This window comes from Melitaea cinxia, chromosome 1 (assembly GCF_905220565.1).
Source record: "Melitaea cinxia chromosome 1, ilMelCinx1.1, whole genome shotgun sequence".
In the NCBI taxonomy this organism is placed as follows: domain Eukaryota; kingdom Metazoa; phylum Arthropoda; class Insecta; order Lepidoptera; family Nymphalidae; genus Melitaea; species Melitaea cinxia.
Genome location: NC_059394.1, coordinates 8,966,848 through 9,027,795, shown reverse-complemented (window position 1 = coordinate 9,027,795; position 60,948 = coordinate 8,966,848). Strand labels below are relative to the sequence as shown.

The window sequence follows — 60,948 nt, the reverse complement described above, 5'->3', positions numbered from 1 at the left end:
TCATTTCAGCCTATTACAGTCCACTGCTGGACATAGGCCTCCACAAGTTCACGCCAAAAATGTGTAAACTCATGTGTGTTGCCAATAGTCACCACGCTGAGCAGGCGGGTTGGTGATCAACCCGCCTGCCCAGTGTGCGTGTGAGTTCAAATATTTTTATTTTCAAAGCGTCGTCGCGTCGGTGGACTTCTAAGTGAGAAAAACAGGTGTAATCGCAGATTGCAACAAAAGAATTTATAAAGAAATGTGTACATAATAAGACCGTGCAAACTATTTTTTCCAAATGTCACTTTTACTTACTCTGAAGCTGAAACCGCGTTTGTAAAATATTTGTTATTTTTTTTTTTATGAAATCTTAAATTTTTACAATATTTTATATTAAAAGTCGATTTTACACTAATGTAATATATTAAAACATATTCATGGTTCAACAGTTTTGTATTTAAACAGTCATGATTTTCTTATGGTAGACAAATTAATTTTGTTTCAGGAAAAAGGTTATATGTATGCTATGTAATGTTTGTTAGGGGAACGCTGAATTTGTGACTTAGCGTGACAAAGAGGGAGCGAGGGGTCTCAAATTAATGATAAAAATTTGCCTGATATATTTTATGTTAAAATGAATAAAATAAAATAAATTAATATTAAGATATGGCATCCTAATATTTTATAAAACTAACAAGAAGATACCACCTACTCGTTGTTACTGATTTTGTCGAAATTTATATTTCTCTAGTGTCCTGTGCCGGCTTTGTACGGGTGACTACTTACCTAGTACAATTATAATTATTATCTCAGCAACAGCGGGGGGCGCGGAGCGAAGGTCACATCGAGCGGGTGACGTCCTCAGTATCTAACCCGTCATTGAATAATATTTTCGCGCGCATTTTTAAATGCATACCTACTACTAATAGATATTTATCGGTTTCTAAGTGCAATTATATATAATTATAATAGGCAATATTTCTAGTTTTTGAAGACTCCTACTCCCTATGATGATGAAAGCATGGTCATGAAAGTTAAAGGTTTTACGTTACAAGAATGTTTGATCTAGTGTCATTATCCGGGGAGAAAACAGTCGACTACGTTTGTATGGAGAAAGGACCGATAAATTAGATAAATTAGAAACTGTCCCCAAACCATAGGCTAGATATGAAAATGTTTTAAAACCAGACTCCAAAGTATACAAATGTGTAACCATACGTCCGCTCGAAAAACTGTCGGCAAAACATACGTTATGCCTATACTTATGCATATAAGTAACGTAGTGGCACCAATCGTCGACACTTTAAGGAGATAGTGGACTTCTTTATAAAATTAAAGATCATTTAGTCATCTTTAAACCAAAAGTAACGATTGAGTATGGTAAGGTATATTCTTGATATAAGAATAGGATGTAATATTTTTATTAACTATATTCGGATTAGAAAAAAATTCTAAAAATAGAAAAAGTGTATAAATCTCCAATCATCGACACCGAATCTCCAGTAATCGACACCCCAGTAATCGATAGTTACCAATTACCGACTCCCAGTTATCGACTATTACCTATAATGTGTATCTGCCAAATCGCGGCCTCCTTAGTGGGTCGTTAAAATAAAATTAACAGTTTAATAAGTATTCATTTATTGTCCATAGTATAATGTCCATATTTTTAACCGACTTCAAAAAAAGGAGGAGGTTACTCAATTCGACCGTATATTTATTTATTTTTTTATGTATGTTCGGGCGTAACTCCGTCGTTTATGAACCGATTTTGATAATTCTTTTTTTTTTGTTGGAAAGGAGATATCCCTAGTTTGGTGCCATGATAAGGAAAGCAGGATCTGATGATGGGATCCCAGAGAAATCGGGGGAAACTCTCGAAAATCCGCATATTTTTTACTGGGTGTACCGATTTTAATGATTTTTAATTTAATCGAAAGCCGATGTTTATCATGTGGTCACATTTAAATTTCATCGAGATCTGATTACAACTTTTTGAGTAATCTTTGATAATGCGTATTTACTTGACTAATTTTTCGTCTACCTACGTTGTATTACTTGTCGATATAATTGAAGTCGGCTTTTCTTCGTTTGCCTGCAAACACAATTATTCTTTCTGAAGTGTATTAATCATAAAAATACACAGATTACACACTTACAGACTTATGTAAATTATAATAAAAAGGGTCAATATAATTAACAAACAATTATTTATTTATTTTATACTTTATTGTACACCACAAATATATTACAAACAAAGCATAAAGATAGTTACAGACAGTAAAGTACAATGGGCGGACTTATGGCTAATTAGCCATTTCTTCCAGACAACCCATACATAGAAAGGAAACTTATTATCTAAATTGGGTAGGTGGTGTAGATGTATAATAAACTTACATACAAATGTCTACATTCAAATACTTATAATAAAATAAAGAATTTATTATTATCATCAGCACTATCATAAAAAATACATAAATAAATAAAAAGAAGAATAAAAATATAATATAAATATATATTCTATTATAAACTAATAAAGTGTGTAAGCAATGAACGTAAATTGAAGATAACAATTAAGTGAAATGATATAAACACAAATATACATATATTATAAACAAAATGAGAAGAGAAAAAAAGAAAGAAAAGAGATTGCACCATATATACACTAAATCGTCTCCGTCTTAAGATAATAATCCTTAACGTTTTTTTTAAAAGTCAACAGTGATTTGGCCTCCCTTATGGCTAAGGGCAGACTATTCCATAATTTAATAGCCTGAACAGTAAAAGACTGACTAAAGTACTTGGACTTATGTACGGGTAGCTTCAGCATAAGTCTTCGAGATGTTCTTAATTCTGAAGCTTCGCCGAGATATATAAATTTATCTTTTAAATAAGAAGGAGAATTTGGATTAAATAGCACACAGTACAACAGAGAAAGAATATGTAGGTTCCGGCGAAGGCGTATAGGAAGCCACTTGAGCTTGGAACGAAACTCCGAAACATGGTCAAATTTGCGTAGGCAAAATATGAACCGAATGGCAAGATTTTGAAGTCGCTCAAGCCTATTAAGTTGGTCCTCGGTCAAATTAGTGTAGCTCGCATCTGCATAATCTAGAATGGATAAGAGAAGAGAGTTTGCTAACATAATTTTTGTAGGGATTGGCAGAACGGATTTAAGGCGACGTAACGAACTCAGTGTCGCAAAAGTTTTCTTAGTAATTACCTTTAAATGATCCGACCATGACAGCGTCTTGTCTAAGTGAATGCCGAGATCTCTGACAGTGGAGCAGTAAGGCAAGCTAGTATCATTATAGGTAATAGGTGGTAAATTATTTATTTTCGCGATCATGCCAGGACTGCCTATAACAATGACTTCCGACTTGCCAGGGTTGATACTAAGCCCATATCGCTTGCTCCAATCAGAAATTTTTTTAAGGTCCATATTAATTAAGTTGATTGCACTCACAACATCCTCAGGCGTGGAATGGCGATAAATCTGAATGTCGTCTGCATACATGTGGTAGTGAGAAGAAATATAGTGAGTAATTGAATTAATAAAAATTGAAAAAAGCAAAGGAGATAAAACGCCGCCTTGAGGTACCCCAGATTGGACGTCGCACCATAAGGATAAAGCCTCATCAAGACATATGCGTTGACGACGCCCCCTGAGATAACTCAGAAACCAATCTATCACCGATGGAGATATGTTGAAGGATCGCAACACACTCAGTAGGATGTCATAATCAACACAATTGAATGCATTACTGAAATCAAGTAGAGTCAAAATTGTGAGTTGTTTATTGTCCATAGCTAATCGAATATCATCAGTAACTTTGACTAGAGCTGAAACCGTACTATGACCTTTGCGGAAGCCAGATTGGAGAGGACTGAGAAGCAAGTTTTTGTTGAGGAAAAGGTTTAACTGGTGAAAAACTAGCTTTTCGAGAATTTTTGAAAGGAAAGGGAGGATGGAGATTGGTCGGAAGTCACAAAGCTTGGAAGCATTAGCTTTTTTAGGAAGCGGGATAATTTGAGCCTCCTTCCACGCGTCAGGGAATTTACAACTGGTGATAGAATAATTTAGAATGTGAACTAGAACGGGAATAATAATATCTAGGATAGGAATGATCATATTACGGCTTATATAGTCGGTACCAACAGCATTCGAAGCCACGGACAATACGCTCCTTCTAACATCACATTCGGTAAAAGAAGAGAAGGTAAACGGTGAAAAATTAAAAGTTGGAAGCGAAGAAAGAAAATTTAGCGTACGTTGTTTTTCAATATTATCGAGTAAAGTAGAAGAGGAAAAATGTTTATTTAAAAGTTCAATGTCGATATTAATAGAAGTTTTACGAGATGCTTTACCAACTCCAAGTGTTTCGAGAAATTTCCAAGTCTTACCAGGGTCGCCGTTTTTGACTGATTTTTGGATCATCAAAAAGTTTCATCATCATCATTTCAGCCTATTGCAGTCTACTGCTGGGCATATGCCTCCACAAGTTCGCGCCAAAAATGGTATGCGACTGCAATCTTTTCGCCATTTTTTTACAGCTTCTAAGGTTTTTTCTAACTGGTTGGGAGTATAATTTTTTCTCGGAACCATCTGTAAGAACCAATCATCGACACATTATTTCCCAATAATCGACACTTGTCGATTACTGGTCTCTCGACTTTGTTTAGTTTACTTCAAATATCTACCAAATACGCAAAGTAAGAAGAACTATATTCGCTTGTCATATGAAAAATGTTTTCAAAAAATTATTATCGACCCGTGTCGATTATTGCTAAAAGTCAGTTTATGAAAACCAGTGATCGACACCAACATTATACTAATATCAAAATAACCATAAACTTTCGTTAGAACAAAAATCGATCGTATAGTTCTTATAATAACCCGTGAAAAACATAAAATCCAAATATGTTAGACTACATTAGTATAATTAATAAAAAAATGTACTCACTTCCTTAAGGATTTCACTAAAAAATGTTGTAATTTTCACCGGTACTCCAGGCGCAATCAGTTGTCACACCGTCATTTTAAAAAAAAAAGACGGATATCGCTCAAAAGTCACTGGGAGCCAATCAAAAGTGTGCTATCTATGGTACAGTTTTGCTATATTAAGAAATCGTTTTCCTACTCTTATTTTATTGAATCAAAATATAAAGTGTCGGTTATTGGGTCTTGTCGGTCATTGGTGCCACTACGGTATATGGAAATCGCGAATCTCAAACTGTAATAAATTTTCAATGTCCTTGAGCCGAAAACACGAATAGTTGCGAACATACGTCGTTTTAGCTTTGGAGATTTTTTTTACATTTTTAGAGTTAGCTTTCGCTCAGAAAACTATTGGCAACAAGAAAAAAATAATTTGGAAAATCTAAATATGGGCGACTCCTAACGCTAATTTTTTTATACGAAACTTTTTTGCGTTCCTTACTCACACAGTAGCAAGAAGAAGAACATAATACACCGTGAGTGTTTTTAATGCCAACGCGATTGTCGGACGTAATCATATTATTTCTATCTACTCTATCCCTATATGCTTTATCTATTAAATTCTTTTATTGAAAATACATATTGTTTATTTATAAAATATTAGTGGAGTTATGTCTAAGATAAAATCCGTGAACTCATTAAGGGTGGCAATAGAAACTCTATCTTGTTACGTATATTGTTGAGTGCGACTTATAGTATACTTTATATGTGAATAAAAATGTCTCCAAACTATACCTTCCAGGTAGAAGAGATAATTTGAGGACAGTCCGCAAATTATACTTCCCTATAAACTGTCCCCAAACCATACGCTTAATATAAAGATACTTTGAGGACAGTCCTCAAATTATACTTCCCTATAAACTGTCCCCAAACCATACGCTTAATATAAAGATACTTTGAAACCAGTCTCCAAAGTATACAAATGTCCCCACACCATACGTCCGCTCGAAAAACTGTCTGCAAACCATACGTTATGCATATATATATATATATATATATATATATATATATATATATATATATATATATATATATATATATATATATATATATATCTTATAACTACTTAAATATAATGACAAATACTCTGAATTAATTTGATATACTTTTTACGAAAATGCGAGGACGGAGGAGAGTAAAATTTTATACCCTTATAGTTTATATAAAGGAGTGCAGAATGCCATTTTTTTTTTTAATTATGGATAGAAATATAATAAATCAATAATAAAAAGCATTAAATATACACTACCATGTATTTGATATACACACATGCATATTATACTCTTTTTTTTATTATCAAAGTCTGTATTCAAATTGGAAATTAAAAAAAAGTTTTTTTTATTTTCATTATTTTTTGGTTTTCTTTAATTTAAATTTTTAATTATGGTCAAACTTCGACCTCTGGGTGACCACTAGTTTTATCAATTAGACATACAAAAGTTCAATATGTAATATTTAAAAAAATGTAAAACATGTAACTTGTCATAATTTATTAAATTTTATTTGTAGAAATAGAAATTATAATAGCTGAAATAGGTCTAACTCTAAAAATAATATTTAATAATAAATTTATTTTCTCACCCGAAACAGCTGATGTTAAGCACAATGCAACAAGAAAAATTAAGGAACGCATGTTTATTTCAATTGTTCGATTAACCGAAATTAATAAGACAATATGTATATTATCAATGTTGACTTATTTATAGTATTTTATTATCAGATAATCTTAAAGTAATCAGATATTTTTACCTAAATATTAATCAATCAAAAACGATATATTTTTTATCATTTTTTTCATGTTAATAATACGGAAAATTATTATAATATTATTTGAAAAAATCAATCATTTGAATTAATGCTATATATTCTTATTAACAACATGTCATATTATGGAAGTATTAAACAACTTTTGCTTTCAGCAGGGTTGTATTTCTATTGGTTAGTAAGGTGACCCAGAGCTCCTAGAATTTAGAATTTTTAAAATGATTTTTTTTTTTTGGATTGTGTGTAGGGGTCGGCAATGTGCTTACGATGCTTCTGGTGTTGCAGACGTCTATAAACTACGGTAATGTGCGCTTGTCTCACTTGCAAGAAAACATAATTATTGTCTGTAAATTTTTTTGTTTTTATTTTTTTTAATTATAATCTACTTTGTTTTAAATAAATTGTACAATTGTAGGTAAAATTTTCAGTGCAAAAGGGCCTTTTGTACTAAAACATCTGTTATAATACTGTTCTAGCGACATATATTATCAGAAAAAGAATATGAGTACTTAAAAAAAAACAATTTTTATATTTTGTTATGGTAGTCTTCTAAATTTTTTATTAATTTATTTATTGTGGTCCCTTTGTGCCAAGAGCAATTTATTCACACTTTAATAATTTAAAGTTTGAATAAATTGCTCTTGGCACGTTATATTGTAAAAAAATATGTATAAATCAAACTAAATATTTAAACCATCATTATTTTATTAATTCATTATGTATGCTCAAATATATGTTTATGGAAAAAACTTATTCAATATCGGTTTCTTACTTACCATACAGGCATGCATGGTCCGCAGTTAGAACCACATACGGGAACCCCTGGGTAACTGCACCTTTTAGATGAACAAATGCCAGGTTCTGTGCAGCAATAACAGGGACAAGGTTTACAACGATTTGGCCTACAGCAAGGAATTGCTATCGAATTGCACATTTTCTTTGGAGTTGGAACTGGATTTGAAGGCTGTAAGTGGAATATATAAAAAAATGGCTTTCTTCTGAATAATTTCAAATATCACTTATTGATAGATTATTAAAAGTTAAACAATAGTAAATACCTTGTCACATGGCGGGCAAGGAGGCAAGAAAGGTAGGACGGGTGGATGTACGCATGGCGAAGGACAGGGACGAACAGGCGCTGGGCAAAGAGAACATCCTCCGCCTGGACAAACCGAGCACGGACGCAAATCATTATGTGATCCTACACAAAGCTTAGTCGAGAATGGGTAGCAAGCTCCACAAGGCATGCCAGTACACACGCAAGGATCGTAACTGTAAAATGGAGCACTCATCTTATTAATTTTTTTTATTCACTTTTAAAATTTTAACTTATTAAAATACTGTGTAAATGATTTTGATTAAAAAATGACATGATAAAATTATTTTTGTAATTTGTTAAGAATAAAAACGTTTTAGGAAATAATAATTTAAAATAGGTTTTAATACTTTGATATAAATTCAGATCTCAGATTAATAAACAAAAGGTATAAATAACCTTTTGTTTATTAATCTGAGATAAATTTAATGTACCTTAATTTAATGTACATTAATTTGTTCTGAATTAAAACTGTTAAGTAATTAAGTGTATTTGCGACTTAATTTTTTTTATAGAGAGTAGTTTTTATCACAGTGGAATTATCTTTAGTAAAATCTTTTGTTTAAATAAGCATAGTTTTATTTATTTCAACTTATATTTTTAATTATTACGACCTGACACAATTTTTTATTTTCATTGACATCTATCAAAAAATATTCTTCTAAATTTTATATTTAAATTTGATCGCTAGACAGTGTTCTCTATGACACTCCCCCTCACGAAGATCTTGGGGGGTCTGAGTGACCCCTATCATCTTCAGTAGTTTCATTAACCTTGGCTGGGTTAAGGCCTTTGTTAAAAGATCTACTTCCATATTACCTGTGTCCTTATATTGGATCGTTATTAGTTACTTTTGGACACAGTCTCTTATAAAGTGTTCCCTTATTATTATTATTTTATTAAATTGTTGGCTAATTTCTGTGCAGCTAAATTATCATGATAAGTTGGTACAGCTTGTTTAGCCACTCCAATATCTTCCAACAGCTGTTTTAAGTGCAGCGCTTTCTTTTCAGCTTCCGTCATTGCCATATCTTCAGCCTCAGCAGTTGACGATGCCACAACTCGTTGTTTCTTTGTAGCATAACTTACTAGACCACCTCCATACTTAAAGATGTAACCCGTATATGAACGACGGTCAATGGTACATGCTACCCAATCAGCATCAGCCATTCCTATTAATGCACTTCCGGTTTTTTTATATCTGATGCCAATATTCTTCGTGCCTTTTAAATAACGCAAAACCCTTTTTGCAGCTTGCCAATGCGTTTTTCCAAAACAAGTATTATATTGGCTCAAATAACTTATTGTAAACATAATATCTGGTCGCATAGCTATAGCTAGATACATCAAAGAACCAATCAGAGCCTGGTATGGTATGTTCTCTATTTCTTCTTCTTTTTGTGCTCTTTCCAATTTTAAACCCTTTAAACCTATTTCCATCGGCGTTGAAACCGGCTTACATTCGCCCATGTTAATTGTTCTATTAAATTTTCAATATAATTTGTCTGTGATAATCTCATTTCTCCCCCTACATGGGTGAATTGTATGTCAAAGCAATGGTGTAGTGTACCCATATCTCTTAATTGAAAAGCTTTTTCTAATTTCATTTTTACCTCTTTTAACAGATTGTCTGAATTGTATGCCAGTATTAAATCATCCACATAAATCATTGCAAATAGCTTTTTACCTCCTTTATCTAAGATATATAAGCAAGGATCTGCTGCAGAGTTCTTAAATTCGATTTCCATCAATTTATTATGTAACTTCAAGAACCATTGTCGTCCTGCTTGTTTCAACCCATAAATAGCTTTATTTAGTTGACATATCCCATTATTTTTATATCTATTTATGTCTAATATCATTTCTTTTGCTTTTCTTATTAATTCTTTATCTTTTCCGTTTGTCATTATAATTTTTAAGTATTTATACAAATATTTCAATATCATTTTATTATCTATCAAATTTTTGCTTTCGTTTTTGTGTACAATTGTCCAATTATTGTTTTTAAGATGAGATTCAATTTCGTTTATTATTGCACCTTCCCATTCATCACTGTTCTCTGTGATTGCTCAGCATCCATCTCATAATCTTGATGCCATGCTGGTGGTTTTCTCTGTCTTTTTGTACTGTTAGTCATTGCTTCGACTTCATTATCTGTACACATATCGTTATCTATTTCGTCTATTTCTGTAGTTGCATTTAGGAATAATTCGCCATTGTTCAATTCATGTTTTGACTCATTTCCTTCATTTTTTATCAACTCATCATCGTTTTCTTTATTTGGTTTTTCTGGAAAAAATATAATTTCTATTTCCTTTTTATCTACTTCTTTTTGTTTTTAAACGGTTTTATTTAGCTCACCCCGTTTGTTTTATTTTTTATTATTCTTGGGTCAAATTTAGTAATTCAAATTTCACCCTCTTCCTGTCAACCGATTAATCTGAAATTTTGTATACACTTTGGATTTTGGTGACAATACAATTATGTTTATTCATTATCATTATAAATTCAAGATGGCGGCCGCTACAAAATGGCGGATAACGTAGGTTTTATCAATCCCATCAATATGGGTATCAAATGAAAGGGCTCAACAAGCAGAATACAATATACTATAAAAAATTGAAATACAAGATGGCGGCCGCTACAAAATGGCGGATAACGTAGGTTTTATCGATCCCATCAATATGGGTATCAAATGAAAGTGCTCAACCAGTATAATCAATGTACTATATAAAATTAAAATCCAAGATGGCGGCCTCTACAAAATGGCGGATAACTTAGGTTTTATCAATCCCATCAACATGGGTATCAAATGAAAGGTCTCAACAAGTAGAATACAATTTACTATGCAAAATTGAAATCTAAGCTGGCCGCCGCTACCAAATGTCTGATAACAATTTTTTATCAATCCCACCAATATGGGTATCAAATAAAAGGGCTTGACAAGAAGAATACAGTGCACTATACAACCTCAATATTTAAGATGGGCCTTGCAATAATGAAGCACTAAATGAATTAAACAGAATGCGAAATAAAAACTAAAAACTAGAAAATAAAACTAGGTAAAAAAACTTTTTAAGTTAAACGGTTTTATGTTAAACATACATTGCAATGTTTAAGATAAATGTACTAAAAACCAAAAAATAATAAAATAGATACAGTCGTGGGAATTATAAACATATGCATAGACTAGACTAAAATAAAACCGTGGGGCACGTCAATTGTCTACAAATTATCGACTTAATGTGCGATAGAAGAATCGTTTAATTCGTCGTTAAAATAGGCAGTTGGCCCGCAGACGGTGAGGAAATTACTTACTATTTTCTTGCTCATGGAAATTCCAATAGTTATACACTCCATGTAAATAAAAGAGATGTTTCAACTAGTTTATCGTTGGACATTCACACTGCTGGCTGGCGAGGAATCGTTTCACTGCTCGTAGTTTGTCTTTAATCGACAAAACATATGATAAAAGTACTACTCGCTCACCACTATGAAACCCTAAAACTCGCTTATAATCGAGCTTGCTAGCTTGTTTCCACATTCTAGCCCTACTTATCACACGTCCATCTTTGTCGGTTGAACAACTACCTAATTATAGTGTAACATTACAAAACAAACATTTTAATCAACGATTGTAGACAATTGACGTGCCCCACGGTTTTATTTTAGTCTAGTCTATGCATATGTTTATAATTCCCACGACTGTATCTATTTTATTATTTTTTGGTTTTTAGTACATTTATCTTAAACATTGCAATGTATGTTTAACATAAAACCGTTTAACTTAAAAAGTTTTTTTTACCTATTTTTATTGTTCTTCTTCCATCTCGTTCTCATAAAACATTTTATCTAGCACTTTAACGTCTCTACAGATTTATCACCTTGTCTGTTTTTGGGTTATATATCCGGTACGCCTTACAATTTTCGGAATATCCGATAAAAATTCCAGCTGTTGCACTGGCTGCAAATTTTCCATTTTTCTTTCCTTTATTTAGTACAAAAGCTTTAGCCCCAAATATGTGAAAATGTCTCACAGATAGAATTTTCTTCACCCATTTTTCAAATGGAGTCGCATTATCAATGCTGCTGCAAGGACTTCGGTTCGCTAAGTAGTTAGCTGTAATAATTGCTTCTGTCCAAAAATATTCTTTCATATTAGCGTCTATCAGCATACATCTAGCTTTATCAAGCAATGTTCTATTTTTTCTTTCTGCTAATCCATTTTGTTCCGGCGTATATGGTGCGGAAAGTCTCCTCTCGATACCTTTATATTTTAAGTAATCATCAAATTTTTTGTTTATATACTCTGTCCCATTGTCACTTTGCAAATAATTTAAAATAGGTTTTAATATTTTGATATAAATTTAATGTACCTTAATTTAATGTACATTAATTTGTTCTGAATTAAAACTGTTAAGTAATTAAGTGTATTTGCGACTTCATTTGCAATTCGTCTATGTGTTTGATTAAGTCTCTAAGAAAAAAATATTTATGCCTATATAAGATGAGCTGTGCGTTCAAAGGTTGCTGTACATTCCATTATATTATTTGTTATTAGCTTGGCATCTCAACTATATATATGTTTATTGAGTTTACCATTAAAAAAAATACAATATATGACTTAGTTTTCATATAGTTACCAATTGAGATACTAGCTCAAAAATAATAAAAAAAGTCCTTCATTATATATTGAGTAGAAATATTTATCATAAAAAACCGGGCAAGTGCCAGTCGGACTCGCGCATCGAGGGTTCCGTACAAAAATTATTAAAAATCACGCGCGACTGGAGTTTACTTCTTCAGATCGACAGTCTAAGTTGTAAATAAACGAATCAAATAACGCCACCTACCGTTATTTGTTATTGGTAATAAAAACGTAACGAGGTCATTCGTTCAGTAGATTTTACTAAAAATAAAATCTATACATATAATAAAATGGTAGGAAAGTCAAAACTGTACATTGAATATTTTTTTAAAATAATACTTGGGGTGTGATCTACAATCGATACCGAAACCAAAAATATAGTTTTTAGAATTTTTGTCTGTTTGTCTGTTTGTCTGTCTGTTTGTCTGTATGTATGTCCGGGATAAAATCAAAAAGTACTGCATGGATTAACTTCAAATTTGGCACGAATATTATTAAGAATGTGCAGTCCTAGTGGGTCTCCCCACCGTGCCTCGGAGAGCACGTTAAGCCGTCGGTCCCGGTTGTTATCATGTACACCTGATAGCGATCGTTACTCATAGTAGGTTTAAAGAATTTATTCTCAAAAAGAAAATTCACTTACATGAGAACAACATAATAAATGTATAATAAAAATATTCGCCTTATAAGTAGGTACTTAGTTAACGGATTATAGTATAAATAAGTCGTTTTATATTTGTTATTAATCACTATAAAAGTGGGTATTCTCTAAAATATACTTTGATAGTTGAGACTTAAATCCATTAACTGAGCCCTCATTTTTTATATAAGAAGGTAATTTGTTATAAAGTTGTGCTCCATCGAAAGTAATTTTTTTTTTTGCAAATTTGATTCTTACTTTTGGAAGAACTAGTAAGCTTGGTCTACGGGTGCTACGTTTACTGCTTTGTTTTATAAATATCAAATTAGAATGCATGGATTTACTAATAATTTTTCTTACAAAAATACAAGAATTATACACATAAAGTTGTCGTAGGTTCATAATATTCGTTTCTTTATAAAGTGTAGTTGTTGGTGTCAAAGGCGGATATCGAAAAAGTATTTTAATTATTTTATTTTGTTTTCTTTGAAGTTTTTGTAGTTTTGTTTTGCCAGTGTTACCCCATATTTCTATTAAATACAATAAATGCGATTTTACTAAAGAATTGTAGATGTTATATTTTATTTTCTCAGGTATACATTTAGTAGGGAATATATCCGCCAACCCGCATTGGAGCAGCGTGGTGGATTAAGCTCTGATCCTTCTCCTACGTGGGGAAAGAGGCCTATGCCCAGTAGTGGGATATTACAGGCTGAGGCGTATTATTAAGAAGTCGGGTCAACATATAGGCTACAAATTATCACGCTATCACCTACGGAGAACGAGCAGTGAAACTTTATTTCTTCAACGCATTCTGTAACAACGTGTAATCCAACGACGCATATTTGAATGTTATTGTTATTATGTTAATAACCATACTATAAGCTAGCTTCATATCATACTATAAATAAAGACATTACACATAACAAGACGATTACTATTTAGGTCACCAATCCTATACTAAGAGTCGTAAAAATGAAGGGTTTTTTTTTTATAAAAAAGTACTCCCAAGAATAAGTTAGTCTTCGTCAGTCACTTGTGTATTGGTGTGGTAGGTACTGATATGTACTATCGCATGATTTTTGATTTTTCGGTCGTGATATTCTTATCAAATGTTCGAAACAAGTAATTATTCATATTTAGACAGTAAGTTGTTTATGTAGTTATATATTTAATTTTGTCAGAAAGATAAAAATATTGGATTTATTTTTTGGTAATTTTAAATTCATATCCGTTCGAGAGTTACCTCGTCCAAAATCGAGTAAAAGCCGCCGTACTTCTGCTTACTTTCTGTACCCCTTTTGTAGTAGGTGTAGCTTTGTATATCTCAGAGATTATTACTATATTACCGATTTACCGATGACCAATTCTAAAATGAAAATAGCAGGCACCGACCGCAATTGAGCGGTCCTGCCAGGTGTATTATGATATTCCATCAAAAACATTTTTATGTAAAATGTTGCCAAGACGAGATCATGTGGCTCGCACTGTCAAAAACTTATCAGATCTCATGTAGAGCCAAGCTTCTAACTCTACAAGCCCTAACTTCACAAACTCTACACCTTAGTCAAAATATGTGACTTGGCCACAGATAGACAGATAGGGTTAATTATCATTATCTATATATTAATCTATATGTTAATACGCGAAGAAAAACTTTGTATCCCTTTTTAGGAGTATGAAATTTCGTACACTTATAGTTTATATAGAAAAGGCGTGCAGAATGCTAATATGTTTTTTAATTTTGCAAAATATATAAAAAAAAATATTACACACACTACCATTTATTTGACACACACACGCATATTACACTCTTTTGATTGTCAAGGTCTGTAGTCAAATTGAAAATTTTAAATAAAAGAGGTCTATATTTTTTTTATTTTTTTTTTTTGAAATTTTTAAATTTTTAACTATGGTCGAATCCACTGGGCGACAACTAATTTAATTTATCATTTGTAAATAGTAGTGTTTTACTATTTTGTTAAATATCTAGTATGATATATAGTGAGGGTAATGTGTATCTTGTTTCATAGAACCATTATTTTATTAAAAGATTTATTAGAATAATTGAATTTAATAAACAAGTGCTTTTAACAAAAGTCAAATTAAACATTTATCCATTTAATTCATGCAGATTTTCTCTTGTATGTTCTGTAGTAATCTACACAGTAGTGTATTTTTTATGCATTAGCCACAATCCAATCGATGAATCTAGGTACACGAGTATAAACAGCTGGATAACGTCGTGAGCCACATACATGACCCCAAGACGAAATACCAACGACATTGCCATTATGAAGTAATGCACCACCGAAATCGCCTTGGCAAGGATCTCGACCACCTTGCTCCAAATTGCCCGCGCACATTTCAGTTTCAGTGACACGCATGGAAAGTATGTTATAGTTACTCCTGCAAATTTCTTGATTCACTGTATAGATTTGGACATGTCTCAGTTGATTTGAGATGGGGCCATTATTCTAAAAAAAAAAAAAAATTAATCACTATAGTTGTACGTGAGTATACCAGTATACCAGCATAACAATAAAATGCGTGTGTCAGCTCCGTCACGTGACTGGAGCTTATTCGTTAAGAACAATATCCGTAATAATCAGAAATTTAAATGTTCTATTGAACGAATTAATCAATACAAATAAATAAATTTGGAGTGTCTGTTTGTAATATTAAAAGAACCGCTTTTCACTAAATATATAAGTATGTAGATACGGTACGTATACCGAAATAAATTTTTTTACAATTTTAAACGGAAACGGCTGGACCGATTTTGACGGGACATTCATTAGTAGTTAGCTGATATAGTAATTAATGAAAAAATAAAAAGCTTGTGCGGTTCATACTATGCGGGGTACTATAAATGCTTGTATGAGTATACTATTGTACCTGTATCTTACATTATATGAACAACTATCTCCAAAACCATCATACAATTAAAAAAATCTTTTCCTGTTTTTTTTTTTTTACATAACACAGTAGTTTTACTAAACTACAACTAGACTACCTAAAGTTACATGATTAATTTTAAAATATGTTTATGCTTACAGATGTAGCGCCCCACCCGTAAGTCCAAACGGGTTGATTGTCAGCTACTATATAGTTAGCGCTCGCAAATCTTCCAGGCTGTACATTGTTACCAAAAACTATTCGAGACGATAATCTGAATATACCAACGTTATTTTGGACGTATATCTGGAAACCTGGATGATATATCAGATTGGAGACAGTGTAAACAGAACCACCACTGTTTACAAATGAGGATCCTATTCTTAGGCGCCAATTTGATGAGGAAGTACCACTGTAAAATTAAATTTGTGAATACGATTAACGGCTTATGAAACATATATTTTTGCTAAAGATTTAAGAAAATATCAAACTCAAAAATTATTAATGTAGCCGTATTACTTTGTTCCGTATTTTAAGCGATTCACATGCCTAATCGCTAAAGAGAGTTCTTAATATTCTATTGGGACAATAATAAGTGACAATAGAGATATAAGTCATCCATCTCTGTATAAAAATACATTTATCATGCACACACGGTCGTTTATTCCCCAATATTCGACAAAGCACCACTGTTCGACCTTAAAAAAGTTTACTAAGAAATAAGTGTATTTTCACATTAATTAACGCACTCCACGAACAAATATTATAGACATAGATTATTTATCTATCTATAATTGCGGAAAAAGTTTCCAATATTCGGCTATTATGAATAAAACGGCGTAGTAATGTAAAATATGTTTCAACCTCGAGAGATCTCAACGAAAAACCAATTTTATTAGTGAAATCACTAATAAGGTCAGTAGGACAATATTTCCCATGACTATCATTTGTTTTAGTTCATTCAGCCCTGTAAAACTAGGTTGTTTTTTATTTAAATCGTCAAACTGCTTACAATGATTGATGAAAGAGGGAAATACATTGCATTAAGAGGGTAGGTGTGCTACAAACGCTACAATTTTAGTCTGTAGACTTCCGCTAAGAACACGAGAAGTTCGCTACGAAGCAAATTTCGTAACGTATTCGAAATCTGTGACAGTCGCAGTTGATATCAAATCTATAACCTCAATAACCGTCCTCCACGCAAGTAAAACTATTTATATAATAAATAGTTATGAAGATATGCATTACCATTCAGTTATTTAACGCAAATTATTTTTTTATTTCAGTCACTTGAAATGCTTATCAAACTGAGTAACTTTTTAAAAGGCACAATTTAGTATAATTTAATAGTTATTTTTATAAAACCTCTCTATTTTGGCTGATTGATACATTGTATTTTTTTTTATTTTTTTGGATTTTTCCGTGTATTTTCCGTTTTGTTTAGTTCCTGGGTTATTGAATTTCATTTCAAGATTCTGATTTCAGGTCTTTGTTATGTTCAGTTCCAGGAAAACTACTATTTCTTATTTAGAACCAATTCTAATAAATAGTAGAAACTTTTGCATTTTCTTGTGATTAGTCGCTAGGAAGGGCGCACTACTACACATGATTCGATTTCAAACATTGTCTTTTGACAATTGTATTCCGGCGGTTGGCAGCAAGGAGTGAGTCACCGTGGAGATAGCTTCATTGCATTTAACAATGAGCTGGGAGGTGATGTCAAGGTGCTCTCACTTAAGCACATTTTAATACACCGCAATATTATTGTTTTTTTTTCTTTTGCTGTATATATAGTATACGTTAGTGTTTGCATTTTTTTTAAGTGTTCCGGATAGTTTAGTTGGAATTTCTTTAGTTCAGGTCTGAAACGCTGAGGGCAGCGTGGTTCACCCGGTGAACCTTTTCGTAAGGGGGGGGGTATTGTAACGTAGTAAAATTGTGGTGCATAGCGACATCTAGTTATAGCCGCGGTATTACTATTGATCCTGGTATTGAGGTTTGTCTAGCGAAGCTTGCGGGCTCACTAGATGGCGTGCTTGGAGAGTTGCTATGTATTTGCACGGTTTTGTTTTTACATTGTTTCATATTTAAATATTTATTTAATTGCTTAGGATTTTTGTCTAAATTGTTTTTATAAATAATATTAAAAAAAAATAAAAATATATAGATTTATTTCGGTTTGCTGTATTGGATAAATTTTTAATTTTGAGTGGCAACACTGCCAGATTAAAAGGACTTTCGCTTCGACCATGATTGGGAACGGCGAGGGAAAGATTTCACGTTTTCGTGTTTTGTTGGCCAGGTTCGCCTGCATATTAAAAATTATGTCTCTGAAGTAGAGAATAATAATTTTATTTATCTCAACAATAATGGTGAGTTAATTTCGATATTTTGGTGGGACCTTTTTCCCTTTGTGTTTGTGATAACCTTTAGGTGTCATATTAACTCGTAATTTACTTTTGTTACAGCTTCCTTATTTTGTTCATTTTGAAATAGATATTTTTATCTGATTTCGGGGATGGTGGGAACGAGAGATTACATTTATGCAATCTACTCTGGTAAGATTTTAAACCATTCTTTTAAATTTTGCATCGGTTCGATTCCGCCATTTTGACAACGTGTTTTCTTTGTTTCAGGGTTTTTTTTTTTTTTTTGATTCTTTCATTTTTATATTTCCTTAGTATTTTATTGTTTTATTTTATTATATTACGTAACTAATTAATGGAGATATGACTTTAGAAGAAAATACACTTGCGTTACCATGATGTAGGAAAAATTTAAATATGAAAAATTTATAATTTGAAATTAAGATGGAACTTAAATGAGTTACAAACAGAACTCAAACTTAAAATTATATTTCGATTTCATTCTGTCATTTTCGTTAAACTTCAATCATCGAGGCCTGGATATTTGAATTTGGAATTTAAATAAAACACCAAAAGGTATCTTTTCAATATTTTGAAAGCTGAGTCTACCGTGGATCACCAGAGCAATGAAACATCTGTCCGTATTAAAGTAGAACCTTTGGGCTGGGGATCCTGCTCATCGAAACTTCCTGTTGAGACCTTAACACCCGGTGGATGTCCCGAGCAAATTGACAATTCAAGTAATTGGTATGAATTAAAGCAGAAGAGGTACAGACTTTCTCATTATTTAGTTGATCTATGCTTATTTACAAGGTTATTTGATTTCTGGTGGTATACTCGTTAAGCTCATTATACTCGTTAAGCAATTATACTCATCACGTATTTTTTTTTTAATGTAGTAAATATATTAAGAACCTTCTCTCTACGACTGAGCAACCTTAGTATTTGTTTAAATTGTAATTTCTGAAGTGATGGTTTTGGGGTTAGCTAGGTAGGCTTATTTATTATATTTTGTTACATGAGGGTAAGTGTAAAAAAATGGAAATTAAACTACCTTAATGTTGAATATCTAGTTGGTTTATTATTTAAATCTTTTTTTTTTCCTACCTGCTTAAAATTTGTATTTGGTCCTAGCCCTAAAGATATATCACTATTTTTTTTGTCAACGGCACATTGTATTCCGAAATAGCCGGGCAACTTTTTCCGTCAATGTGTCGGGTGGCACTATACACCACATTTTTAGTTTTATTTTCAGGCTGTATATGTTTCATACAAACTATCAACCCCATTAAACCCCCTTAGCGGTGGAATATCGTAAAATCCGTTCTTAGCGGACGTCTGCTAACTATAATCTACCTCCGTGCCAAATTTTATCTTTGTCCAACCTGGATGGATAGACCATCCAGCGGTTTTTGAGTTCTCGTGATGAGTGAGTTAGTGACCTTTCTCTTTTATATTTATAGATTACGATGCATTATTTGGACACCTCCTCACCATCTATAGAGCATATATTTTAAATTTAAAGTCTCTTACTTCAAAAACATAAGACTTTCATACAAACTTCCGACCTCCGTTTTATTCCTTTAGATTAACGAATGTCTACGCCCTATAAGGAACGTACCTGCCAAATTTCAAGTTTATAGCTGTTATAGTTTTGGAGGTTTCGTGATAAGTGAGTCAACCTACCATCTCCCGTTTTAACTCAAAAAGAGAGTTGATTTCTAAGATACATTATTTGGACACCTTCTCATCATCTATAAGGTATACATTTTAAATCTCAAGTCTCTTACTTCAAAAACATGGGACTTTCACACAAACTTTCAACCCCCGTTTTACCCCCTTAAGGGTCGAATTTCATAAAATCAGTTCTTAAAAAATGTCTACGCCTTGTAAGGAACCTACCTGCCAAATTTCAAGCTTGTAGGTGTTATAGTTTCGGAGATTTCGTGATGAGTGAGTCAACCTACCATCCCCCGTTTTAACCCCAAAAGGGGGTTGATTTCTAAAGATACAGTATTTGGACACCTTTTCACCATCTATAGAGCATACATTTTAAATTTCAAGTCTCTTACTTCAAAAACATAGAACTTTCATACAAACTTGCAACCCCCGTTTTACCCCTTTACTTGTCGAGTTTCGTAAAATCCGTTCTTAGCGGATGTTTACGTCCTATAAAGAGCCTACTTGTCAAATTTCAAGTTTATAGGTGGTATAGTTTCGGAGATTTCGTGATGAGTAAGTGACATTTCGCTTTTATATATATTATAGATTAAGATGCATTATTTGGACACCTCCTCACCATCTACAGAGTATACATTTTAAATTTCAAGTCTCTTACTTCAAAAACATAGGGCTTTCATACAAACTTCCAACCCCCGTTTTATCCCCTTAGGGGTCAAGTTCCGTAAAAGTCCGTTCTTAGTGGATGCCTACGCCTTGTAAGAAACCTACCTGACAAATTTTAAGTTTATAACCGTTATAGTTTCGGAGATTTCGTGATGAGTGAGTCAACCTACCATTCCCCCGTTTTAACCCCAAAAACGAGTTGATTTCTAAAGATACATTATTTGGATACCTTTTTACTATCTATACATACATTTTAAATTTCAAGTCTCTTACTTCAAAAACATAGGACTTTCCTACAAACTTCCAACCCCCGTTTTATCCCCTTAGGGGTTGAATTTCGTAAAATCCGTTCTTAGCGGATGTTTACACTCTATAAGAAGCCTTCCTGCCAAATTTCAAGTTTGTAGGTGTTATAGTTTCGGAGACTTCGTGATGAGTGAGTCGACCTACCATCCCCCGATTCAACCCCAAAAGGGAGTTGATTTCTAAAGACATATTATTTGAACACCTTCTCATCATCTATAGAGCATACATTTTAAATTTCAAGTCTCTTACTTCAAAATCATAGGACGTTTATACGAACTTGCAACCCCCATTTCACCCCCTTAGGGGTCGAGTTTCGTAAAATCCGTTCTTAGCGGATGCCTACGTCTTATAAGGAGCCTACCTGCCAAATTTCAAGTTTGTAGGTGTTATAGTTTCGGAGATTTCGTGATGAATGACCTTTCGCGTTTATATATATTATAGATATATATATCTTATAACTTATTCAAATACAATCACACAACGAATCCATATTTTAATTACATTACATTATATATATATATATATATATCTTATAACTTATTCAAATATTTTAATATACAATACTTAAATATAATGACAAATACTCTGAATTAATTTGATATACTTTTTACGAAAATGCGATGACGGAGGATTGTAAAATTTTATACCCTTATAGTTTATATAAAGGAGTGCAGAATGTCATTTTTTTTTAAATTATGGATAGAAATATAGTAAATCAATAATAAAAAGCATTAAATATACACTACCATGTATTTGACATACACACATGCATATATGCTCTTTTTAACCGACTTCCAAGAAAGGAGGAGGTTCTCAATTCGACTGTATTTTTTTTTTAGTGTATGTTACATCAGAACTTTTGACTGGGTGGAGCGATTTCGACAAATTTTCTTTTAATCGAAAGGTGGTGTGTGCCAATTGGTCCCATTTAAATTTATTTGAGATCTAACGACTACTTTTCAAGCTATATCTAATAATGCGTTTTTACTTGATGCTTTTTTCGTCGACCTACGTTGTATTATACCGCATAACTTTCTACTGGATGTACTGATTTTGATAATTGTTTTTTGTTGGAAAGGAGATATCCCTAGTTTGGTACCATGATAAGGAAACTAGGATCTGATATTGGGATCCCAGAGAAATCGAGGGAACTTCTTGAAAATCCGCAATAACTTTTTACTGGGTGTCCCGATTTTAATAATTTTTAATTTGATCGAAAGCTGATGTTTGTCATGTGGTCACATATAAATTTCATTGAGATCTGATAACTACTTTTTGAGTAATCTTTGATAACGCGCAGTTACTTGAGTATTTTTTCATCGATCTACGTTGTATTCAAATTGAAAATTAAAAAAATGTTTTTTTTATTTTTATTATTTTTTGGTTTTCTTTCATTTAAATTTTTAATTATGGTCAAACTACGACCTCTGGGCAACCACTAGTTTTATCAATTAGATTTTAAAAAATGTAAAACATGTAACTTGTCATAATTTATTAAATACTAGCTGACCTGGCAAACTTCGTATCACCTTATTTTTTTTTTAAATATAATAATTACATATATCAAAACAAAATATACCCTATCTTTCAAGTTGGATCAAACTGCACACGGTGTGCAAATTTGATTAAAATCGGTTAAGTAGTTTAAGAGTTCATCGCGGACAAACATTGTGACACGAGATTTATATATATTAAGATGTGTTATTTGTAACAATATAAATTATAATAGCTGAAATAGGTCTAACTCTAAAAAATAATATTTAATAATAAATTTATTTTCTCACCCAAAACAGCTGATGTTAAGCACAATGTAACAAGAAAAATTAAGGAACGCATGTTTATTTCATTAGTTCTATTAACCGAAATTAATAACACAATATGTATATTATCAATGTTGACTTATTTATAGTATTTTATTATCAGATAATCTTAAAGTAATCAGATATTTTTACCTAAATCAATAAAATAATCAATCAAAAACGATATATTTTTTATCATTTTTTTCATGTTAATAATACGGAAAATTATTATAATATTATTTGCAAAAATCAATCATTTGAATTAATGCTATATATTCTTATTAACAACATGTCATATTATGGAAGTATTAAACAACTTTTGCTTTCAGCAGGGTTGTATTTCTATTGGTTAGTAAGGTGACCCAGAGCTCCTAGAATTTAGAATTTTTAAAATTTGTTTTTTTTTGGATTGGCTGTAGGGGTCGGCAATGTGCTTACGATGCTTCTGGTGTTGCAGACGTCTATAAACTACGGTAATGTGCGCTTGTCTCACTTGCAAGAAAACATAATTATTGTCTGTTAATTTTTTGTTTTAATTTTTGTTTTATAATTATAATCTAGTTTGTTTTATATAAATTGTACAATTGTAGGTAAAATTTTCAGTGCAAAAGGGTCTTTTGTACTATTTTATTAACAGGGATAACTAAAACATCTGTTATAATACTGTTCTAGTGACACATATATTATCAGAAAAAGAATATGAGTACTTAAAAAAAAAACAATTTTTATATTTTGTTATGGTAGTCTTCTAAATTTTTTATTAATTTATTTATTGTGGTCCCTTTGTACGAAGAGCGATTTATTCACACTTTAAATTAACGTTATATTGTAAAAAAATATGTATAAATCAAACGAAATATTTAAACCATCATTATTTTATTAATCCATTATGTATGCTCAAATATATGTTTATGGAAAAAACGTATTCAATATCGGTTTCTTGCTTACCATACAGGCATGCATGGTCCGCAGTTAGAACCACATACGGGAACCCCTGGGTAACTGCACTTTTTAGATGAACAAATGCCAGGTTCTGTGCAGCAATAACAGGGACAAGGTTTACAACGATTTGGCCTACAGCAAGGAATTGCTATCGAATTGCACATTTTCTTTGGAGTTGGAACTGGATTTGAAGGCTGTAAGTGGAATATATAAAAAAATGGCTTTCTTCTGAATAATTTCAAATATCACTTATTGATAGATTATTAAAAGTTAAACAATAGTAAATACCTTGTCACATGGCGGGTAAGGAGGCAAGAAAGGTAGGACGGGTGGATGTACGCATGGCGAAGGACAGGGACGAACAGGCGCTGGACAAGGAGAACATCCTCCGCCTGGACAAACCGAGCACGGACGCAAATCATTATGTGATCCTACACAAAGCTTAGTCGAGAATGGGTAGCAAGCTCCACAAGGCATGCCAGTACACACGCAAGGATCGTAACTGTAAAATGGAGCACTCATCTTATTAAATTTTTTTATTCACTTTTAAAATTTAAACGTACTAAAATACTGTGTAAATGATTTTGATTAAAAAATGACATAATAAAATTATTTTTGTAATTTGTTAAGAATAAAAACGTTTTAGGAAATAATAATTTAAAATAGGTTTTAATACTTTGATATAAATTTAATGTACCTTAATTTAATGTACATTAATTTGTTCTGAATTAAAACTGTTAAGTAATTAAGTGTATTTGCGACTTCATTTGCAATTCGTCTATGTGTTTGATTAAGTCTCTAAGAAAAAAATATTTATGCCTATATAAGATGAGCTGTACGTTCAAAGGTTGCTGTACATTCCATTATATTATTTGTTATGCATAAAAAAATAGGCAACTTTTCTAGTTTTTAAAGACTCCTACTCTTTATGATAATAAGAATATGAAAAAATCAAGACATAGAGGCATGGTCGTGGCAGTTTAAGGTTTTATGTTACAAAAATATTTGATCTAGTGTCATTATCCAGGGAGGAAACAGTCGACTACGTTTGTGTGGGAAAGCCGGTATCCTTTTCTCTTAAACAGCAAACTCCAATAAGCTCCAAAAAAGCCAATTATTCGTACATACAAAAAGTTGACGTCCAACATACTATTTTGTAATCGATTCTTTTTCCTATAATTTCAAAAATGTGTATTTGTCTTCTTGTGATATGTATTATGTATAAAAGTGTATATTTTATAGCATATTAATTTTTTGTAATAAAAATATAGAAATTTAAGTGTAAGCGTTTTCGTACTTTTATTGTTTAAAAATAAAGCTCAGCTTCCTTTCTTAACTACGCACATATAAAAATACATTAGTATCAACTGTAACACACATATCAAACTTTTATCGATGTTTTCTTTTTTGCCAATATACCACAATATACTACTTTATATTACATAGGTACTATATACATATCTACCACTTATTGTAAATTACTAAAAATATTATGAAAAGGAAAAGACAAAAGTAATAAATAATGACTTAATAGTAGTTTATGCAACTGTCATATAATGAAGGGTATTAAAACACGAGTGTGAGTTTATGAAACGAGCGCAGCGAGTTTCATAATAGTAACGAGTGTTTTAATACCCGTGTTATATGCAGTTGCATACACTACTTTATCTTCACTAATGCAATTAATCAAACAACAAGAGTAAAAGCTGACAATAGTTTATTTATAATAATTGTTCAAAGGACAATGCCCATTTTCTATGAAGCCGTGCTCCGGTACGTGCTTTGACGTGTTCAAACAATTCATATATTTAAGTATCCTTTATTAATTGAAAATATATTTTTAATAATATTCTAAAATTGATTAAATCCGTAGTTTATACTTTAATTAAAAAGATATTTTATTTGTATTCCGCGTTTGTGCTGTCAAAACATATTAAATATAAATACCAAGTCGGAAACGCAACTATAGAAATAAACGCTTTTTTTTTAATTAAATTATAAACCCCAACACGACCAGAAAATTGACATATTAAAGTTTTCTTTATTAATTAAAACTAGATTTTTAATAATAGTCTAAAAGTGATCAAAGCCGTGTTTTATAGTTTAATTAAAAAAAGGATTTGTTTGTATGGTTGCTATGACGACTTGCTATTTATAATTAATCTATTTTGACATAAGAAACGCGGAATACAAATAAAATATTAAATTAAATTCACGCGTACGTGTATTGTCACAGTGATTTTGCCGCCATTAAAATCTAACCAATGAGAGCGCAGCTGCGCGCATGCGCGCGATGTTATAATGAGATTTTACGATATCGATGTGGATATTATACCATCATGTGAAATTGCTTAAATTGAGTGTTTTGTTGTCTGCGCTATAACAGTAATTATAAGTCAAGTATTGGAAACATAAGTAGAATGTTACAACATTAGTGTAGATAAAGTTCATTAAGACATCATATAAAAAAAAAATACTAAAATATTCTATTACACTTTTTTTTGGTTTTTCTTCCATATTTCTATGTTACATGTTTTGTTTCTGGTTGTACCATAAAGTATAAGTATATTTATATTTGTTTTTTTTTATGTCAAGAACTCGCGGTTGTTATGGCTAACTTTTTAGATTTCGCACTTATCATTTCTAATACTATTATAGTTGTTGTTAAAAATAATATAAAAAAATCAAACAAAATGTTATATTATTTTACAAAATTTAAAATTGGAAATCAATAAAAAAAATATACCGACCTTCTTCTTAGTTTAGATATCCTACAAATCCTTAAAATATATATTATATAGTTCGTATTAGAAAACAACAAGGTCAAATGATAAAATCTATATAATAAGTATGTCTTACATAAATCTCACCATAACAACACTGTTCTAATATATTGCTTTTCACAAAAATAGACACAACATACTAATAAATCTCACCATTTATCGAAAAATTGAGAAAAAAAAACTCCTCAAAAATCGTGTTGATAGGCTTGTATGCATTGATTTATAGTTTTTTATAGATCAATGCTTGTATGTCCCAAAATTAGTGATAGCATTGAACTAACTGACGAAGTATTATTACTGTCTTACGGGGCACCGAACGTGAGCGAAGTCGTTAGCCATTCTTAGAAAGAGTGTAAAAGTTACTATTATGACCATAATTATATTATTATTTTGACCGTAATATAAAACCATCAATGGTAAAACTTTTAGGAAACTGTATTTTTATATCTAACAAATTTACAATTATAGGTAAAAACCTCATAAATTTTTATTTTGTAGACCAATTTGGATGATTCTTTTTTTAAAATCAAAAGCGGTTTCTTTACATGTAGTTCCATTAAAATTTTATCGAAATCGGAAGATTAATTTTTGATTTAACCCTCGTAATGCAAATTTACTTGACTATTTATTCGTCTACCTTCATTGTACTACTTGTCGACGTAATTGAAGTTGGATTTTTCGTTTACGAGCAAAACAATTATTTTCTTTATGTTCACAGCATATTGCTCGCGCATATAATAATAACTACACCCATAGATAATCACATAACGATATACATAGACATGACATAAGTTATATTATTTTACAACTGGATGGTAAAATGAACGTTAGTGTAGATATTAACATTTATTTGATTCATGATAATTCTTTTCTCCTCTTTAGCAAACGTACCTACATAATGAAGCAAATTTACTCTTGAAATAAGACCTCTTTCAATAATACCTGACAGCAAAAAACCTAATTAAAGTAGAAAATATTGACATTGATAACATTTTTTAACTTTAAAAAAATCAACACAAAATTTAAAAGTGAATTTTGAAAAATATTTTGTAGTGCTCCGGTTAATACTTTAAGACATATACACATCGATGGTATAATTGACGATATAATTCGTGATGTGCTCTACAGATTTTAGGCCCACTTGTCCAACCATTCTTCCATGTGGTTCAGGCCCGTGCTTTTTTAACTGTTCTTCTCCACAACCTTGCTGTCAACCTTGTTGCCCTCCTCCAGTTCCTTGCACTCCTTGTCCTCCTTGTATCTGTAAGCCCGTGTTTAGACCATGTCCCGGACCAGTCATACCAGATTTGGTACCACCATTAGTTCCTTTGTTGCCGTCTTGTAAGCCTCGTAGAAAACCGTATTCTGAGCCTTGCCCACCACCGCCCTCCACACCCGTTTGTTGCCCACCGGTTTTACCTTGCTGTCCACCTCCAGAACCCTGTGATCCACCTCCGGTGAGTCAATGATCAATATGTAAATAAATGTAGTCATTTTGATTAAAATTGAGAATGTAATTAAAATAATGTGATTTATTATTTTTTCTAGCTGTGTCCGTGTCCAGAACCAACACCTTGCTACCAGCCAGTGCTGCCGCGTTGCAACCCCCAATGTCCACCGCCCATCCTTCCTAAGCAACAGCCGATTTGTCCACGAGCACCACCTTGTCTGTATCCTTGTTTGCCAATTTCTAGAAGTTGCTGCCCAGATTGCGAATTGGATCCTGTAACTCGAAGAAGACCTTTGATAGTACATGATAGTGTTTTTGCAAATAGACCATCAAGTTTGCCTGCAGAATGTTTCACAAGACGTAATCCCAACGTGCGATACTCCACTTGTAATTATGTTAAACAGGTCTGTTTGAGCTCATAAATAATAAAAATTACGTTAATACTAACGCTATATACATGTAAGTACAATAGTACAGACATACTCACTTAAATATAGGTACTTGGAAATAAAATCATATTATTCTACTATAATTTATTATAATGCAGTAAAATTTTAATGCTTGTAAATCTATATAGCTTAAACTTTATAAAAATTTATAGTTAAAAAAATGAACTTTGAAATAATAACCTTATTTTAAATTATCATATTTTAAACGTGCTATTTAAGGACATGATGATAGTTGTATAATATTATTTTATACAACTAGGTCGACAAACAAGCGTAGGGCTCACCTGATGGTTAGCGATAACCGTAGCTTATAGACGCTAGCAGCACTCGAAGCCATCGATCACCTTACTTACCAAAGGAACACAACATTGCTTGAAAGCAGTATTATTTAGCTATTATCTTCTGTAAGGTCGAGGAACTTCCCCAGTCGGGCTACATCATACTTTGAGCAGGATATTTCCTGCTGTTTTCTACCTCAGTCAAATAATAATATAATATAAAATTTACTATATATTTCATTTTTTTTAATCTAAAATATATAATGTTAAATCTTAATAATATATAATGTTAAATTTTGTTATTATATAGTGTTGTGTTTTTACGACTGTAGTAATAAGCAATATAATTAATTATTTTCAGGATCCTGAATCTGGTTGCTACTATCACGTCGACGTACCTCTACGATAATATTTGTATTAGCTATACTTGTACAACTTTAGTTTTATTTTCCAATATTTACGCATGTTCCATCTGTGAAGTGTTATTTATTATTGCTATCGTAAATAAAATAATACATTTTAAGAGAAATTTTATTATGATATGGTCCATAGTTTTGTTCCATTTATATACTTTCTAAATAAATATATTTATTCCTATCTGCAATAAGCAGTAAGTTCTACTCGTTTATAATATTTATATTTATTACTATATTATTTATATTATTTTCAAAAATTATAGCGTTTGTTTTAACCGACTTCAAAAAAGGAAGAGGTTATTCAATTCGACCGTACATATATATATTTTTATATATGTTCGGGGATACTTCGTCGCTTATAAACCGAATTTGATAATATTCTTTTTCTGTTAGAAAGGAAATATCCCAAGAGTGGTACCGTGATAAGAAAACCAGTATCTCATGATGGAATCTCAGAGAAATCGAGGGAAACCCATGAAAATCATAGTGCGTTTGTTAATTTTTTTCATCTACTTACATTGTATTACTTGTCAGTATCATTGAAGTCGATTTTGTTCGTTTGCGAGCAAACACAATTATTCATTTCAACATAAGACACTGATTCAGATTTCGTAAGATACCTCAATTAACAAATATGTATATATGTCTATATATATATATTTGTATTTTGTTTTGGTATTATTAATTATATTCAAAATTACTACAGATTATTTATCAATTACTATTATTATTTTTTATATTTAATTATTCATTTTGTAATGATATTATCGATAAAGATTTGTTTTATTCACATATAACTAGCTTATACACATTACGTAAAACAATTTTTGTCTAAATTTAATCTTGGTAAAGGAAAAAATCAGCAGAACGCGTGAGAAACAAAATTTTATTTTGGTTTTATTTTTTTTTAAAAGCACGTAATTATAAACATGACACGGTATATTACGAGGCTGACACAAGTAAAAAAAATATTCATGAAATACAGCCATTTACTGATTCTTAATTCATTTTTCTTTTGATTATTAATAATTTCTTCAAACACTTTTCTGGAATCACATAATTTGCGTGTAACAGCTGTATATATTAATACAGGGGCTTACTGGATAGCATCTTGGCGCCGGCGGTGTGTTATTTTGACACATCTGCATTCCAGGAGTGCAACTCGGTGCAGGTAAACAAACTGGAGGACAACAGGCAGGATTAATTCCACTTCCAGACATATTGTAATATTTTCTTCACTTTTAATTTAAATATGAAAAGAATGATTTGCAAATGGTTCTTCCTACGCAGATCGGGTCTATTTATAATCACGTGCAAGCCTACCAGATTTTAATATTTGGATTAACTTATGCTTATTTCAAAAAGTGTACAAATTATAACTTTTTTGTTTCAATTCCATTGGGTTACGATCAATGTCGTAGCGTGGGATTTAGTGAAAAATGTATTTATTTATTTATTTAATCAATTATTACTTCTTGCATAAATATAGTCAAACACTTTTACGTAGTAAAAAAAAAGGAAAAAAAACAGCAGTACAGAAATAAAATTAAACAAAAAGTAGTTACAATGACAGCATGCAAAGGCGGTCTTATTGCTTTAAACAATCTCTTCCAGACAACACCAGGTAAAAGGAAATTATTAGTAACAAAGTAAACAATAGTAACAAATCTAGTCATAGTTTAACTCGGAGTTATGGCCAAACAGATTTTATAGTCTTGAACATCATTTTAAATAAAAAAATAAAATAAAATTAAAATAAATTTTATTGGTAACAAACACTGCTTACATAAGATAACATTCAACAATATTCGATTCTAGTACTAATTTACAAAGCTATATACAAAAATATAAAAAAAAAGCAACTGAGGTAGGGCACAGCAGGAATTTCCTGCTCAAAATATGGAGCAGCCCGACTGGGGTAGTACCTCGACCTTACAGAAGATCACAGCAAAATAATACTGTTTTCAAGCAGTATTGTGTTCCTGTTGGTGAGTAAGGTGACCAGAGCTCCTGGGGGGATTGGGGATTGGGTCGGTAACGCGCTTGCGATGCTTCTGGTATTGCAGGCGTCTATAAGCTACGGTAATCGCTTACCATCAGGTGAGCCGTACGTTTGTTTGCCGACCTAGTGACATAAAAAAAAAAAAAATTGTGATGTTACTAATCGGACGCCCACTTCGTTGAAACATCGTTGCCCAACACTGATTTTCAGTGAGCACCGTGTATATAGTTTTGCATTTAATATTTCTGCATTCAGTGATTGTAAAATAATAAAATTTGTATCCGTTATAAAATTACGTTGTTTTATAAAATAAAACGTTGTTTAAAGTACATTTTCAAAAAAAAAAATACATTCACTTGTGTCAATATTTTTGCTAACTATTACAATTTCATTATTCAGGTCAAAGATATTTATTCTCTTTAGAATTAACAATTTACTTATATGAGTAACACATTAGAAAGAATACATTTTTAAAGAGCTATAAGTTTACAATAATTAAATTATTAAATTATTCATAGCATGATATTCTACCTACAATACTTCTGGCGAAAGTACCTGTAAATAGGCGTATTTGTTAGTCTGTTTGTTATTTTAATTATTTTAATGGTAATAGAATTCTTAAAATCTGATTATTTGTTTCTAAATTTATCGATTACGAAAAAATAAATTTACCTTTTTTATCTTAATTGAACCCGGTAAATGACGCTGCTATCGGTAAGTAAGCAATCAAATTTAGTAGCTGTTTTCCGGGCAAGACAACATCTGCCGGGTCCGCTAGTATATATATACGTATAATACGCCTATATATTAATACGTGAAGCAAAAAATTTGTACCCCTTTTTACGAAAATGGCGGACGGAACAGTATGAAATTTCGCACACTTATAGTGTATGTATTATGCTAATATTTTTTTAAAATTATGCATAAAAAATAAATGAAGTCAATAAAAAAAAACATTACACACACTACCATATATTCGACACACACGCATATATACTCTTTTCTTTATTAATATAGAAGTGTATTCTTTGACTCTGTTGTCAATAATGTTCAAATTTATAATATAAATTAATTATGGCTACCACTAGTAGATAAAAAAAAATATACATAGAAGATAGATATACCTGTTAAACAACAATGATGCAACATTATGAATTAAAATCCAATCGTTCACGTATATGTAGAAGAAACGCTTTTCGCCAACGAACATGTGTAGGCCGTTGTAGTCAGTATTAAAAATTGCTACTTTAAAAATTCTATTCACTTTTGTAATAAATATGTTTGATCTTAAATTTTGTAATGATGATGTAATGCTTGTATTAATATGTACGTTTTGAAAAATAAATAGAATACGAAAAATGATAAGAATAAGATGTAGGACGCTACGCGGACTCCTTTGTCGTTAATTGACTTGGCTGAAAAGAAGAAAAGACTAAGTACAATTTAAAAATGTTATATTTAATGTCATCATTTATTTTCGCTTCGAGTTTATTTGCAAAAAGTTTACCAATTACTTATAAAATTTACAAGTTATCTTAGTATCGAACGAAATTTTAATAATGTATAGTCCAGTATCTAATCTACCAAGTTACAAAAACCCACCAGAGTGTATTCCGTGTTATCCAATACAGGTGAAAAGAAAGCTTAAAAAATATTTAATAATTTTTTAGTCGTCTATAGCATACCTTTCATATTGTAAATTGCCATTCAAAATACAAAACTTAAAATGCTTTAATTTTAGTTTTTCATTCGCATAATGAGTCTATTCTTTAAAGTGTCTAAACCAATTACCTATACAAAGAGTTGTATGTATTTAAAAAATACAACCTGTATACATTGGCAATATATTTTAAAGTCATTATCCTGATTAAAATCGACTACTGGACACGACTAAGATTTATTAATTTCCAAAGTTTGCGGTCTGGAAAAACAACAAAAGTTTTAGCGACTGCCTAATCTATCTAACCCTAACCTATCTTACTTCAAAATGACGGTTCTTAATCTAAAGCCTAGTCAAATTTTCCAATGAGGCCCATAGATAACCACCTTGCTTACTATCATTGTAAGCATTATCTTTATCCAGCTTTCCCTAATTATTTTCTACTCTCTTCTATCAGCCACCACATCAGCAGTCACTGCATTCATGCTTACAATATCTTCTACCAATCTATCAGGCATTTCCTCAGTGGTCTCTGCTAATATATTGTGCGTCTTTACGGTTTAATTTAATAAAATTTAAAAAATCAGGGTTCGTGTTGTCTTCCTTGCGGAATGGATAATGTGTCGCTACGAAGGCCGCTGATAATCAGCGACAGAACCTTCGACTATCGCCCTACAAGTTGGCCTGGAATGGTACTTAATAATCAAAATAAAAAAGTTCGATATCAACTAATCAACTACGAACGACCGGTAAGTGAATAAATATGTTTAAGGATTAGTTTATATTTCATGGAATAATAACATATAATTATATAACTTAGTATTTACGCTTTTTTTAATTGCAGGTTCAATCTCACTATCTGTATTGAACGGAGTCTTATCTTATTAAGTTTTATCGGTCTGATTAAAGTATTTAAACACAATTTTTATCGTTTTTATGAATTATATAACATCGTTAATGAACAATATGATTACTTTGTCTTTTAATTTTGTTTTATTTTTTCCTTATTGTGAAAATCTTTCAACTTATAACAATTTGCATAGAAGTTAAAGTAATTCTTTATTTCCAGTAAGCAGTACATCACGAAATTTATAAAATATTTTTCACAACTTTATTAAATTTGAGTAACAGTATATTAAATCTTCAAAAACAAAAATCAAAATCAGTTCACAAATACTTACGTAAACTGTAAGCAACGTATGTAATCTACAAGATTACTCTTGCCATTTAAATAGTGTTAATCTAATTATACTCGTTACGTAGCTGTTGTTATGTTACTGAATATGGAAGGAGGTGTTTTTTTACAATGATTTTACAGCATATTTGTTTTGTAAATGTTAAACTTGTGTGTGTTGAATTTTTAAAAGCTTATATGAGAAAAATCAATAGTCAAGGCTAGAGTATGATAAAGGTCGACTTTGCAACACGTATTTTTTTTTCGGTATATTTTTGATGTATTGTTTACGAGGATAAACATGACACGAACAGAGAATAAAAATCCGGTAAGTACGTATGATATTTGCCGGATACATATGATGATAGCTTTCAAGCTAACGATAAGAATAAAAAACTGGTAACCAACCTTTATCGAGTTAACCTGATTTTCTTCATATTGGCTGCGAAAACCTCGATATTAGACCCCTCTCAAACGGTGTTTCCGATCTCAAACGGTGAGCGTTTATCGCATGCAGATACATTTAGCACAGGGCTAACTAATTTATTTAACTTTGCTCCTCATAAACGATATCGCGGACGGTCATGCCAAAAAAGTGCTGGCCGCTTCTCGAGACATGCCGCACTTAACGATATCATACGCCGGTCCCTTGCCACCGTCAACGTGCCAAGTCTATTTGAGCCGACTGGTATTGCAAGAGACGATGACAAGAGACCGGACGATATGAGTTTGATTCCACGGAATATGGGCTGGGTGGGACTTCAACCCGTTTAGACACGATGGCCCCCTTCCCATCTACATGGAACCAACAATAGAGCTGGTGCGGCTTGTGAAGTGGCTAAAAAAACTAAAGTATACAAATACAGGAGTCTAGGCTTCGAAAATGATTTTGTCCCATTCTGTGTTGAGACCTTTGGTCCGTGGAGTCCTAGCGCTATAAGGCTTTTTAAGGAAATAGCAAAAAGGTTATTCGACATCACAGGAGACCGAAGAGCTGGCAGCTACCTTGGACAAAGAATTAGTCTAGCTATTCAAAGGGGGAACGCTGCCAGTATCTTCGGAACCTTGCCTAAAGGGACTCCTTTTAATAATATATTTAGTTTTAGATTAGTTTTAGGTTCATTGTTATAAGTAATATTTAAGATTTTAGAAAATCAGTAAATTGTTGTAGTTTAGTTTTCTGTTATTTTCTTTATAATAGTTCAGGGTCATCATGCTGGCCACATAAGCTTAAATTATATATGTAATTATTATATGTCAAAATATTTTTTAAATCAAGAAAAGATACAATGTCATAACGACGTATGGTCTAAACTACAATAAAATAGTACAATAAGTCAAAATTTTTACAAGTGTAGTAATATTTCTAAATCAAGTATCAGAGGAGAAGCAAATATCATAATGTGTAACAGAATGGGGATAATCACTCAACTGCAGTCCATTATATCAACCATTCAGTAAGATTACAATTTTAAGCTGACCATAAAATGGGTCAAGATTAAATGACTAATTTATTTCTTTTTTTTTTAGATCAGATTGTAACAATCACTCTATTTCTTGCTGTCCACCCAGTTGTTCACCACCATATTGCAACAGAAGCGGATCATTGGTCACAGTTTACAGTCAAGTAGCACATATCCAGCCATAAATATCATAGGTGTTTTGTAATCCAACAAATTTTAACGCTAAATGCCTATAAGTAAGTTATAGGCATTGTAAAGCAATATAGTATTTGCACACTATAAACACAATTAAAATATTGCTTTACATGTACACGTTTTAATGAAACTTTTTAAGATTCCATTTTATGATAGTACTGTAACCTCATACCTGTTCCCTCTATTTTGAAGTTAATCGTAAAATCAAGGCTTATTTCATATATAAGTAATATTTTATTATGTTCTATTTTTTCTTAATGTTTTCTTTATTCAAACAGATGCCGTACTCGCCGTAGGCCAACCTCCACGACCTATAGCGGCATTTGATAAGGCAACGATTGCTATCGGCCACCACGGACCAACGTGTGTTAAAACCTTCTGAGATTATTTTCATGTTGTCCCTAATATAACCAATATTTTAAGTGTGTTGTTACTATTTATGAATTAAAAGTTTTATAAATAATGGTTCTATGTATACGATTGTAGCATTTCATAAGAGCTTTACATGGTCTTTGCTCTGCTTGAATTAGGAAAAAAAAACTAGTGTAAACTTATAAGACGAGCAAAGAGCTATATGTTAAGTTGATTAAAAATATATGAACAAACTCCTGTTAGTTTTGATGAGCAATTATAACAAAGAGGCAAATTAAATAAAATACATTTTAAAGCAATATATCAAATACAAGGCCAGTACTGTATAATATGTCCATTATTTTATGATCATATTTGTTTTATGCTTTATCTTAAATATTATTGAAAGGATTTCTGAAATTTTTTAGTATCACAAAAACCCACAGATGGAAGATTATAAGAAATTATTTAAGCATATAAATTTTAAATTTAATTTGAATTTAAAATTAATTTTAAGCATTAAATAATAAATGTAAGTAAATATATTATAAATATATTCTTTGTTATTATTTTAAGAAATGTCTGTCTATATCTAAAGAAACAACTTTGTGTCGTTCACACTACTTCTAAAATATAAAAGTTGCTAAAATTACCGAAGAAAAAAAATATTATCATTTACTAAAGGTTCTTTATGGGGCCATTGGTTTTAGCAATTATATTGCAGAAGTTCTAATTTAGAAACTGTTGCATGTTTCACCATGCGCCACTTAGAATCTTGATTAATAAACCATTGTATATAACTATTATATTTACATTATACATTGTTTTAAAGAAAACTTAAATGACTAGCTCGTTGGCGCAGTTTGTAGTGGCCATAGTGGCCCTGCTTTCTGCTTCCCGGATTACGGGTTCGATTCCCGCCTGAATCTGGGTGTAATGTTTTTATTTACACATTTATATATATAATATTTCTATGTATATTTATCAACAAAAACAGTATTTAGCTTTATCAGCCGGCTGTTACCTATAACACAAGCATTAAGTTGCTTACTTTAGGAACAAACGACCGTGTGTGTATGTTATAAGATATTTAAAAAAATATTTATATTATTTTAAAGAAGGAAGTCTTAGGTACAGCTACGTTATCATGAAATAATTGTCGTACATATGATTATTACATTGTAATATTTGGAATGACATAGTGCCTTGAATTTCAATACATCATGCTTACTCAGGTGCATCAAACCGATTCAAACCATTCAACTAGTTTGATAAATATTTCCAATGGGATTACTTGTTTTACTATCGTTCGCAATTCCCAATTTGATGGTTTTGTTTCGTTTTGTTTGATGATGGATTGTTTAAAATATTATTGGAGGTATAAGTAATTTTCGAATTGCCTTAACAGTTCTTGTATATCACAATAACTAATATTGCTTAGTTATTATTATAGTTTATTATTATAGTTCGTAGTAAGCGTTGAATGAAATATCTTGTTATAATATAAACTAGCGACCCGCCACGGCTTCGCACGGTTGCAAAAACTATCAGTGTTCCTCTACTATATTATGCATGTATTATACATATAAACCTTCCTCTGGAATCACTTTATTTACTAAAGAAAACCGCATCTAAATCCGTTGCGTAGTTTTAAAGATCTAAGCATACAGACAGCGGGAGGCGTCTTTGTTTTATACTATGTAGTTCACTTTTAGTTTTGTCAGTTTGACACATATTATTTCGCCAATGTCACGTGTGAATTGTACTATGTAATGATAAGCTATAATCACCATTAAACCAATCAATCAATCAATAAGCTACAATACCACAAGTCATCCCTCATTTGACAAGATTAAGAAAAAAAAAATTTAAAAATACCTTTCAGTCGGAATGATATTTGAGTTTTAAAAAGATTGTACTAGCTGGGTTTTTTTATTTATTGAACTGATCTATATATGCTATTTTATATTTATGGATTATATAAATCTTATTATATTGTGCATTCTGTTAATTTTATTAAATGTATGGACTACTTCAACTGTCTTGAATTTTACATACTTTGTTTACAGCCTAATCTTAACGTTGGCACCTAATATTTTGACAGGCAAAATAAATAAACGAATATTTTTTTACATATGTCAAAATTATAAAGTAAAAACAACTGTGAATTGCAATTAAAAATTAAAAAAATACTTTTTAATGAAAATAAAAATAGTAAAATTCCACAAAAACTACCAATAAAGCCTAGGTTGGGGTCAAACCCAGTAAAAACGTTATTACAGATGTATACATACATAAATTCAATAATGGTTTGTAACTGTCCCATATTTTATTTTCTAGGTAGCCTTAAACAGTCATGTCTGTGTTGCCACGTGGTTACGAATGTCCTCGACCAGCAGCAAGATACGGATGTGTCAAAGGGGAGTATAGCATTTATTATAAGAGACCGTGCTACGGACAACCTCGACCACAGCCGTTTCAAAGAGAAGCAGCGCCATACTGCGGAGGAGCTAGTAATGTACCTCGTGATAGGTAAATCGATATATATAAATAATCTATACCTAACTATAACGATAATAACTGTTCTATCATTAGAAAAAGTACTAAAATTTTTGGATAAATGTTTTTGCTATTTCGCTTCAGCCTGTAATATCCCACTGCTGGGCACAGGCCTCTTTCACCATGTAGGAGAAGGATCAGAGCTTAATCCACCACGCTGCTCCAATGCGGGTTGGTGGATACATTCCCTACTATGAGTAACGATCGTTATCAGGTGTACAGGATAACAACTTGGACTGACGGCTTAACGTGCTCTTCGAGGCACGGTGGGGAGGCCTACAAAGACTGCACAAACACCCAGACTACGGCAAACATCTGTATGCCCAGTACAAATGTTTGTCATGTGCGAGGATCGAACTCGTAACCGCCAGCGCAACAGCCACAAACCAGTGATGTGACCGTAGCGCCAACGCGTCGTCGTTTTTGCTATTTATATATTTGATACTCGTAGAAATAATCGGTAAACAAGTAGGGTAACAGAAGGGTCACCTACTATTATGTAATCGCTATAAGCACGTGCAGCAGTAAACACTTAAAAGAAGTTACAGAAGCATTAATGGTTAATAGGGGAGTTTTTTTTTTTTGTTTTTGATGGTATAAAGATGATAGGCGAGTAATAGAAAAAGTCGAAATCTTTTGCCCAAGCAATTCTCAATTATCTTTAGTGAATGTTTCTTAACAATTAAATTGACCTCATGCTTAATCCTTAATCCTTCTCATATACGGAGAAAGAGGCATATGACCAGCAGTATGGTGATACAGGCTAAATTTTTCATGCTTAAACTTGTTACATTGCTCTAAGTAATTCAATTCAACCAATTACATGTAGGCCTTGTTGCTACGATTATCCATGCAAGGCGGATTGTTTCAATCACGGGGCAGCAACAAGACCCAGCGGTAGATACGCGAGAACTGTCTGGTATCCAGGCGAGTGTTGTCCAGTCGTGCCTCCCTGTCAAGCATTCACCTGCCCCAATCCACCGTTCCATCCTTGCTGTGTAAATACTGTAAACAAGATTGTTTAAACCGTATTTTATTACTTACTATACCTACTATGTACCTATACGTGCCTAGTGAATTTTTTGAGCTTTTATGCAGATATCTAAAAATTGTTCTTAAAACTTTCGTGTCGAAGTTATTTGTATTAAGTAAAGTTTGCAATAAATATCGTCGGTTTAATACTTTTTTGTTTGATTATAACCACATTGAACAAGGTCCAAATAAATATGTATGTATATATATATATAGTGTATAATTAGAGAGGTCTTGTCCTGAGGGCAAATATAATAAAGAAAACTACCTACTTATGTTTTATTACACTCATTACTGCAATGACGCCTATCCCAAATTAATTTATTTAATCAACCTCCATTAAAGAGATATATCCTATACTACCCTACTATACCTACCTACAATTTATTTTTGCTGTCACTTGGTCATAATCTACTTAGTCTACCTAGTAATAATTTTTAGCTAGGCACTAATCAGACAACTCAGAGTCAGATAATTTTTTACCGTGATGACTCATATCTTTACGGCCAATACTGACTGTCAGTAATAGAGTGTCAGTTGTGTGTGCGATTATTTTTTAATTTAAATTTTGCACCCAAAAAATATTTATCGCAGTTGCAAGCGATTATTGTCATCCATTAAGATAAAAGACTGCACCACTGAAAATTTTTTGATAAAAACTTAATAATATTACATTTAATTAAATTGCTAATTGTCTCTTTCTCAAGGTGAATAGACACACATTATTATACAAAGGTTCAACATCACACGTACAAGTACAACTCGAATCCACGTTTTTATCAGTCGGATTAAAATAGTTTTATAGGTATTTATTTTAGTGTGTTACTTGACAATAATGAATAAACTAAATTTTTTTTTTGCTTAAAGCTGTTACATGCATAGTTTTAACTCCGTCTAACGCCAGATAATAAATAAATTGTGAACACAAAATTAAGTCACGAATTACAATCAAAAAATTTGTAACAAATTATAGCATTGTCTATTTCCGTACGACTCATATTTCAACAACTTCAAACCACATATTTCAGAACAACACTCATAAGATTAAATGATTTTATTAAATTTTTAAAAAAGTGTAGGAAAACCAGCAGCCTAAGTCTTATGTGTTATGTTATATGCGGACTGTGCTATGCCGGAACAGAAAATTTGGAAACTGTCTAAACGATAGAGAGTAGGTATGAGTTTCTTTCCTTATCTATTTATATAAATTAATATTGATTTTGTTACTAGATAAAATACAACTATTATAAATTTACTAATGTAAGTAAGACACTAATCATAATAAACATAAACGCTAAAACACTTCAGCCTGTAATATCTCACAGTTGGGCATAGGCTTCTTTCCCCATATGTTGGAGAAGGATCAGAGCTTAATCCACCACGTTGCTCCACTGCGGGTTGGCGGATATGTTCCCTACTATGAGAACGATCCTTATCATCGTGCTTTCCGAGGCACGGTGGGGAAACCCACAAACATTAACCACCAGACCGAAAATAAATATTTGTATAAACACAAATATCCACTCCGAGCCGGAATCGAACCCGCGACCGTCGGTGTTTAGGCGCCACCGACACGGTACCATTACACCAGAGCGGTCCTCAAACATATAATTTAATTTAAATTTATATATAATATAGTGTCTGTTTGAACAGTATTTTAGTCATGCTGGCAGCATTCCCGCCTACGTTGTTTCTTGTCGAACAGTTGTTTTAGCGCGCTTTTTGAGATCAGTTGGCTTTATCCGTTTTGGCTGCGATAGTCTTTGTGCAATCTGTTACGCATTTCGCGTATAATTCGAAATAAACATTACCGAACAAGCTACGAGGATATTCAAGTGAAATCACGAATAGTGCTTGTCGATGACGGCATAATGTTTATTTGCTTGATGCTTTTAACGTATTTTGTTTGTGGTAAGAAAGTTTTTTTTAATATACTTCAGTAAAATTGCAAAGCAAAATTTATTTAAAAATGAATCATTTTAATATGCAGTGCAGATAAAATTTGTTAACTTATGAAATATTTTTAACCAACTCCGAAAAAGGAGGAGATTCCCAATTCGGCTGTTTTTATATGTATGTTACCTTGGAACTTTTTACTGGGTAGACCGATTTCGATGATTCTTTTTTTAATAAAAAGGTGGAGCTTGTTATGTAGTCCCATTTAAATTTAATCGAGACCTGACTATTATTTTTCGAGTTATATTTAATAATTAGTATTTACTTGACATTTTTTTTCCGACGACCTACGTTGTATTATACATACCTTTTAACTTTTTGCAAATTGTACAAATTTTGAGGATTCTAGTTTTAATCGAAAGTTGATTCTTGCGTTGTGGTCCTATTAAAATTTAATCGAGATCTGATGTCTATTTTTTGAGTAATCTTTGATAACGCGTATTTACTTGTCAATTTTTTCTTCTACCTAATTTCTATTTCTTGTCGTTGTAATTTTAGTCGTTTTTTTTTTTGTTTGCAAGCAAACACAATTATCTTTCTTTAGATAAGATAATATATGTAGGTCGTCTGCTTTACTAAATTATTCTAATTAAAAATACACCTTTTACTTAAGATTTAAATTATGATTGACAAGTGCGTTCTTAGAACTAATTTAAATAGTGTTAAGGAATCATCTATGATACCAGACTCCCACATACACGGGTCTTTGGAAAAAATATCCGATGAACATATTTGTTATTGAGATTATGAATTTGAGATAATTACGTAAAGAATAAAAAAGGAGAAGTGAGCAGAGTTACTTCTAATAATTCACTTAAAGGCATAGTTAAAAAAATGTGATTATATAAATAATAGTAATAGTATAATCCGCCAACCTGCAATGGAGCAGCATGGTGGATTAAGCTGAATCTACTCCTAGATGGGGAAGGAGACCAATGGCCAGCGGCGAGATGTTCCAGGCATAGTGAAATAATAGTAGATTACTACTTGATTTTAACCTATTTGCTCTGTTTTAAAATAGTAATGGAACATGTAGCAAAAAAAAACCCATAGCTGCAAATAATTATCTTAATTAGTAACCTACATAAATATATATGTATATATAGGTATATATATCTCTCACGGTCAGTTTTGGACTCACCATCGAATTAGAGAAAAAAAGCTTTAGTTCGTAATTTGAAGCATGCAATGTTGAAAATAATACGCCTCAACGCTTGAAAATTAAAATGTAAATAAAAAAGGCATGGGCACTCAAGAGCCTATGGATGTTAAAATTAAAAAAAAAAAAAACCTCTTTGCTCATAAGTTTATTTACTTACCTTCTTATAATAAATTACTCGTACTTCTTGTCGTCTTGTAAATATTACAATGAATTAAGAAAATATTTAAAAAACTAGGTGCCCCAGCAAACGTTGTTTTGCCATATATATTATGAAAATTTAGGGTTGTATGTATTTTTTGATGCTAAATTATAATAAAATAAAATAAAATAAAATATCCCCCTTAACATTTAGGGGGTTGAAAAATAGATGTTGTTTGATTCTCAGACCTACCCAATATGCACACAAAATTTCATGAGAATCGGTCAACCCCTTTGAGAGGAGTTTAACTACAAACACCGCGACACGAAAATTTTATATATTAGATTATTCGGTAATTTTCTAAAAACTGGTATGTATCAAATTATTCTAAAACACTTTACAATATTACAAACTGTAATAAAAATCACTCGGCCTTAAATTATGAATAAGGTTAATAGGCTGGAGAATTTATACAGATGTAGCTGTGCCTGCGACTTCGTCCGTGTGGAATTTAACAAAAAAGTTATTTTTCAGTTCGCAGAGTTATAAATTAATAAATTTCTAAAATAAAAGTAGCTTAAGTTATTCCTTATATATAAAATCGGTCCAGCCCTTCAGATATTAGCCGGAACAAACAGACAGACAGACAGACAACAATTGTAAAAAATGTTATTTTGTTATTTGTATCGTGTATCGTGTATACATCCATATGTATTTAATAAAAAGCGGTTATTTTAATATTACAAACAGACACTGCAATTTTATTTATTTGTATACAAGACAGCTAGCTTAATATAAATTAAATATAAGTTACGACTGAATTATACTTTGTAAACTTCTATAAGCAAGTTTTTAATTAAAACACTCGTGCCGGTGCAATTCCAAACAAGATGATATCATTGCGCAATTGCGCATCACTAAAACTAGTTATGTATTTACTTAAGTTATCAAAATCAAAATCGGAAATGACTTTATCCAAATAGAAGGCCTATTATTATTATATAAAAGCACATTTTGCTTTGTCTTTTTGCAAATTAAAATTATATTGGTCTTAATTATTTAATTATATAATAGTTAAAAGTGAATCTAAAACCACCGATTCGGGAATGCAGATTCTGCAGAGATAAATTGGCAAGAAACCCCACAGTTACTGGTTTATTACACTCTTGTATAATGCACCATCAAGACGTTTTTATAATCGAAAGTATAATTGTGTTTGCTGGCAAACGAACAAAAAACCGACTTCAATTATATCATCGACAAGTAATACAACAAACATCGACGAAAAAGTAGTCAAGTTAAAACGTATTATTCGATATAACTCGAAAATAACTTGTTAGATCTTAATTAAATTTAAACTGCAAATTGACTTATGACAATCTTTTAAGCTGTAGTACAGGCTCGGCGCGTGCTAGGCTTTTGGCCGTGGGTACGCAAGAGGCCGGCTACTGGCTTCACGCGTACCCTTCAACAAATACAGGAACATTTCTTGAGCCTGACACGCTCCGAATCGCAACCTGTCTACGGCTTGGGGTTCCGGTCTGCGCTCCTCATAAATGTCCCTGTGGCAGTGATGTCGATAAGCTAGGACATCACGGTCTGTCATGCCTAAAAAGTGCAGGCCGCTTCTCGAGACATGCCGCACTTAACGATATCATACGCCGGTCCCTTGCCACCGTAAACGTGCCAAGTCTACTTGAGCCGACTGGTATTGCAAGAGACGATGGCAAGAGACCGGACGGTATGAGTTTGATTCCATGGAAGATGGGTCGGGTGCTGGTATGGGATGCAACCTGTTCAGACACGCTAGCCCCTTCCCATCTACATGGAACAAACAACAGAGCCGGTGCGGCTTGTGAAGCGGCTAAAAAAACAAAAGTAGACAAATACAGGGGTCTAGGCTCCGAATATGATTTTGTCCCATTCGGTGTCGAGACCCTTGGTCCGTGGGGTCCTAGTGCTATAACACTATTTAAGGAAATAGCAAAAAGGTTAGTCGACGTCACAGGAGACCGAAGAGCTGACAGCTACTTCGGACAAAGAATTAGTCTAGCTATTCAAAGGGGGAACGCTGCCAGTATCTTCGGAACCTTGCCTAAAGGGACTCCTTTTAATAATATTTTTTAGTTATTATATTATGTGTATATATATACTCAAGGTTTTTTTTTTTTTTTTTAGTTTAATGTAATTTATCTGTTAAATATAGCTTAACTATTTATTTTTATAATTTATAATATTATATTTACTTTTTTTTAACGATTCTAAATTAATTAATATCAAATTTAAAAACCTACAGTAATAAAATATCCTTTTAAAATTTTTTATTAAATTTAAATGTGACCAATTGACATGCACCACCTTTCGATTAAGAAAAAAATCTTTAAAATCGGTTCACCCAGTCAAAAGTTCTGAAATTGATACTTTTTTGTATGTCGGTTAAAAATAAGCGAAAACACGAAGTAGACACACATTCTATACACCTTTCGAATATAAAAGTCTAAAACTTACGTACATACCTATCTGTTTTTATTAAAAGCTTTTACTAACTTGCAATGTATGTATCTGTAAGTATGTATTATGTATGTTTGTAGTAACTCAGTTTTGAAGCATTTTTATACCTTCAACCGAAGAATTTTGTACCTATGCTTCAACCGAATGAGCTGAAATTTTGTACCTATTTTTATACCTATGCAATGTTTACTTTGGATGACAATGCATGTAAGCTGTAATTTCATTCCAAATTCACCATAGCGGAATACCCAAGATGGCGGACTAGTTATATTCTATCATCATCATCATCACTTCAGCCTATCGCAGTCCACTGCTGGATATAGGCCTTCACAAGTTCGCGCCAAAAATGACGTGAACTCATGTGTATTGCCCGTCGTGGCCACACTGGGCAGACGGGTCATAAAGATTGTATCTCATCACTACAATGTCAATACAATTTAGAAGCAATGATGGGTCTATATATTCATTGCTATTCTGAACACCAACAGTTCAAGATATTCAGTGTTGCAACTCTATTTCCATTAAAAAAGCATCTAGGTAAATTGCTACTTAAATTTCCGCCAATCAACCGAATAGACAATTGACAGTTCGAATCAGATAACTTCTCAATTGTTTCTTATGGACTTACATAGACAATATTTTACTTTGAAATACATTTACTGTGCTGTTTTAGTTTGTAGTTTAACAATGAAAGTCTATTTCTTTTTCTTTTGCCTGTAATGTACAATATGCTGTGTGGTTACGGCATCAAAGAATATAGCCTTCCCATCTCTTCCCGTGGGTGTCGTAAGAGGCGACTAAGGGATAACACAGTTTCACTACTACCTTGGAACTTAAAAAGCCGACCGATGGCGGGATAACCATTTAACTGCTGGCTTTGAAATACACAGGCCGAAGACGGGCAGCAGCGTCTTCGGTGCGACAAAGCCAGTCCTGCGGTCACCAACCCGCCTGCCCAGCGTGGTGACTATGAGCAAAACACATGAGTTCACGCCATTTTTGGCGTGAACGTGTGGAGCCCTATATCCAGTAGTGGACTGCGAAAGGCTGCTGTGATGATGTGATGATGTAATGTAATGTACAATTGAGTTTGCATTTAAACCGTGCCGGCTATTCTCTTTCATCATGTCAGTAAAATAACATTGCAAAGTGAAAATTTAGATTTCATTCAGAATATCCGGTTGTTTGCTGTAGTAAACGAAGTGTTATTATAATAAAAATAGAGTTTTTGTATTGCATACAAATACTTATTTCCCTGTATACAATATTAAATTTTTATTATAAATACACAAGAAAACTTTAGGTTTAAATTACATATACACAATATACAAGCACAAACGCCTAGATCACGACAAACGTCCATTTGCCAATACAAATCTGTCTGTCGTGAGCGGGGATCGAAGCCGCAACAAGCCAACGCGTCGTCGTATTAAGACGAAGACGAGTAAACTAAGACACTATTTCTCCTTCCCTTATGATAACTGATTTTGTGTAGGTCCACTTATAAAGAGTCCTTTAAAATCACAAAACCTGGTGATCGTAATACAGGATTTGGCGACTCGTCAAGAATAACGTTTATCCTTATTTCTTGCGACTGCAAACTTGCCCAATGCTTTGATAGTCTAAAATAGAATATTATAAAGAAAATTGAGATACTTGAGAAATATTTATAGTATTTTCTTCTCATTTTTATTTTATAAATGTTGTTTTACTCAATTGACATTTTGTTTTAGCCAACATTTTGGCTGACATTCAAGGCCAACAATCATTCGGATTTTTCATACTTTTGTAAAAATTTGCTAATGTTATCTGTCGGAAAAAATAACCAACTAGCTTAAAAAAATGACCACATATATAGATAGCATATGGACATTTAATTAATTTAATTGGACGAATACACTTTAGAACCATTAGCACAAGAACAAGCAAGTAAGTAGAATGGATAATGATTGTGTCGGATTAAACTTAAAGCTTATACGTTATTATATTTATAGTTTTCTATATTTAGCACGTTCACGGAAAAAATAAACAAGTATTTACTTATATTAGTATTTACTTGTCTATTATCACGATTTTTTAGAGATAACTCGAATAAATACTCGTCCGATTCAATTTCAATCATACATAAAAAATACAGTCGAATTTATAATCTCGTTTTTTTTGGGATTCGGCTGAGAAGAATCCGGGACAGTATAAAAAATTACTCAAAAAGAGTTCATGAAACGATTCAGCAACGATTGTACGATCCTAATAAGAAATGCGTTAGAAAATAATTATAAACAAGAAAGTGACGAAACTAATTACTTACGGAAACAAATTAGTAACATACACCAAAGAAAAAAACGACAGTTTACGCCTAAAATAAAACATTAAATAAGAAAAACAAATATGTCTCCCTAATGTCGTTCAAAGCCAACGTAAGCGGAATAACACTGTATTGTTTTACATATTAGTATGTGAACACACAAAATGATATAGTGCTACGATATTTTAGTACTTACTAAGTATGGTATAAACGGTGTAAAGAAATATAAATAAAATTTTATTTCAGTAGTGATTTTGAATAATTTAAATATATGAATTAACGTACTATGTTTTCCACAATACAATATTACCCTGGACAGGTCTCAGGAAAGCAATTTTAAAGCAGTGTCAAAAAACCTAATATTTTTACAGTTAATTTTTACCAATAAATACAAATAAAAAACCATTTCCGTTTTCAATACCATCAATTTATCTTTGTTGAAGTAAATACATACCTACATGAAAGTGACATAATATGTAAAATGTATTCGCTAGAATAATATACATAACATACGAAATTAAAATAAAAAGTATAAAGTGAAATTTATAAATTTAAAACTTTGTAGGAAGCACTGGAACGGCAAGCTCAGCGGATACTCATAAAGACAGGTTAGTAATGACGCACAACATATGGAAACATAAATTTTTTAAGAATTATTAACACGATTTTGAAACACATTTTGCTTTATATTTGAGCTTTTAGCCTTGTTTTACTATTATTTTACAGCTCATATGTGTATCGTAATTTATAAAGGTGTCTTTAAAAAATTATTCGTGAAATTCGTCACTGAATCATATTTTCCCATCATGATCACGTTTTTATTATTCATTGCATATACAGTGTTTTATTGGCATGCTTCGGGATACACATTTATAAATACAATCACAAATATTCTCGAAAATAGTCATTTGCGTCATTGCATGCCTATCGTAAAACACTTTATTCACCATACACAAAAGCATAACATTATAGTTACGAGCTTATAAATTTTGTAATATTTGTTTCGCTGCTTGTTATAGAATGTTTTTCTTCATTCTTATTCCTTTCCGATTCCTTTCATTAATTTTATTTTTTATTTAAATCTACGGTAGCAAGTATCATCTATTTATGAGTTAAACATTTATAGAAAAATGTTACTTTTTGGCAGAAATCAACTCCAACACCGTAAACATAATTCATATAATCATCGATTTCTGGACACTAAGGATATTGCCAAAAGCAATGTTTATGATGATTATAGCAGTGGGCTCACCGAGCTACAATCGCCGATGCACATTATATACCCATCAAAGACGACCACCGAGGATGAAGAAAATATTCCGCTCAAAATCCACGAACCAAGAGAAGACCCTAAACTCTTTTATCAATCTGATACATACCTTAAAGAAATTAATGGCCGACATGTTAATAAAGAAGTAGCCTCAATTTATCCTGGAAGGCAATACATCCGAGCTGATGAAAAATATCGAATACCGAAACACTTATTACGAAGTCAGAATGAAAATCATTTTTATATTTCACGTACGTTTAACAGTCATATATGTATATTTTATAATGAGTTAATAAAGATTCAACTACTTTTATTAAGAAATTTGCCGCCCAGTTTCCCGGAGTGGAAATGTGATATACGATAACTGTTTATCGTTAGTAAATATTTTGAAATTTCTTCCGAAGCTTGCAAATTTTTTAGTCCGAAACTTTAATTTATAATCTCATAATTGCTAACACAGACATCAGAGACTTACCGACGGCTGGAGGTTACGCTTACAAGTCATTGTATTCACTCATTCACTGAGCCATTTTCTGGCATAAATATAAAAACGTTCATTAACTGACAAAGTTGATCTATATAGGTATGAAAACGTATAATGAATGATTACAAAATGCACTTAAAACAGGAATCACACATTCACCATTCGTTTTTAGGTTTTCTGGCGGTGATACGAATGAGTTTAAATTAGAGCGTCTGTTGGATGATATATCTAAGCACAGAACATCAATAAATATTTTGGAGTTTACTCTTTAAGAATCGATTTTTATATAAGGCCCCCGGGGGCCTTATATGAAACAAAAAAAGGAATAAAGTCTACTCAACAAATTACTTCGTTACGTTTCTCGTAGTTACTCGTCTCGGGTTCCGATAGACGACAACATTTTCTAATAAGTTTCCGAGAGATGACGTTATTTGCTTCGTTTATTTACCATTTGATATGGTACTAATCTTTTTCTTAGACTAGTAAGATTTTTGTGCCTATTCGAGCCGATCTGAAGAAGTAAACTCCAGTCGTGCGTCGGAGCTGACACACACACTTTTTTTTACGTGTCTAAATAAAGACACGAATTTAAGACCTGTTTCAACTGTTATGGTAAAACGAGAGATTAGGACATATTGTCACCTGCTTATGAGTCCTATCAGTAAAGTAAGTGCAAAACAAATCTTGTCAACAACCGGTGAAACAGGGCCTGAAATTTATGTAACTGAAATAGACTATTCACTTAAGTCACGACTCATCTTATCTTAATATATATAAATCTCGTGTCACAATGTTTGTCCGCGATGAACTCTTAAACTACTTAACCGATTTTAATCAAATTTGCACACCGTGTGCAGTTTGATCCAACTTGAAAGATAGTGTATATTTTGTTTTGATATATGTAATTATTATATTTAAGAAAAAAAATAAGGCGATACGAAGTTTGCAAGGTCAGCTAGTTATTGTATATTTGATAACTATTTACCAGTTACCTATTTACATTTTCAGCCCGGAAAAGTTGTATACAATGTCCTCATGATAGAACATTAATAGCAAAAGTTGGGACTGATCGTGTTGTTTTACAAAATCCTATCCTTAAAACATGTTCAGGACGTAAAGCCTCTACAAATGTACGTTTTGTCCACATGTTCGGGCCTAAATTTGGAACATTGCTTGAGCACGGTACACATGTAATGCTCGGCAGACTCATGTATAGAAATGAAGTAAGCATAAATTACTCATTTATTTTCTAAAATAGGATTATTGCAATATTCCTAAAGTATAAATACATAATTGGATTTCAGACACTTCACATTTGCAAAATGCAAATACATGTAATTGTTCAGGATTGCCCAAAACCAGAATATTTGGTATCACGTTGTGAAGAAAAAATCAAATTATGCCACTTTAGTTGTCGTGATGAAAGATTGGAATTACAAGGAAAATCGTCATTGTATTGTGGAGAAAACATGAAATGGGAAGGGAATCTTCCTGTATGTCGAGGTAATAAAATGTATCATTATTTATCTAATTACACCGTAAAAAATAGAGATCATAAGTTACATTAAATTAAGAAACAGATAAAATAATGGTTAGCGATTATGGCTAAAATTTCTAAAAAAAAAACCTATTGTTAAAATTGTATTATTGTAGCTCATCCACTCATCCACCTCTTATGATACGATAATTATTGGAAATATTTTTAGTTCGTAATTGGTGCAAGGCTCTGGCTCCTCCTGACTATGGACAACTCAGCTGCAGAGGCGATACAGCGGGATCGAACTTAGGCCTAGCAGAAGGTTCGCGTTGTCGAATACGCTGTCCTTCAGGGTGGCGATGGTATCAAAAAGCCATAACCGTCTGTCGTCGAGGTGCTTGGACGAATAAATTAACTTGTATACCGAAAAAAGAAACTTAAATAATTTATTATCAATCTCTTTTTAACTTTTTTCAAAGAAAATAAAATTAAAAATCAAAAGAATACGTGTGTCATAAATTGTTTGCCAAGAACTCTCCCTTAAAAACTAAATAGTTTACATTAACAGTGATTTTAACTACTTAATAAATTATTCGTCACAAATTAATTGATTAATAGCTGCTAAAAAATTAGTAAGGTATTTTATAATAGTAATAAATGCGTTGGTAAAAAGCAAGCTATGCTAAAGATTTGTTTGTATATTGTTACCTAGTCCTCAAAATTCCTATAAAATATCTGCTTGCTTAAAAATAATCATATAAGATAATCTTTTAAACATTATTATTATGCAGACAAGAATAATATCATAATTGTATTTTAAACTAGCTGTGCCCAGTTGTTCAGTTCGCATAGTTATGAAATAAATACATTTCTGAAATAAAAGTAGCCGAAGTTACCCCTCAAAATTAGTCCAGCCGTTTCAGACATTAGCCGGAACAAACAGACAGACAAAAATTGTAAAAATATTGTGGTATATGTACCGTGTATACATCCACATGCATTTATTAAAAAGTGGTTATTTTAATATTACAAACAGACACTCCAATTTTATTTATTTGTAATGATGCAATTTAAATGTCACAACACACGAAAATTGAATTTTTATACTAATTTTATACATGGATACATTAAAAAATAAGCTACAAAACACTGTCAATAAACACATGCAATAATACATTTTTACATATAATAGCATTTTTATCACTCAAACAATCATTAATTTAAATTAATCAATTAAAACATGCACCATCAAGCATAATTTTTAAAATAATAACATTAAAAAATATACATTTATTTCCATCTATGATTAACAAAAAATAATAACTCAACGCGTTCTGTTCCACTGTAATAATTTCTCATCATTCGTAATTCTGTCATCGTTCATCTTAATATTCTCAGTAAGCTGTACAGAACTAAATTTAAAAAATAAGATGTTTAATATTGCTTTGTAAGTATTACACCGTAATATCTAATCTTTTTATGTCACAAACTCGAGACTGATATTTTTGAAATTTACTCCGAAAAGATGTAAGACGCGGTATGAAATGTTATGAGGACTGAAATCGTGTGAAACAACGGTGAGTAGTGACACTGGAGGAGTATCGTTTTACAGCTTAAACTGTTTATGTAAAATATAAATCACTACATAGTTTAAAACAAAGTCGCTTCCCACTGTCTGTATGCTTAGATCTTATAAATCACGCAACGGATTTTGATGCGATTTTCTTTAGGAAGCATGCATAAACCACGTGGTCATATTTTAGCTCTTCTTAGAGCCTTCCCTCTCCCTATGTAACCTAATGTAACTTTTCCTGATAGTTTTTGAGGTTCTATTGTGTATGTTATGTCGTAAATAAACACATTTTTTGCGCATATATTATATTTATTTTATATTGAATTTATTTTACATTTAGTATCAGATTTGCACCCGTGCAAAGCCGGGCGTGTTGCTAGTATAATAATATACCAGTAGAAAGATCTAGAGTTTGATTTGATATATTTAGCCTGTAACATCCCACTGCTGGGCATAGGCCTGTTTCTCCATGTAGGAGAAGGATTGGAGCTTTATCCAACACGCTGTGCGACTGCGGGTTGGCGGATATGTTCCCGTATGTTGTTTGTATGTGATGTACTATGAGTAACGATCGCTATCAGGTATTTATTATAACAACCGGGACCGATGGCTTAAGGTGCTCTCCAAGGCACGATGGGGAGACCGACAAGGACAGACATTCAAACCGGAAAGAAATGTTCGAATCAATCGAAGTTATAAGTGACTGTATCTCTACACGCACCTCTACACCAGAGCGATTGTTGATTAATTTAATAGAACATAATCATTTTTCAATAACAGGGTAATCGTTTTTAACAAGTAAACTCTACTAAATCGTGGGAGCCGACACACGCACATTTTAATACGACTGTGTTTAATATCGCGACCAAAATAATATTTTTATTTTCTACAGATTATACTTTCTTTCGTCAGATGTGCTATAGCCTGTTTTATTTAAGCTTCTTGGCTATAGCTCACATTTTTGATTTTTTTTAATGTTGGCAACACATCGTTTATTGCTTGAAAGTTGAAACACATGCTTAAGTTTAAATTTGGAAACAAATGTTGACAGTTGTAGCCGTTAGATGTTTTGAGTTCGGTACATCATTAAAATTTGTAATATTTTTAACTTTATGTTTTGTAATAGATATTGTGAAAAATATGAAATTGTGATTGAATTAGTTTATTAATAAGACTGGTGATCGTATTAAGTATTATTTAGAAATAACTATGGGGAGTAATTATAGTAAATCAAACGCTGGCACGGATGCAGTCGCGCAAAAAAACGACTTGGACAAGGACATCAGCACTAACCCCGATCCTCGATCTCCTACGCCTGAAATAGCCCGCACTCCGCTTCAGGTTTGTATATTATATGTATCCATAATGTTTTCGAACTTGTACACGCTATAAACCACGCATTTGTATTCAAAATGCATGGACAAAACGTTGGCGAAGTAATTTTTATAAAAAAATAACACATGCTGCAAATATCTGAACTGTTTATAAAGAAAAATAGATATATTAGCTATATATAGTTTAAAATTGATTTTAATTTAGATATTTAAATTCGTACTAGCTGTAAATTTGGAGATCCTAATATACAAAACGTATATTTGTTGCCTCCTAAGCATGAAATCGGAACCAAGTATTTAGAATCAATATTACTATTTTGAAAAAGAAATGTAATATTAGTGTCACAAATTTTCAAAGATTTTATATTTCAAAAGAATTTATAAAGAAACTTTCTCTAGATTTTAATAGGCATCATGTCTACCTGCAGTCATCTGCATATCATATTTTATGGCAATGATGAATGCATAGTAATATAAATGATTTATAAACATCCATTAATTCAAAGTTCCATTCATCCTTAGATCCTCAAAAGCATTCCTAATGTTATAAAAAATCTCAGACAATCAATAGAACTCATCCCTTAGTGCAGTTTGTAATGGCCGTGCTTTCTGCTCCGCAGGCTTTAAGTTCAATTTTCACCTGAGTCTGGGTGTAATATATGATACAGTATGTATATTTATTGAAAAAAAGTAGCTATATCAGTCAGCTATTACATATAACAAAAGCAATATCTTGCTTATGGGGCATTTCACACGAAGCAGACAAGTAAAAAATTTCAATGTTTCCGATTTTTTTGTTATTATAGCCAATTAGTATGATCGTTCAGGTGACAAAATAGGTGTGCTTATCTTCGATTGTAAACTAGCTAGTGCTGCTAGATGTTTGTAAATTGTCAGCGAGACAATCACATTATATCCCTTGCAATGAGATGTAGCAAGAAAACTAAATTCTGCATATTTACTAAAGTACTGTTTCAAATGGAAAAGATTGATGAATTTAAATCCGTTTTAAAAATGTTGTGGTAAAATGAAATTTATTACTAAAACTGAAATGAAAAACGAATGAACAAAATTGGTGCTAGTCAGATGTAGGCTGGACGGCGACAAACGGCTACTGCGCTCAGGCATTATTACTGGTCTAGCTCTTAAACGGCTTTTCAGCCCGTTCTAGAACTTTGCAAGTATCTTCTATACACTGTTAGATACTTTGAAATAAAAAAAAATTAAAGGGGTCTAAAAAATAATAATTTAAAAAATTGAATGCTTTTTTTCTAAAAAAAAATATTTTAAATTTCTAAAAATATTATATAAAGCTCATTTAATCAATTAAACACTTTTCTTTCTAGGTTATTTTAAATTAACTTTTAAATACCTAATATTGGCACTTACAGTAGGGTTCCTGCTGGTTACTTGACACTTTAATGACTAAAAACTCGTTAATTAAACAATATACCTACTGTAATGATATTACAAATATGGATTGAGAGCATATATATAGGTATAACATATTCGAAAATTACTAGAATCGGAAACATCGACATTTTTTAGTTGATTGATTGATTGGTTTAATGGCTTTCAGTTGTGCCAGAGAAGCACGGTTGATTCCGCCAATGTCACGTAGAGTGGAGAACACACGTAGGAGATTGATATTTTGTCTGCTTGTATTATTTAATTCATACGATTTATTTTTGTGTTACCCACACATTAGGAAATTCTAAACATTTTTTTGTTTTTAATATCATATCAAAAACTATAGACGGCGCCACGGTCGCTTAGAATATAAAATCATCATATCAAAAATTTCGATCTAGCGGGTACTTCGTTCCATAGCTTAGTTGGTTAAAAGCACCGACACGGTAAGTTGGAGAAGCAAGTTCGATCCCCGCTGGAACGATTGATTTTTGATATGATATTAAAAACAAAAAAAAAATTATTATTTACTAACCGTACCCAAACGCGCGCGTTGCTACGTTTTTTTTATCGTACCAACTCAGAAACCTTTGTGGGCTCATGCACAACTCTTTTCTGAAGATCATGACATGATCAAATATCTACGATTCTATATATAGATTTTATGAATATTTGATTGATTCGGTCTGTAATATCCCCTTGCTGCACATAGACCTCTCACAGAAGACTCCATTCAGAAGAAGGGTTATGCTTAATATACCACAGAGTTTTACCACCAGTTGAAATATATATTTCCTACTAATAGTAACAATTACTCTCAAGTATCTATGATAACAATTGGGATTAACAACTGTACATATTACACAGACAGATTGGTAGAGCCAGAAACAAATATCTGTAAAAATACAAATATAGTATAGTCCAGAGCAGTAACTTAAAGTTTTGTTTTTTTATTGTATTTATTTATTGTTTCAGAATAAAAATGGATCTAAGCATAACATTACTAAAAATGTTGATTTGCGGAAGACTTTCGAAAATGGCAAAACAGAAGAAAAACTCATAAATAATAATCCCATTCTTTCAGCGGTTATAAAAAATCACTTGCAGTCATATGATCCACGGTCTCCAACGCAGGACTTTGAAAGAACACCAATTGTTTTACCTTCTAAAGTTGAAGGTGAAGCTGATAAAAAGGCACATAAAGCTGATGTAGATATTTTTGGTACTCCTTGTCTCAATAATGATACGAACAATAGTAATTTAGACTCATCCTGTAATGGTTATGAAATAAAACCTACCTTACCAGTGCCCAAGAATTTATGTGAAGGATTTTTTGATTTGACATTAAATGACACACTGAATGGAAATGAGGAGCCACTAGTATCTTCAACTGCTTCAAATGAAGGTATTGAAAAGAATATGTCCCACGAATGTGCTATACCTGCACAAGTCCTAGAAACAAACTTTGATTATGTAGAAATTGAATCTGAAAAGTTTGAAGACAGTCAGGAAGATATGAGTGATAGCAAGGATACCCAAATATTGGAATGTCAAATTAAAAATGTTCAATTATATAAAATAATCCAAGACGATCCAAGATCTCCAAGTATTGGTATAGAAAGAACTCCAATAATAGTACCTAAAGCAGAAGATGCAAGTGAAGAAAATGTAGAAGAAATGTCAGATGACTCGCTAATGAAAGCACTACAGGCTACAAACTCTGAGCTGTGTGAAAAGGAAGTCCGAGATGGAATTTTAATATATGAAGATAAACTTGAACCTGTTAAAACACCTAAAAAATCGAAATCGACTAACAATAATGGATCAAGGACCCCATTGTCATGTATGAAAAACAAAACTGATTCTACACATGGCAGATCTAAATCAACTAATACACTTTGTGATTCAAAAGAGAAAGAAACTAAGTTACAAAAAAGAATTTCTCATATACCACGTCTTAAATCCCTGACAAAGCAACCAAAGTATTTCTCTTCAGAAAGCAGTCATTCATTAAAAAGTATTACCAAGACAGCAGCAGTAAGTGGTGATTGTGAGAACACTCCACCTCACTCTCATCGTGATAGATGGGACAAAGACAACAGCCTTGTTCTGTAAACTTAGAATACTATAGTTAATCATATTGTAATAATTAGTTTTAGGTCTTTAGCAGTTTAGTATTGGGTACCTATTCTATGCCAGCTCGTAATTGGACCTTATAGTTTTCAATTATAAAATTTAATTAATAATTTGTGATTATACAAATTATGTTAGACAAATTCTAAAAAAGAAACACTTTAAATCATGACATTAAACATTGTTTTAATTGTGTCAACAATAAATATTTACCACAAATGAACTTTTATTTACTCTTTAAATTGCTAAATTTATTTAAAGAAAAGATTTAGTATGTGTTTGTATTGAAGTATTTTACATATATTTTATCATTTCTATTCTACATCTATATCTTAATATATAAAATTCTCGTGTCGCGGTGTTTGTGGATAGACTCCTCCGAAACGGCTGGACCGATTCTCACGAAATTTTGTGTGCATATTGGGTAGGTCTGAGAAACCAACATCTATTTTTCATCCCCCTAAATGTTAAGGGTAGTCCACCCCTAAATTTGTTTTTAAATATATTTTGATAATTTATTTCATTTTATTATGATTTAGCATCAAAGAATACGTACAACCCTAAATTTTCATAATATATATGGCAAAACAACGTTTGCTGGGTCAGCTAGTCTATATATATTTCTTGTGCGCGTGTGTATGTCACTGAACTCCTCCTAGATGGCTGGACGGATTGTGATGAAATTTTTTGTGAGTTCAAGGGGATTCGAGGATGGTTTAGATTCACAATTTGGTCCACTGGAAAATGTTTATTTAACTAATTTTTCATTTATAAGTAGTTGTTAATTTTGGAATGTTTTACATTGGATCCGGTAGACTGCGCTACCATCGCAACATCAAATATTAAATATTAATCTATTTTAATTTCAGTTTGTCCCGGCAGTTGGTGCTGCGATCAAATTGAGAAAAATATTTGAAATTTTGTGTTATGGCATAACAACGTTTGCGGGGTCAGCTAGTATATTAGAAAAATCTTAACTTATTTTCTCTTTCAACCTTATCGTATAATATTTTAGCTGACCTTTTTTGCACATCTCTAGTATATATGCTCGGCTTGAACCGCTCCTCGTGCTAAGCTTACGCCGCCCCATAATTGCGGGTGTCCTAAAAAAAAGACTAAATAGTCATAATAGGAATAACACTAAAGTTCTCGCCAGGTCTCGCTCAAATTTACAACCACACATTAAGCATCAGCTTTCGAATACAAAAAGTAAAAAAAATATCATTATCATCATTACAGCCTATACAGTCCACTGCTGGACATAGGCCTCCACAAGTTTACGCCAAAAATAACGTGAACTCACGTGTTTTGCCCATAGTCACCACGCTGGGCAGGCGGGTTGGTGACCGCAGGGCTGGCTTTGTCGCACCGAAGACAACAGAAAGACACACGGATAGACAAAAATTAGAGACTACGGTACGGTACGTCAAATGATCATTATAATAATAATAAGTAGTAACTACGAAAATGAAAAGAACGGATCGTCAGAGAATATGTCGCAATGTGGCATGCAAAACGTGCATTTCAAGACATGTGCAATAAATAGGATTTGGTCCTAAATATAGCTCTACATTTTGAAGTAGATAATATCGTGGCTTTGCGGCTTGTCCAATCAAAGGGTTTGACGGTGCACACAATTTTTCATGTAAAGCTAGAACGTCAAATTTGAATTTACCATCTAATGACCAGGAAATACAGGCACCACGCGTGCCCAAAGAAATTTGTATCGAGAAATCGTATACTGGAGCTAGTAAAAACCTGTATTCTTTAAGTAATTCCAAACACCTTTGTCTAATTTTTTTATTAGGTATAGCTTCTGCGCGCGACTTCGTCCGCGTGGAACAGAGGCGCGCTCAATACTTGATCATTATTTTGCTGCGATGTCATTTTAAAACTGCGACTTATTGAAATCGAATTGTGTAAAAGGCTATTATGTTTTAAATTAAATATTTGTGATGAATAACGTATTTATTTAGACGAGTAATATCATGTTTATAAAAACATCTTCGCAAATAGGTAATCCATTATTTTAGAACAAACTTGGTTAGCATAAAAAAGGTTATAGTGAGCTAACCCTAAAAGATGATCAATTCTGTCATACATGATTTTTGCGAAACTTTAACTGTTTTCATAGCACACGCATGACGCAGCGGAAGCTCTCAAAAGGAAAAAAGAACCCCCGATTTTGAAACATTCTTCATTGGTGCTCCCCTCCTTTTGGTCTGAGCGTGATGATATACAACCTATAACCTTCCTTGATAAAAGGGCTATCTAACAAAAAAAGAATTATTCAAATCGGACCAGTAGTAGCTTTATAATATTAGTATAGATGACGTCTTAAGTAGCTCATTTTTATGTGCTCAGAATTGTTGTCCATTTATGAGTTCGTAATGAACTCATAAATGGAAAGTAATTTTTTTGGCGTCTAGGTGAAGTCATCTTGTTGATTTTTAAACGACTTAAAAAAAGGAGGTTACTCAATTCGACCGTATATATTTTTTTCGCTATCTCTCAGTTGAAAGCTCCTGAAGAGCTCTTTTTGATGAGATCTGAAAGTTTTTAGGTGATGGCACATGCAGCTCCTTGAAGAAGTCCAAATCATAAATCTGAGCTCATACGGACTGACTTAAGATATCATTTTGCTATCTGGGTAGCTTTCTCCTCTTGTTTTAATACTATAGCCAATAGCATGGGCGCACCCACATTGCCTCAATTCTAATAATTTATATTTTAGATTTTAATAAAAAAAAAAAATTAGGTAGATTTAGTTAATAACTCCACAAGCTATTGTAGAAGTGTAGTGAAAGTAAATGAAAAGTTAATAGTTATAAAAATAATTTAATTTTGCTCATCATCGTCATCATCATCATCACTCTGATGATCTTACTCAGCTTGAGCCATGGGTGTTTTCATATAAAATCCAAGAATTAAAATGTGTATTATTTACAGACAATATAAAGAAATAAATAATAGACAATTTAAAAATAAAACAACTTGTTATCATAATACAATTTATTTCACACCAATTAATACAGAATACCATTGACCAATTATATTTATAGCGTTTTCAAACGTTAATTAGCACAAATAAAGCAGGTAATCACAATTCCGTAATAATTGATGGAATGGTATAGTTTCAAAAGAAGAAAAGTATAATATAAAAAAAAAAAATTGTGATGAACCAAGGCTATAATACTGTTAAAAATTCGGTAGCGATAATTTGTCTTGACAGATATATCATCTAATCACGGTCTTATTCACAGGTCGTGCAACAACAGTACTAGGGGTACGTCAGCGTAAAGTTTGCGCTTTTCCTTTCAATTTATGGCCGTCAGAGACATATTGATAGATTATGTTTTAAAATATAAGCCGTCACTTAACCGGCGGCGCAGTGCGAACTGGGCACCACGCCACGTGACCGCACCTATCGACAACAGTGACGTACAGCGGAATTGTCGCGAACGAAAAGTTATGACACTATCGTATTAATCTGTACTGCTGGTGAGGAAAAACCCGGATAGGTAGGTAAAGCTTGGCAGCGCGTACCCAGACAGGCCCTCGGTCCTGCCAGGGCGATCCACACACGTATTAAT

General features: G+C 32.2%; 8 protein-coding genes and 3 long non-coding RNA genes across 12 annotated transcripts; 6 read left to right on the top strand and 5 right to left on the bottom strand.

The window, feature by feature from the left end:
* Window positions 1-7,520: 7,520 nt before the first annotated feature.
* LOC123653381 (small proline-rich protein 2H-like) lies at window positions 7,521-8,040 on the bottom strand. The gene is made up of 2 exons (XM_045589372.1): window positions 7,807-8,040; window positions 7,521-7,712 (listed from the first exon to the last, which is right to left on the bottom strand). Exons 1-2 carry the CDS (start codon window positions 8,038-8,040, stop codon window positions 7,521-7,523), a joined length of 426 nt encoding a protein of 141 aa, XP_045445328.1.
* A 695-nt stretch (window positions 8,041-8,735) lies between these two features.
* LOC123662545 (secreted RxLR effector protein 161-like) lies at window positions 8,736-9,314 on the bottom strand. Its single transcript, XM_045597407.1, has one exon. The coding sequence runs from the start codon at window positions 9,312-9,314 to the stop codon at window positions 8,736-8,738; it is 579 nt and encodes a 192-aa protein (XP_045453363.1).
* A 5,876-nt stretch (window positions 9,315-15,190) lies between these two features.
* LOC123662457 (trypsin, alkaline B-like) lies at window positions 15,191-17,774 on the bottom strand. The gene is made up of 3 exons (XM_045597327.1): window positions 17,704-17,774; window positions 16,190-16,442; window positions 15,191-15,609 (listed from the first exon to the last, which is right to left on the bottom strand). Exons 1-3 carry the CDS (start codon window positions 17,772-17,774, stop codon window positions 15,313-15,315), a joined length of 621 nt encoding a protein of 206 aa, XP_045453283.1. The 3' UTR covers window positions 15,191-15,312.
* Window positions 17,775-18,267: 493 nt separating this feature from the next.
* On the top strand, window positions 18,268-18,583 carry LOC123669328. Its single transcript, XR_006745738.1, has 2 exons — window positions 18,268-18,402; window positions 18,499-18,583. It is a non-coding gene; the product is annotated as an uncharacterized LOC123669328 (long non-coding RNA).
* A 5,208-nt stretch (window positions 18,584-23,791) lies between these two features.
* On the bottom strand, window positions 23,792-24,311 carry LOC123653392 (sperm mitochondrial-associated cysteine-rich protein-like). Its single transcript, XM_045589381.1, has 2 exons — window positions 24,078-24,311; window positions 23,792-23,983 (listed from the first exon to the last, which is right to left on the bottom strand). The coding sequence occupies exons 1-2, from the start codon at window positions 24,309-24,311 to the stop codon at window positions 23,792-23,794; spliced, it is 426 nt and encodes a 141-aa protein (XP_045445337.1).
* Window positions 24,312-27,687: 3,376 nt separating this feature from the next.
* LOC123662363 (keratin-associated protein 16-1-like) lies at window positions 27,688-29,158 on the top strand. Its single transcript, XM_045597241.1, has 3 exons — window positions 27,688-28,029; window positions 28,121-28,426; window positions 29,111-29,158. Exons 1-3 carry the CDS (start codon window positions 27,688-27,690, stop codon window positions 29,156-29,158), a joined length of 696 nt encoding a protein of 231 aa, XP_045453197.1.
* Window positions 29,159-30,039: 881 nt separating this feature from the next.
* Window positions 30,040-34,652, bottom strand: LOC123669310. Its single transcript, XR_006745734.1, has 2 exons — window positions 34,410-34,652; window positions 30,040-30,345 (listed from the first exon to the last, which is right to left on the bottom strand). It is a non-coding gene; the product is annotated as an uncharacterized LOC123669310 (long non-coding RNA).
* On the top strand, window positions 34,244-36,122 carry LOC123669318. 2 transcript variants are annotated; one of them, XR_006745736.1, is made up of 2 exons: window positions 34,244-34,329; window positions 35,938-36,122. It is a non-coding gene; the product is annotated as an uncharacterized LOC123669318 (long non-coding RNA). The 2 variants fall into 2 exon arrangements; XR_006745735.1 differs by lacking the exon at window positions 34,244-34,329 and adding an exon at window positions 35,587-35,658.
* A 2,234-nt stretch (window positions 36,123-38,356) lies between these two features.
* Window positions 38,357-39,873, top strand: LOC123669299. The gene is made up of 2 exons (XM_045602914.1): window positions 38,357-38,542; window positions 39,399-39,873. The coding sequence occupies exons 1-2, from the start codon at window positions 38,367-38,369 to the stop codon at window positions 39,592-39,594; spliced, it is 372 nt and encodes a 123-aa protein (XP_045458870.1). The 5' UTR covers window positions 38,357-38,366; the 3' UTR covers window positions 39,595-39,873.
* Window positions 39,874-41,457: 1,584 nt separating this feature from the next.
* Window positions 41,458-51,409, top strand: LOC123656270. The gene is made up of 6 exons (XM_045591978.1): window positions 41,458-41,512; window positions 48,240-48,282; window positions 48,822-49,195; window positions 50,437-50,651; window positions 50,733-50,931; window positions 51,135-51,409. The coding sequence occupies exons 1-6, from the start codon at window positions 41,473-41,475 to the stop codon at window positions 51,344-51,346; spliced, it is 1,083 nt and encodes a 360-aa protein (XP_045447934.1). The 5' UTR covers window positions 41,458-41,472; the 3' UTR covers window positions 51,347-51,409.
* A 2,000-nt stretch (window positions 51,410-53,409) lies between these two features.
* Window positions 53,410-57,574, top strand: LOC123656259. The gene is made up of 2 exons (XM_045591969.1): window positions 53,410-53,819; window positions 56,198-57,574. Exons 1-2 carry the CDS (start codon window positions 53,688-53,690, stop codon window positions 57,335-57,337), a joined length of 1,272 nt encoding a protein of 423 aa, XP_045447925.1. The 5' UTR covers window positions 53,410-53,687; the 3' UTR covers window positions 57,338-57,574.
* Window positions 57,575-60,948: the final 3,374 nt, after the last annotated feature.

Bases quoted from the DNA above. Each gene is read 5' to 3' on its own strand.
- LOC123653381 (XM_045589372.1), bottom strand. From the start codon at position 8,040: ATGAGTGCTCCATTTTACAGTTACGATCCTTGCGTGTGTACTGGCATG. The intron at 7,713-7,806 runs GTATTTACTATT...TTCCACTTACAG, and splicing joins CTTGCCCGCCATGTGACAAG to CCTTCAAATCCAGTTCCAAC.
- LOC123662545 (XM_045597407.1), bottom strand. From the start codon at position 9,314: ATGGGCGAATGTAAGCCGGTTTCAACGCCGATGGAAATAGGTTTAAAG.
- LOC123662457 (XM_045597327.1), bottom strand. From the start codon at position 17,774: ATGTGCTTAAGTGAGAGCACCTTGACATCACCTCCCAGCTCATTGTTA. The intron at 16,443-17,703 runs GTGACTCACTCC...TTAATTTTACAG, and splicing joins GCAATGAAGCTATCTCCACG to TGGTACTTCCTCATCAAATT. The intron at 15,610-16,189 runs GTAAGCATAAAC...TTTTTTTTTTAG, and splicing joins ACGGGTGGGGCGCTACATCT to AATAATGGCCCCATCTCAAA.
- LOC123653392 (XM_045589381.1), bottom strand. From the start codon at position 24,311: ATGAGTGCTCCATTTTACAGTTACGATCCTTGCGTGTGTACTGGCATG. The intron at 23,984-24,077 runs GTATTTACTATT...TTCCACTTACAG, and splicing joins CTTACCCGCCATGTGACAAG to CCTTCAAATCCAGTTCCAAC.
- LOC123662363 (XM_045597241.1), top strand. From the start codon at position 27,688: ATGTGCTCTACAGATTTTAGGCCCACTTGTCCAACCATTCTTCCATGT. The intron at 28,030-28,120 runs GTGAGTCAATGA...TATTTTTTCTAG, and splicing joins AACCCTGTGATCCACCTCCG to CTGTGTCCGTGTCCAGAACC. The intron at 28,427-29,110 runs GTCTGTTTGAGC...AATTATTTTCAG, and splicing joins CTTGTAATTATGTTAAACAG to GATCCTGAATCTGGTTGCTA.
- LOC123669299 (XM_045602914.1), top strand. From the start codon at position 38,367: ATGTCTGTGTTGCCACGTGGTTACGAATGTCCTCGACCAGCAGCAAGA. The intron at 38,543-39,398 runs GTAAATCGATAT...AATTACATGTAG, and splicing joins AGTAATGTACCTCGTGATAG to GCCTTGTTGCTACGATTATC.
- LOC123656270 (XM_045591978.1), top strand. From the start codon at position 41,473: ATGTTTATTTGCTTGATGCTTTTAACGTATTTTGTTTGTG. The intron at 49,196-50,436 runs GTACGTTTAACA...TTACATTTTCAG, and splicing joins AAATCATTTTTATATTTCAC to CCCGGAAAAGTTGTATACAA. The intron at 50,932-51,134 runs GTAATAAAATGT...AAATATTTTTAG, and splicing joins GAATCTTCCTGTATGTCGAG to TTCGTAATTGGTGCAAGGCT.
- LOC123656259 (XM_045591969.1), top strand. From the start codon at position 53,688: ATGGGGAGTAATTATAGTAAATCAAACGCTGGCACGGATGCAGTCGCG. The intron at 53,820-56,197 runs GTTTGTATATTA...TTATTGTTTCAG, and splicing joins TAGCCCGCACTCCGCTTCAG to AATAAAAATGGATCTAAGCA.